The 69,447-nt window shown below is 62.3% G+C and overlaps 1 long non-coding RNA gene across 1 annotated transcript; it reads left to right on the forward strand.

Annotated features, from left to right (window-relative positions):
• Positions 1–11,606: 11,606 nt before the first annotated feature.
• LOC124978499 (uncharacterized) lies at positions 11,607–13,639 on the forward strand. The gene is made up of 3 exons (XR_007107485.1): positions 11,607–11,661; positions 12,060–12,116; positions 13,554–13,639. It is a non-coding gene; the product is annotated as an uncharacterized LOC124978499 (long non-coding RNA).
• Positions 13,640–69,447: the final 55,808 nt, after the last annotated feature.

The raw sequence follows: 69,447 nt of genomic DNA on the forward strand, positions 1-69,447 counted from the left end.
CAGTTAACAGTGAAAATGTAATTTCCCCATTTTATTGGCTTATATAATAAAAACCATGGCACACCTGATTAGTTTTAATGTGCCAGGCTTGTCACTGAACAGGTAAGTTCAGAGCTCTGAGGGATTTTTTTGCCTAATTCATTTCTTACAAATGACCAAAGACCCCCGAGACTCACCCTTGGATGTACTTTTTTATTTTTTAATTTTGATTTTATTTTTTCACTCCTGAACCCCTGGGAAAGCTGGTCTTTCGATATAAGGCCCTGTTTTGTCTCTTTGAGCAGAGGAGAGTGGAGTGTGGGAGGGGGACTCTGGGCTTAGGCAGGGCAGGAGGCCGGCGCATCTGAGCAGAGAACATTCTGGTCCCCTGGGAAGAATCCTGGCTGGTGCCAGGCCCGGTCCACTGGGAAGCCCCTCCTCTTGTTGGCAGGTCCCCATGACTGGCAGCTCAGTCTCGGAGGACACTGGAGGGGGGAGGGGTCTCTTGCTCTTCTGACACTTGGGAGCCAATTCTGGACGTGCCTGGAGAGAGCAGATCGATCCCCTGCCCCCCTCCTCCAAGGGTGGCCTGGTCTTTGGGGCTCCCTGGAGGGAGCACCACAGAGCCAGGCTCCCTCGTCCAAGTCAAAGGCTGCCCGGGCCTGGGAGAGAGTGGAGACAGGGAGGGATCGGCCCACTCACCTCTCTCTGCGTGCCTGGTCTCCAAACAGGATTGACTGTGAGGACCCTGGATTTCCCAGCAGGAGGGAACACAGTGCAGAGGTTCAGGGAAGCCCGTGGGCCCTGCATCCAGACCGTTAGTACTACTGGATGTGTTCCGCTGTGTGATCTTGGGGAAGTTACTGAAGCACTCTGTGCCTCAGTTTCCTTGGCTGGAAAATAACCGCACTGACCTGGAGGAGAAAGTCAGCAACTGTGTCTGGAGCCCAAAGGAGCCTCTGCCGGGGTCCCCTGCTGTTGCTATTCCTGCTTAGTCGCTGCTGAGCCGCGGCGCCTCGCGAAACCGCGATTTATGTTCTCAGGTGGCGAGGGCTCATCGGTGGACGTCGTGGGGCTGGGGGCAGCGGTGGAAGCGCCATCTATGCAGAGGCTGAGCCACGTGGCAGCTGGAGAGGACGCAGGGAAGAGCTGCGGCCGACTCGGGTCTGAAGGCTGACGCCTGCCGGCAAGATGGGCCCAGAGCCGGTCCTTCCCGGGGCAGAGGCGCAGGGCCGAGGGCCGGGCCCAGAACAGGGGCAAGTCTGGGCGAGCTTCCCGCTGGGCGGCTGCCCGAGGACCCAGCGTGGGCAGTGCCACCTGTCCGGTCCCTCTGGTCCCGCGGGGCGACTCCCGCTCGCTCTTCTTCAGGAGGATCCTGGGTCTGGTTTGCCTGCGTGTCCACGAGGCCTGAGCTCTCCGCGGACACCTGCCTCCCCGCTGTGGACGCCTCACCAGGAGCACCAGGGCCTCCTTCAGTCGGGTGGGTGAGTGGGACGGGCCAGGTGACCCGGAGAGGGGAAGGGAACGGTGGGAGGGGCGGCCCAGCAATGCCGCGGCAGATGGCCGCCCCTGATTCCTCCAGGAGACGGTTCTCCCCTGGGACAGCTCAGCCGATGACCCTCACTGGGACTCTGCAGGGTCACCGTCTTCCTGCCTGCTGGGCCCCTGGATCTGCTTTCCCAGGGCCCAAGCCATCCCTGGTCATCGACAAGCAGAGTGGAGCTTGTGAAGGGCCCGGGAAGTCCGTGCTCATGGGACGTCAGCCAACGAGTGTGGCAGCCAGGACAGGGCGGAGGTCCAGGGACGTCCTCCCCTGCTTCTGGCCTCTGGCCCTCACTCAGCGGCTCAGCCCGGGTCCGGGTGGGCCGGCTGCCGGCTGCCATCCTCCGGGCTGTGGAACAGCTTCCCCGAGGAGACACAGGGAGCCCAAGCCCCAGGGTGACGGTATCTGGGGAGGGGACCTCGGAAGGTGATGGGCGTCACGGGTGGGGGCCATGATGGAATTAGTGCCCTCATAGGGACCAGAGAGCTGCTGTCCTCTCCTTTGCTCGCCAGGAAGAAGTGAGAAGCGCCATCTGCAAGCCAGAGAGGAGCTGGGACGGAGCTGCAGGCACGCTCCGTGGACTCCAGCCTCCAGAGCCCGGGAGCAAGAGGTCCGCCGTGCGAGGCCCCCGGCTGTGGCTTGTGCCTCGCAGCCTGAGCTGCCCACGAGGAGGACAAGGGAGGGCCAGAAGCCCCTCCCCGGAAGACTTGCCCTTGACGCACGGGTCATCATGACGCGTCAGCCTCCTGAAGACCCAGGGTTCCACCAACAAGAGACCCGGTCCCATCTTTAAGGAGGGCACAGTCGACGCAGGAGACCCGCAGAGTCCATTATAGAAGTCCGTGCCCGCACTCGTGGACTGTGGTCTAGGCAGGTGCTCGCAGAACGCAAGGCCAGCCGTGCTCCGGGCAGCCGGGGCCAATCAAGGAGGGCTTCTGGAAGAGGCGACTTTGGAGCTGGAAGCTGCCGGTGGAGTTGCTTGGAAACCCTGTCCTGACCTTCGGCATCAACCCCTGCCCCGGCTGTCTCCCAGCATGCAGAGTGACCTCCTCTTCCATGGGTTTCTCCAGGGACGACCCTGACCCTCCGGGAGAGGCAGCCACACCTGTCTCAGGAGGACCACTGCGGCGTCTTTCGGGCGTTGGGAATTCTCCAGGTGGCAGGCACTAGAGTCCGGGGGCCGATGGGAGCCGTGCTGAGGCCCACGGGCAGGCCTTCCCGGGGACGGCTCTGCTGCCACCCTGCTCCAGACACGAGCTAGCACTGCCTGGGGACAGACGAGGGAGACGCCACTCCTGCCTTAGAGGCACCTGGACGCGTCCGGGCCTCCAGCCGCGCAGCACCCGTCTCCATGGCCACCAGGCCCCGCCCCTGCTCGCCGCGCCCCGTCTCTGCCTCTGAGCTGCCCCAGGATCTCCACGTTACCCCACGTCTGCCTGGTGGCCAGCGCCTTTGCGGCCTCTTCAGGTGCCCCAGCCACGGTGGGCCACGCTCCTCCCACCCATCACCAAAAATGCTCCACACCAGGGCCACGCTTCACCTCCACGTGGACAGTCCACGCCAACCCCGTGGGAAGCCTCCCTGCCTGTCCATTTTTACAGCCTGCCCCTGGGGCTGGGGACCCCTGGGTGACATTCAGGCTGATCCTCTGCTGTGTATGGGACGAGCTGAGCCAGTCACAGCCCATGGAAGAGCTGGACTTGGCAAGGTGGGGGTGACCGCAGGCCATTGGCACTTCCTGTAAATGATGCTTTCTTCCCCATCCGGGTGACCCTGGACCTTGAGGCCTCCTCAGCAGCCCCAGGCCAGTCAGTGCTGAGCGCCCTGTTTGTCCCCCGTCGCCGTCTGTTCGCAGGCCTCCTGCTCTTCAGGCCACCCGACTCCACAGGTGGGTCCGAGGCTTTGCCCCTCTCCTCCCAGCCGGCGGCTCAGAGCCTGGCCTCGCGGTCCCGGGGATGCAGCCGTCACCGGGGGCGGCTGCCGACCCAGGAAGCTGAGGCCCAAAGCCCACCTGCTCCTCAGACCCCTGCGGGTCTGTCTGCCCTGCAGCAGCTCCCGCGCCAGGGGCAGGAGGGGACGCAGGCCGCCCCAGCCCGCCTGGCCTCGCCCTGGCCCCTGTTCAATGAGCTCCTGCCTCCAAACGCTTCCCGGGGAGTCGCTGTGGCTCCCCCCTCTCCGAGGGGCCGCTGCTGCCACATCAGGCTGGACTCTGGACCAGGGTCCTCGATGGTCCAGCCGCTGAGCGGGACCCTGGGCTCACGCGGCTCTGCAGGTGACGTGGCCACTGCCTCCGTCACCTGAGGGGTGTCCTCCCGCCGGGGGGCCCCAGGGTGGGCTCCTCCTTCCTACACCAGCCGCCACCAGCAGCCCTGGGAAGCAGGGCAGGTGACCTGCCCCAAGATGGCCCCTGCGGCTGGCCCTTCTGAGCACCCACAGGAGCCCGGCCCTGCAAGCATGTCAGGTGAGGACCCTGCCCGCTGGGCTCTGTCCACCTGGATGGAAAGAGGGACGAGGGTCACAGATTAGGGGCTCCCGTGGGGGACACTGTCGGCACCCATGGAACACGGGTGGCCGAGGCTCTGAGGGAGGGGAGCCTCCGAGACAGGGCTGAGGCTGGCAGCCTCCAAGGTGGTGACCGCTGATCTGAAATCGGAAGGGTGGTTGCTGGCCAAGGGGCGTCCTGGACAGGCCGCTGGCGCTCGTGAGCACCGCTGGTTCCTTGTGGGCAGCAGGGAGGCCGGGCCGGCTGCGAGCAGAGTCCGGACGCCTGCCTTCCTGCCTGGGGAGTGGCAGGGCTGGGGCCTGCTGGATCCAGGGGACGAGGCTGCGGGCTCTGCACCTTCCCGCTCCCTCCAGCTGGGCCTCAGCGCTGCGGACCGTGAGCTCGCTGCTGGGAAGGGCTGGCTCGTCCACTCGGACAGCCGTGAGGCCGGGTCTCGCCTGCGGCCGGCTGCTCACTGGTCTGTGCACTTCGGGCCTCCAGCCAGCCTCTCCCTCCCTCCCTCCGTTCTCCATCTCTGCAACTCGTCCCGTCTACGTCTCCGTTCCAGGCCCTGGTGGCCCCCAGAACCCCAAGGTGAGATGCTGCTGCCAATCAGGCAGGTGCAGGGGCGTCCCCAGGCACGCTGTGGCTCAGTCACAGGCGCACGCGGGACCTGATTTAAACACCAGTGCGCGACACCGTCAGCGCTTCAGAGACAGGCCCTCCCGGCTCCAGGTCTCACTCTGCCTCCTGGCTGTGTGGCTGCTGTCAAGTCACTCGACCTCTCTGAGCCTCAGTTCTCTTACCTGCAAAATGGGCATTCAGAGAACCTTAGTGGCGTGTGGCTCTTGGCAGATGCTCGTCAGTGGCAGCTGTCAATCTCAGGGCACCTGCATTTTAAAGATGCGGAATCAGGCCAGGAGATGAAGCCACCTGCCCCAGGCGACTCAGGCAGAAAGGGGGCCGTGGGTCTAGGTTCTCCCTCCTGGGGTCCGGAGGCCCTGCTGCCCCCACAGTGGGAGGGCTGTGCTCTGTGGAGGCCCAAGTCGCAGCCTCCCAAAAGCCACTGTTCTGGAGAGTTCCTGGGGGGATCCTGTCCTGCCTGGGCCCCCAGGGGTCCGATGTTGCTTTGGGTCTTTCCCAGTCAATTCCAGAGGCAAGAGGAGGAGCTGGCGGGGCTCAGGCTGGGCCGCTGACCACACTGGCTGGCAGCAACCGCCGCTCGCCCACCTTCCCGCTGTCAGTCGGGGGCGGGAAGCCGAAGGGGCAGCTCCTAGTTGCTGAGGGAGGAGGAGGGAGCGGGAGGCGGCTTCGCCCTCCTTTGCGGATCGTTAATGAACCTTTTTAGCAAGCTTAAAAAATAAACGAGGAGAAAATTTTTGAAAAGCCCTTTTTAAAGATTTTGGCAGGTCTGATTAGTGGTTCTGAAAGCCCCAAGCAGCCACTTAATTGGTGAGCCCCCCTGACAGCTGGCGAGAGCCGCGGGCGGCGAACGGCCCCGGCCTCTCCTCCACCCTCCCCCCAAGACGCTCGCTGGCCCAGACCCGCTGACCCCCGGCTGCTGCCCACCAGCCCTCCACGTGCAGCCGAGCCAAGCGAACAGATGGACACAGAGAACTTTCGGGGTGGGGTGGGGTCCTGTGAAGGGGAGTCGGGGGCTCGAGGGATGGACTGGGGCAGGGGTGGGGGCACGAGTCTCCAGGGTTCAGGGGGGTCCTCTCCGGGAACGTGGCCCCTCACCTGCAGTTCAGACCCTGCCGCTGGGGGGAATTCACAGGCTGGCCTGCGTTTGAACCTGAGTGTGTGACTTTTACAGATGGAGAGTGTCTCTGAGCATCAGTTTTAATCTCAATAAATTGGGGGCAATTGTACCCAGTTCACATGATGATTAAAGGTAAATAGCTGAGAGCGTGTGAATTGCCTGGCACATGGGAAATTCTCCCCAAATCCTCGTCTTCTAGGCCATTACCTTTCCCCTCTTGGGTGTCAAGAGACATACACAGAGTCAACCATACAAGTGAGGGGTGGGAAAACCTTGGTTAGGATGTGTGGAGACCCAAGACTTTTAGGAAGCAGTCTGGGAGCTTCCGATGGGATGCAGGGATTCAGTCGAGCTATCTCGAGCATATCAATAGAGACATGCACATGCAGCAGATGGAAGGTGATCGTTTTGCTCTAGCACCTGGAAGAGCAGTAGCACATTTTGGGCAAGACAAGGAGCTTAGGTCCAGAGAGAGCGTCCAGGGTCAGGAGAGACACTCCAAATCCTGGCACTTGGAAGTCCTTAGAGGACTAGCCCGGAGAGCATGAGGGGTGGACCAGGCGAGAGTGGTCTTCAAGGGTCTGACACGTCGCCCCTGGAAATGGCGGGGCTTTCTGAGTGGTCCCAACCAGATGGGGGGAGCCCAACGCTTCCTTCTGGCCTCACGGACACACAAATCAGGGCAGTTTGAAGTCAAGCTGCCAGCTGGAAGCTTCTCCACTCACACAGCAACACCTGCCAGGCGCCGTCCTCAGCCCGCGAGTGGAGAGGTGACCAGCAAAGCCCTGGCCAGCAAGGGTCTCGCCTTCCAGGGGTCTCAGCCGCCCGGAGCTGTCGAGTGCCCAGCTGGACAGCCTCCAGGCTGGACCAAGTGGCCGACATGGTGACTCCCGCCTGTCCATGGTCTGGTGCCAGGGCCTGGGGCTGCTCTCAGCTCAGACCAGCTCTGGATCTGGGGACCACGTGGGGGCCGCGGGGGGGACAGGAGCTGCCCTCCCTACGTGGGAGACGTCCATCCAGGCTGCGCCTCCCGGCTGCCTCCCCCACCTCGGGCTCAGCCACCCTGCTGCCTGGGCGCCTGACCTCCTCCCCTCTCTGCCCAGGGGACTTGAGGGCCACCGTCCCCTTTTTTGCCCCAGAAGTGAATATGAGATTCAGGCCTGTCGTCGGAGCAGTTCCTTCCTCTGGCCATGTTGATCGGTGCAGAAACGGCAAGTGACCCTAGCTGGGCGGATGGGAGTCCATGGGGACTGGCGCTGGTCTGTGACAGGGACCTCCAGGAGCTGCTTTCTCCCTGGGAGGCCGAGCGGAGGCCTGGATGTGCGGCCGCCATCTTGCCATCACAAAGGAGAGAGAGTCTCAGAAGGAGAACAGAGTCGACAGAGCTCAGCAGGCCCAGAAGCAGGGAGAGATAAATCAGCGTTTTTAAATTAGGGACTGATTACAAAACCAGTTATATTTTTAGATCATCCTGACGATATTCCAAAAGCCACCTGGAACCAACCTGACCTGAAGCTGTATCCCAAATCTGTGTCTAATGAATCTCTGGGGGTGGTTGCTTGAGGCAGTTTGCATTCACTTTTTCTGTCATTTGCTCCCACAAGAGTTCTGTCTGGTGGAGGTGAGGTTGTCCCCCTCCTGACAAACCTCCGATGACTCGATCCATGGAAGGGGGCCATCTCCAAAAGAGCAGGAGAGGGTCAGATAGCATCTTCGAGGAGATCGCAAAGCATCAGCGCGGGACTCTTGGGCACACCCGTGCTCCCTAAGCGCTGGGAACAGGGCAGGGAATTCTTCAGGCCTGCCGGCACCACTGAGAGGCAGGGCCGAGGGGATCACCCGCCATCCCTGGCTCCTGCTCACGCCGTGGTGGTTTCAGCTCTCCCCTCCCGCCCCCGGCTCTCCCGCTGCGCACGGAGAGTCAGGCCGTCAGACCCCGGGGAAGGCCAGCCTGCCGTGTCCTCTGATCACCATTATTATTATTATTACATTAAAAAACACCTTTGGAGATTATTAAAATCTCAAGCAAGGACACGCGGGCCTGCAGCGGGCGCCTGGCGGTCCCCGTGTGCGTCCTGACAGGGCTCTTGAGCTGAATAATAATGCTGATTTGTAGCTAATGAGCGCCCCTCTTCAGCTGCGGGTCAGAATCCTGTGGGTACCAGGAGGCTTACAGCAGGGAGGTGACCTGCTGGTTCCCAGGGTGGAGACGGCGGCCAGGTCAAGCCCCAGGGGCGTGGGGAATGGGCACAGCTCAGGCCCTGTCCCCCTGGGCTGGACGCCCCGCCCGCCCTGCCGTGCCCACGCCCAGCACAGAGCCCAGCCTGACCTCCACGGCCATTCCGCGGGATCCCTGGCACCCCCTGGACGACCACAGCAGCCTCTGGCTGCGTAGAGGCAGGGCAGGCGTCGTAGGACCAGAGGTGGGTCCCCACCTGGGAAAGGGGACACCAGGGACCAGGTTGGGTGTAGTAGCCGGGTCCATCTCTTGGGCTGTGGGCTGCCCAGGCCCCAGAGGACCTGGGACCCCTGGGTGTGAAGGCGAAGGCCGGAGGGGGAGGGGACTGGAGCTGCACCTCGCCTGCCCGCTGCCCCCGAGCCCTCTGCCCTGGCGGTGGGAGATTTCGTCCCAGGGAAAGAATCCTCGGTTTCCAAAAACGGATGGTGTGAAATCCGGGACGTAGGCCGCACCCCTGCTGCCAGGGAGGGGAAGGGTTTCAAGCCCCAGGAGGACGCAGGAGGGAGCGGCTGTCCCCTGCTGGAGCTTGCAGGGCCTGAGGCTGGGGGAGGCCCTGGGGGAGAAGATGGAGCTCCAGGGACAGGGACAGGCCAGCAGGGGACAGCAGAAGCCTGACACAGAGAAGGCGGAGCCTGTAGGTCTGGACAGAGGCGGGACCAGGGTGCCTCTCCAGGTGGGGCAGGAGCAGGTGGCTCCAGTGTGTCTCAGCCTGTCTGGAAACTCACACGGGGCAGATCCCTGAGAGGGGGTCGGGGGACGTCCAGGGTCACTGTCATTCTCCACCATGGAGGGGAAGTCCTGCTGTGGAGTGGGCCACACCAGTCTGAGCAAAGCTGCAGAGCACCTGGCAGGGCCTTGGTGCCCGCGGGCACCGCCACCCGCAGCCCACAGTCCCTTTCAGCCCAGCTGGCACGAGAGGCCCCCAGGGCCGAGGGGTGGCCGGGGGCTGTGGTCAGAGGCTCCACGTCCTGCCCAAGCCCTGGGTCAGTGGCCTGGCACGTGGAGGCCCCCGAGGCAGCCGCCCTCTCTTCCTGGCTGCCGAGGTCGGGGGGTGCCCGGCAGCAGGTTCTGGGTGCTTTGCCAGAAACCCAGACGCCATGAGAGAGTGGCGTTGGGAGACCCTGGAACAGGCCACTGGTCGGTCAGCATCCCGTGACCCCCTCCTCCCCTCCTGGCAGGGGCAGTGGCTTCAGTCTGGAGGCTCAGGCCAGGCGGCAGGCCACACAGAGTGGCCTCACAGGCAGCCCCGCGGGTCCAGGCCGGTGATGTACTGGAGGCTGCTCCTGAGGCAAGTCCAGAGCCTGCTTCTGGGGACCTTCCGGTGGCCTCGTAAACACGAGATCCTCTCTTCCAAGCCCCTTTTCCTGCAGTCCTGCCCTGTGCTCTGACAGGGAATCACATTCAAATCACTTACCCCAATGTCATTTTACCAAAAAAGCTGCAAACTTCCTTTTCCTCTCTTTGCTTTCTGGTCTTGAGGTGCCATGATGGGCAGCCTTGCCGGAACCCAAGACAACAGGCCTACTTAACAGTGAACTAGAACCACCAAAGTAAACCCTTGGTCTTCGTAAATTAACTGCCTCTGGTATTTTGTTACAGTACAGAAAGCTGACGGACACAAGTCCGGTGCATGAGACCGTCAGGGACCAGCAGCGAGCCCTCCTCCTTTGGTAGGAATGTCCTCATGGGCCCTTTGCACCTTGTCTGTCTCCAGAGGTACACACACCTGCACTGCAGCAGGTGACGAGGGCTGTTCAAATGCCGGGTTGGCAGCACTCTTACTGTTACATGTGATCTTGTGACAGGGACAAGACATCTTGTCACAAGTCAGAAGTGAGGACCACCCCACCCTCACCTTCCCCTGATGAGAATATGGGCTTTGCCCACGGTCCCCAGTGATGGCCAGCCCAGGAGGCTGGGGAAGGAGATGAGGATCAGACCTGGGAGAGATTAACCGGAAGGTTCTAGACCCTGTTCTACATAATCGGGATCTGGGAGGGGAGGGGGAGAAAGGTCTCCGCACTTGGGTTTGGAGAGAGTCTGGGATGGGGTTGGATCCGGATGACTGGCCTCCACCCCAGCCCCGCCTTTCCAGCCCCATGACCCTGAAATCCCCAGCTGGGAGGTGTCTGGGTTTGTCTCACGTCCCTGGTGAGGAGGGCACACTCACTCATGGTGACAGGCTCTGAGGGACAGGACAGGGAGCCCCAGGTATTTTGGTGGAGGGAGGAGCTCAGGAAAGATCGGGAACGCAGGCCTCAGGGCAAGTGGGCTGGGCCCCGGAGCCTGGGCTGTGGAGTCTGCTGCGGGGCTGGCTCCCTCCCCTGGGCGTCCTGGGCAGAGACCTTGGTGGCCACGGTCAGGTTCCCCAACGACCCTCCAGGGCCTCGCAGTCCCTCCTGACTTGTGGGTCCACCCGGCCCGCCCCTGAGGCAGCGGCACTAGGGGATGACGGGATGCGGGGTCCCTGGGGCTCCATCCTGGTTCTGCCACTTCCAATCACTGGTGTCGGGAGCTCTCTCAGCTCCCTGCGGCCAGCCTGGCACCCACTGTCCCGTCCTGTGCTCTGGGGCACACCGGGCCCCCCAGTCCCATGCCTTTCTCCCAACATTGGCCGTTTCCCTGACAACCTTGAGTGGGGAGCTCATTTTAATGAAGAAGATTGACTAACACCAAATCATTACCTTTCCTTTGTGTCCCTTCTGTCATTTAGAAATAGAAACAAAAGACATTCCTGAGCTCAAGTCAAACATTTACAAAATTAATTCTCAAGAAATTTGTTTGAGATTTCAAGGGTTGGTGGTTTTTTTTTCTTCCTTCCCTTCTTAACTATGCCACATCATAAAGTAATTGCCTGATTAAGGGACGCACAGCTTGGAGAGTGACACATTTTTTAAAATTAGAACGCGCCTGCCAACGGACAGCTCTGCGCCTGCTTCTCTCTCCCAACAACCTGGTGCCGGAGGAGAGCAGGCAGGAGAGTCAGGGCATGCGGGAGACCGAGAGGTGACCCGGTGCCGCCCCGAGCCCCGGGGCCCCTCCCCTGATGCCCCAGCTGCCGCCCACCCACCTCCGGCTGTGCACAGTGGCCCAGGAATACGGAGAACGGGTGCTCACCGGGAGCATCCTCCCGAGCCCTGGCCTGCCCCGGGGGAGCCCCCGTGGGAGCCCCCATGCAGTCGCCCGGTCCCTAGGATTTGGACGCTGCTCCTCAGCCAGCGTAGGAGACAATGCAACAGAATAACTACGGACAGTGGAGAAACAGGCTGGGAGGGCCCAGGGTTTCCCTCCTATCCCTGATCCAGTCCACGGTGCTCCTGCCCACCCAGCTTTCCCTATGCCCTCGCCACTCCGTACTTGGTCCGCAAGCCCAGTTCCTTCTTCTTAGAATGCACCCCCCAGACCATGCTCGGCTGCCTCCTTTCCACCAAAGAGCACCCTCTGAGCGCCTTCTCTGTCCCCGGCTGAAGGAGCAGGGCCGGTCGCCCCTCCCTTCCCTCCCACTCCCTCCACCAGTTGCAACAGGACGGGTCCGTTTTTTTCTTAGGCTGTGTCTGTGTTTATTGTCTGCGAGCTGCAAGGACTGGATCTCTTCTGTCTCCCTGTCTTCTGTCTTTCCATTGTCTAGAACGGAGCCCGGCACGTCTTGGTCCACAGTAAGTGTTGTTGGTGAAATGATTGATGGATGCACAGATGAAGGGATGGATGGACAGAAGAACGGACAGATGGATGGATGGATGAACAGACAGATGAATGGATGGATGGATGGAAGAACAGAGAGATGGATGGATGGATGAATGAACAGATGGATGAATGGATGGATGGATGGATGGATGGACATGTGGGTGGGTGCATGGACAGACAGATGAACAGACAGATGAATAGATGGATGGGTGGTTGGTGGATGGATGGATGGATGATGGACGGACAGATGGATAAACAGACAGATGAATGGATGGATGGATGGATGGACGGACGGACATGTAGGTAGAGGAACCAATGAAAATGTCCCTGTGTAACTGCTGCCCCACAAACGTCACTGTTCTCTTCTCAGGGATCTGAGCTTAAAGCCGTTCCTGACCCAGGCTGCCTGGGGAGAGAGGAAGAGCAGGTCAGACTGGACACTGAGTCCCCATCCTGCCCCTGACCGCGGTTAGGGGACCATACTTCTTTGGTTCTCAGTTTCCCACCAGAAGTGAGGATTTTCTGGACCACTGGCAGGAAGGGCCCGGAATGCGATGACGCAGAGATGGTAGAGGAGCGGTTGCCAGGCTGGGCGGGGGTGGGGGCGATGGCGAAGACCACCGGGCTTCCCTCATGCAATGTTCTAACACTGAGTGGGCGACGGCTCCCGGACTTTCTGTACGGGTTCAAAGCCACTGAGTAGTAACAATATTCAAAAGTTTAAAGTGCAGTAGGAAGTAAGCTGCTTTAACGAACTGGACTCAGAGATTAGGGCTATGACCCTGGCAACTGTGCCTGGGCAGCCACCTGGGCAGCCACCTGTCACCCCATGGGCCTCAGGGGCCTTTGGAGATGAGAGGGGCGTCAGGGTCGGGCGGGTTCCTGGACCCTGCCCCCTCCCCAGGCTCGGACTAGGCAGAAGCCCTCGCCCGCTCTGCCCTGTTGGCCACGGGCTCACCTGCCTCTTCCTCCTCAAGACTCATTTGCTTCTCTTTTTGGTGGAGACCTGCCTCCTGTCTGGCCGAGGGCAGACCTGTCTCCTCTCCAGGAGGTTGAGCCCTGTAGGCGCTGCCCGGTCACATCTGTGTGCTGATGCCAACCACCCCTTACCCAGCAGCCCCTGGGGGGGCGGGCTCTCTCCGAGCCCTTTGCACGTGCTGAACCCTCCGGATAAAGGGCCCAGCAGAGCCTCGCTGTGCAGATGTGCGTGGCGAAGGCAGTGACCAGCCTCAATCCGCGCTGCAGACCCAGGAATGGAACCCACAGCCAGGAGCAGGGCTGAGCTCAGCCCTCCAGCCCTCGCGCCCGCACCCCACCCACGACAGCCGGCGGCCAGCCGCCTCCCTGCTGTGACCAGGGTGGGAGCACAGGGCCCCGTGGGAACTTTGGACTCCCCTTGGTCTTGCTCCACAGGGTGACATAGTGGCTCTGGGACCTGGAGGCTGGCGCGCTGGACCCTGCCACAGGGCAGCTCTGGAGTCCTGCCTGTGCTGCCCCCAGCCATTGCTGTCCCTGTGGGCAGCTCCTACCAGGTGCCAGGGCAGAGGCGGGGGCTGAGGCAGGCACCACACCTGCACCTGCGGCCCGAGTGCGCCCACCTCGCAGGAGGAGGGACATCAGCTCCACGCTGCAGACGGAGGGGCGTGGGACCCTCGGGATTCAGACCCAGAGCGTCCCCTCCAAACCCTGCCAGGCGCCCTCACAGCACCGCCGCCCGCGGGGCTCGGGCACGTTTCTTATCTCTCCGAGCTTGTCATCTCGGCTCTGCAGACAGCAAGACCCCCAGCGGGGTGCAATGGGGATTAGCTGGGAATGATGATTGACACGATGTGACATGATATAAGATGAATTCCACACGACACAGGTCTTACATCACAGGACGTGAATGGTGCGTGTCCCTCCACCACAACAGATTAGACTACAGTGGAGTGCCCTGCCCTCAGAGCAAGCCCAGCTCCGCTCACATGCACCCGGCAAACAGGAGGCGCTCAGACAAGAGGTACGTAATGAACAGCCACGGAAAGGAGCCGGCACACAGTAGGGGCCAACACAGGGCACTGTTGCCATGGGTAAAAGCCAACCTACCACAACAGCAAGAGCAACACCCACCCCAGGGCCCAGACCTGGCAGGACTGGCTGGAGTGGTGCAGGTACCAGCTTCTTGCCATCGACACCCAGATGTGACCGCCGCCCGGCAGACTGACATCCGTCAGCTCCGCCAGGGTCTCGCTGGATGCCCAGCACCCTCACCGTGTGCTCAGACCTCCTGGTTCCGCTCAGCCTTCAGGATGGTAAACACTGAGCCCAGCTCCTGTAGTCTGATCAGCAAACCACCCCAGGTGGCCAGGCAGGGGACTCGCCACGGGCAGGGGCAGGTCAGCAAGGGCGACTTAAGTCAACCCAAGTATGTTCTGAAGTCCTGGCCATGTCCGGCTGTGCCTGGCATGCGGTCCACTGTGGCCCCTGCCCTCTGTGGGAAGAGGGCTGACTTCCCTTGGAGAGGGGACTCTTAAGAACAGGCTCCTGTGCTCCCCGCTCTGCATCCCACGCTTAACTCCCCGCCCCAGGGGTGTCCAGGCTCCCGGGCGGATTGTGGGCGAGGATGAGGTCCAAGGTGACAGAGCTAACTGGGAACAAGCCAGCTCACCTGGCCCCGCCTGCAGCCCAGCGCACCGCGACCTGGCAGGCCGGTGTGGCTGGAACCGAGTGCGACACTGGGTGCTTTACAAAGACCCCAAGGCTGAAGTCCAAGCTCAAGGTGACACATCTGGGGACAGCCTCCTGGCTGCTCCGTCCTGTGGTGGAAGGTGGAGGGGGGCAAGCAGCCCGCTCAGGATTCCAGCACGCCCTCCACGCAGCGCTGATCCAGACGGAGCAGGGGCCTGGCCCTGGCAGGGGCCCCTCTCAACCCTGGGTAGTTTCAACACATGGACTTTGGGGCACCTTCAACCACAGCCACTGGAGAGCCGCTCAGAGCCCACGAGGCCTCCCTCCTGCAGGGCCGAGTGCAGCCTCCCTCCCAAAGCACCTGCAGACACAGGTGAGCGCCTGTCTGCACCCCACCTGGGCTCCCAGGCTGCAGAGAAGGACTCGAGGCCGGAAGCCCACCCGATGCCGGGCCGAGTGTGGCCGAGGCTGACCACCTGGGGCACGTTCGGAATGGGGTCCAGCGGGCCCGAGCAGAGAAGTCACCTGCGGGACTGAGGCAGGAGCCGGGCGGGGAAGGAGCCAGGCTTGTCTGCGGGGGAGGGCGGGGGCGGACAGGAGGACCCAGCAGGACGGGGCTGAGCTCGGCTAGAAAACTCGATTTTGTGGAAATCTGGGTCTGAAATGAAATGAGCCTTTGGGGATGGAATTTAATACTGTCTGGGAGCCTTTGTCTTCATTTAGGGCGACGGGATCGCATTTATCGCCGCTTCTCCCTTCGTCCCGGTTACATTTATTTTGGATTTATTCACTTATGACTCTTGCAACGAGAAGTTGAGGTGAGTAAATGCACTTTTTTTTCCTGAGCTACATTAATTTCGGAGGGAGATTTATTCCGCCGGCTGCTCCCCGTATGGTTACTGATGAGCCGCGGCAGCTCCACTAGGGGCGGAGCCGGGCCCGTGAGGCTGAGACTCACCGAGTGTGAAGGGAGGTGGGGATCCCGGCTCACCTGGGACCCAGGTTTGCGGGGGGTGGGGGTGACGCTCCACCAGAGGACTGTGAGGAGGGGCAGAGCGGAGCCATCTAGGCAACAGGTTTGTTCTGGTGTCTGTCACCTGGCCTGACCCCGGTGGATGTTAAAGATTGAATTGTCCCCCGAAAGGTATGTTGAGGTCTGAACCCCCAGGACCTACGAGTGTGACCTTAATAGTCTTCCCAGATATAATCAGGTTAACTGAGAATATGTGCGTGCCCCTTTGTGAACCCCTAACCTGATTTGACTAGTGTCTTTGTAAGATGAGAGGAATTTAGAGGGAGACTCGGGGAGAAGTCCTTGAGTAACAGGCAGAGACTGGAGTGATACAGCTGTGAGCCGAGGAATGCCTAGTGTATTAGTCCATTTGCTGTTGCTATGACAAAATACTTGAAGCTGTGTGCTTATTAAGAAAAGAGGTTTACTTATCTCATTTTTGGAGGAGGAAAATCCAACCAGGCAGCCCCATCTTCTCAGCCTCTGGTGAGGCCCCCCTCAGCTGCAAGGCAACACGGTGGGGTGGTGGGAGGGCGTGTCAAAGGTGCCTGCTCGTGGGCTGGCCTTGCTTTACAAAACCCCCTTCCTTAAAAACGACTCTCTCCACCAGACCTGCATTAATCCCTGCGGAGGCAGCACCTCCGACGACACTTCGTCTTCCACCAAGACACCCCTCCTGAAGGTTCCACCACTTGCCAGCATCCCCACCCGGGGGACCAGGCTTCCAGCCCGTGGACTCTTGGGGACACACGCCAACCACATCAAACCCACCAAGGGACAGACAACTTGACGAAGGCCGTGAGAGAACAGAGGTCTAAACTCCATGGTGTCTGACGCTTTGTCAGTGCCGCCCCCCGACAGCAGCGTGGTGGCCACGGTGCTCGTGGGATGGACGCCCCGAGCGTCTTCACTCCCTCCCGCACGCGGCTCCGGGCGGGAGAAGCAGCGGTGCTCTCGCTCTTCCATGGAGATTTTCTAGGGGTGCTCAGACCCCTTCCCATGGCAGTGGCTCTTTGGGCCCTGGGGTCACTTAACAGAAGTCAAAGCCGTTATCTGACTGGCGGTAACTCAGGAGGCCATGAGACCTGGGCCACAGAGGGACCGGCGGTGACGGTCTCTCAAAGCCATCTGCCCTCGACCAGGAGCCCCAGGCCTCTGAGAAGCGCTCCTCCCCGTTGAGCTCACCTCCCCAACACGCCTCCGGGTTCTCCGTGTCCACAGGGTCCAGCCCCCACTCAGGGCAGGGGCCAGCTCCGTCCCCACAGGGCGCCCGTCACGAAGAGGGAAGGAAGTCACGAAGTGGTTCCTGTGCACCAGCCGCCCCGCCCCGCCCATGGACGCTCCGCCCCAGGGGCCCAGGATCAGCCCGCCTAGCTTCCGGTCACCCACGCTTGACCAGTTGAGGCCCCTCCCCGTCTGCTCCCACCTGTCCCCGGTCCTGGCCTCTTGCCAGCCCTGCTGGCGCAGTCCCAGGGAAGCTCCGGCCATCGCTGGGGTCCCGGAGCCGTGGGACCAGCCCGGACCTCACCCACGGCTGCGGCCACCTGCACCTGTCCCCAGCCCAGGGCCCAGGGGCAGGAGGGCCCGTGAGCGTGTAGTGAGGAAGCCTGAATCAAACAGTCAGGGACACCCTGGACTGGGGACAAGTGAGTGAGCGAGGACGTCACCAGTGGGCAAGGGAGAGAGAGCACGGGGGTGACCTGGGGTGGACGGTCAGTGTTAGCCTGTCCAAGTTGGCCAGGGTCACCTCGGGCCACCCAGGAGGCGGGGGCGCTGGGGTGTGAGTGGGCCCTAGACTTGGTAGCCAACCCGCCCCTGGCTGACGCTTCCTCCCACCTAGCCAGGGGCCAAGGCCGGGGGCCGTGCGGGCCTCAGCGTCCCACCCGCTGCCCCGAGCGGGAGCCTGAGGATGGGAACGTGGCCCTTTGCCACGTGATGCAGAGAAGGCGAGTGTGACCCCGGGCCTGTCCTCTGGAGGCCGGGCTCCTGGGGTCCCTGTGGGCTCTGGCCCCCCTGCCGCGAAGCTCCCCAGGCTGCAGATCCCCACACCCCGTCCAGGGCCCAGGGAGCCCGGGGATGACGGGGCCGGCCGCCCGGACGGGTCTCTCCTGGCCTGAGCAGAGAGGCACGTGGCTTCTGGGTTCAGTGGCTGCTCGCCCCCTTCTGAAGAAAAGACAGGACATGCAGGTCTCAAAGGGTGTCCGCCCTTCTCCCAGCCCGAGTCCTCCTGCCACCAGGCAGCCGTGTGGCCCCTGGCTGTCCTCAGGCCTCAGCATGGCCCGGTCCGGCCCCTCTCCAGGTCCTTCACTCCGCACAGACCCGAGTCCTGCACGCCTGCTCCCAGGTGATCCTGTAGCTCCCTCCAGCTGAGCACACCCGGCTCGCCAGACACCTGTCCCAGGAGGAGTAACAGACCCGGCCGATTGGCCCGCACTCTGGGCCCAGGTCGCCTAAGTTATCACATTTAGTCCTTTTACCCTGAGGTGGACGCCCATGTTACAGATGAGGAAACCGAGGCCAAGGCGTTCAGCAACTTCCCCGTGCCTCAGAGCGCGCAAGGGGCGGCAGGCAGACCCAGCGGGAGGCAGGACTGAGCAGTCCATCCTGACGCTCCTCGGTGTTGCCGTAGGTACCACTTCTCTGGGGAAGTCACCCTCCCTCCCTGCACTGTCCCTTCCTGAGCTCCGGGCACCTTGGGTGGACTGCTCCCGTATGCCTCGCACGTGGAACTCAGTTGCCAGTTTGTTAGGTAATTGTTCGATAGGCCGTGGTTGCTCACGGGCCAGGACAGGGCCGGGTTCCTGGCGAACCCCTGGGTCTGGCAACCTGCCGGCACTCACGCGTCGTGGCTGGTGGTCAAGCGCCTGAGGCCCCCGGCCCTGGGCTGCCACGGAGCGGGTGGGGACGTCCCATCTGGAGCTGGCCCTGCAGCCAGAGCCTGTCAGAGCTCATAGGCGTGGCCGTGGCAGAAAAGCCAGCCCCACCGGCCCAGGAAGCAGGGAGTTTGGGGCTGGAGAGGGGACTGGGCCGAGGTCTCTTCTGCCTGCAGACGGCGGACTCCAAGAAGGCACAGCTCTGCCCTCCTGGGTCCAAGTCACAGAAAAACACCTTCGACCAAAAGCCCAGGCCTGTCTGTCTTGGGCCCAGTCTAGGCTGTGCACCTGACACTGGGGGACCTCGGTGACCAGAGAGAGAGCCCACAGTGATTGGCTCAGTCTAGATCACATGCCGCAGGGGCGGAGTCAGCACTTCCCAAACCACAGGTCCGAGGGGGTTTGCAAGGGAGGAACAGGGGTGTCCCCAGGATCCCGGGGAGGGAGCAGGTGGCTTTGCCGATGTGCAACCTGAGCCCTCCTCTCAAACCTGGGGCTGTGCTCTTGGGCCCTGGATATTGGGGTGGCCCCATGGCACCCAGAGAGTGGAGCTCTGAGTTACAAATCAAAGCCTCGCTGGTCCTTGAGGTGCCGGGGTGGCTGTGTGTTCTATCCTCTCCTCCTGAGGGTAAGCAGGACGGGGTCGGGGGAGCGTCCACCAGGTGAGGCACCACGGGCCCTGACCAGAGGAGAGGCCTGTCCAGTGCACACTCCACCTCCCAGCCGTCCCCTGCCACCTCGGATGCTCCCCGAGACCAACTGCGCAGACTCCTGAATGGGCATCAGGCAGGTGTCACAGAACCGCGTTGGGCCGGGCAGCCAGACTGCAGCCGCTTCCGGTCCCAGCCCGGCCACTGACTGCCTCCTGAACCTCCTGCCTCCATTGCCTCCTCTGTAGAATGGGAACGATATGGGACTTTCCTCACGGCCTGCTGAGAATTAGATCAGTTAAAATACATAATACGCTGAGACAGCGTGGGGCAGACAGGACGTGCCACGAGGGTCGGCCAGTGTTGTCCCTGATGTCATCAGTGTGCCCGAAAAGAAGGCTCCTTCGTGCACACTCACCTGGACCGGTGAGATGAGTCAGGGGAGGGTGCCCGGCGCTGCTCTGGGCTCACAGGCTCCATCGCGCAGGACAGGAAAGGGGTTCTAGGCTGCTGGCCAGGTCCTGCGGAAGAGGCCTCGTGTTCTCTCCCGAGTCACAGGAATGCGATGCTCTTTGAAAGCTGCTGAATCTGTGCTGAGACCAGGTGTAGCAGGACTCCGCTCTGTTCTAACCAGATCACACAGTTTGACGCTTCAGAGAAGATACTGAAGAGTGTCCGGAATCAAGGTGAGGAGGACTAAGGGGTCACGCCCCACCTGACCAAGAGGGGACACCGTTGCCACCCTCACATTGGAGTTGAGGACTCCAACTTCTCTGGGACATGGAGCTGCCTGGTCTCCGAGTCCCCCATGGGCACAATGTCACACAAGGGACAATCTGGATTTATTCGCCACCTGCGAGACAGATTCAGGCACCGTAGCCAGTTGATCATGAGATAGGAGGAGGTGGCCTGGTCCAGGGAGGCGTGTGGACAGGGCCAGACGGCATCCAACCGGAGGCAAACGGGCCTCGTCTCTGGTGCCAAGTTGCCACGTGGTGATGGGAAAGTTAAGTGTTAGATTTTTTGCAAAGACTGGCTTTTGAGATTAAATCTAGCTCAGCAGGACAGAGTTCCGTCATCAATTAGTGATGCCTGCAGGGGGCACAGGAAGGGCAGGTGGTGGCATGTGCCTCTTGGATTCCTTGATCCCACTGTTAAGCTGGTTTTGGAGGTTGGACTCTTTATCACACCAGGGCTTAGAAGGCCTGTGGTTTGCGGTTGCTTCTGTGCACACCTTCCAGAGCAGATCCCGTCAGAATGGACATGTCAGCTGGCAGATTAGACAACTGAAACTTGGAGAATTTATTTGGCTCTGGAGTCCCAAAGTCACGCCAGTAAGACTGGAGGAGCATCCCCCGTCTGGCCAACCCCAGATCCGAGATGCATTCCAGGCTCTGAAACTTCAAGAGAGTGGCAGAGTCCCTGGAGTCAGAGGGTGTACGGTGCACAGGCTGTGGCGCTGTGCAGTCCTGGGCGTGCGTCCTGACCACCTGTGTGCTGTTCGACGCTGGGCAAGCCGCTTCACCTCTCTGAGCCCTGTCTCCTCAACCTCAACATGAACAGCAATTACATAAAATAACTTTAGCCCAAGGTGGAGCAACGGTCTATTTACCTCCTTCCTGGAACACCAGCATAAAAGACAAAATAAATAAAACAGTGCTTTCCAAGACTCCGGCACCAGACAGCGAAGGAACTTGAGCCCTGAGAGATCAGAAATGCATGAGGCAGACCCCGCGCTCCCCGATGCCTCCCTAAGAGGAGTTTACAGACATGGGGCGAGACAGAGCTTTCCTAGACACGTCAACAGCACCACCGCCAAAGAACAAACTGACGAATGGAAGTTATCAGAATGAAAAGCTCCTGCTCTTTGACAGGTACCGTTAGAGAATAAGAAGGTGAGACAAAGACTGAGGGGAGGCTCCTGGTGAAAGGATGGAAGCAGAATAAAGAGGTCGCTCGGCTCGGCCATAAGGAAACCACCCAATTAGAAACAGACACACGGACGGGGAAGGAGCACGTGGAAAGAGGACTCACGGTGTCAGGCTTTAGGGAAATGCTGATGAAAACCAATTTTTTTCATTGATCTTTTTAAAAAATCATTTTGAAAATTATTGGGATGGATAAAGAGAACACCAGCCCCCAGGCACCGCAGAGGGCGTGGAATCCGTAGGGAGCTGGCGGGGTCGAGGGGCACCCGAGGCCCAGCAAGCAGTTCGGTGGCGCTGGAATTCAACAGGCGCTGAGCACGTGACCCGCCAGGCCCAGGCGTCCACCCTCGAGGAGGGAACGCAGTCACGCAGAGATGGCGGCAGAGGCTCCGGGCAGCTGTGCAGAATCGCAGGACCTGAACGCATCCAGGGTCCATCAACGGATGAATGGACAAACCCCGGGGGCGGGGCCACAAGGAGGAGGGACGGCCATCAATCAACAGGATGGAGAGCTGGTGCTCTATGCGGCTCGAGGGTGACGCTCAAAATAATCACACCCAGAGCCGCACAAGAACCCGTCTACACTGCATGATCGCATTTGTAGAAAATTCTAGAAAATGCACACTAGAGATCCACAGCGATGGCCTGCCTGGGGACGTGGGAGGACGGGCATGACCAGGGGCAGCAGCAGCTCTGGGGAGCCGGGAGTGTTCGCCGTCTTGTTCCCGCTGATGGTTTTATGAGCGTGTTCGTACATCGGAATCGACCAGACGGACCACCTTCGAGACGGGCGGCTTCTGGTGTGCAAATCATGCTCAGTTAAGCTATTGCAGCACGGGGTGGGCAGCAGGTGGGTCCAGGTCATTAGAGAAGGTGATGCCCGGGACCTCTCGCTGGTGTCACCACACAGGGTGGGGCTGCGGCTCACCTCTGCCTCCACCAGACGCCAACCTCACCTGCTGCCTCCAGGTGATGCTCTTCCCTCCCAGGTCTGCAACCCGCTGGCAAACGGCTCGTCAGGTCCCCAGCGTGACCACCTGCTGTCCCTGGCTCGGGAGGCTGCTGAGCCCGGGCCTCTCTCCCTCTGCTGGGGGTCTCCCCAGACACTTGAAAGACTTAACTGCCTGAAAAGGTCCTGATGATTTGTGTCCGGCCCCCGGACTCCAGGTGGGATGGCCCACTGGCCACCAACTCCAAGGCAGGTCCAGGGGGCATCTCCGGGTGCTCCTTGGAAGTGGGCATCTCTGAGGGTGGAGGGACAGGTGGCGTCGGGGGAAAGTGGAAGGGTGAGGGCGAGAGCTTTAGAGCCAGAGAGCAAATCCCGACTCAAGTGCTGATGCTCCTGGGAGAAGCACACAACCTCTCTGAGCCTTAGATGGGGTCGAATGCACTTTGTAGGGACAGCGTAAGAATGTGGAAGAGCAGGACAGGGCAGTGTTCAGAAGTGTCCCCCATAGACACCCTCGGGATGTCCCCAGGCCTTCTTTGGGAGAAGGGTCTTCACCAGGGCAAAGTGGGTGGTGGGAATCCTTAGGGGCGGGTTGTGCTGAGGTAGACAGGGAGCAGGTCCTTCCCCTGCAGTTATGGCAACCAGGTGAAGCCAAGGGACCCTGCGAGCAGAGGCCGCCAAGTATCCAGGTGGCCCGAGTCCAGGACAACGGCCCCTGGAAGAGGAGGAGGGAGAGTGGGGAGGACTCAGCCTGAGCCAGGGTGGCTGCAGCCCCTGAACCTGGAGAGGTGGGGACAGTCACAGCGCCCCCCGCCCCACGACAGGGAGCAGGAGCCTCTGCTGCCGCCCGCCACTCTGCGCGTGGCCCGTGTCATGGTCCTCGGGAGCGAACTCGGAACCGGGACAGGCCCCGAGTGTGTCCCTGCCAGGCCGGGTGCCGTCCACTCGGGTTCCGCCTGGGGCCGGGCAAGTCTTTGCTGTGGAACGTCCTCTGGAGAGGCAGCCGCACCCAGCCTCTACCCACCCAGCCAGCCGCCCCTCGCCCAGGGAGGACAACTGGAGTGGCCTCTAAACATTGCCCAATGTCCCTGCAGGGCAGGGTGGTCCCAGGGGAGATGCCAGAGCCCTGCTGAAGCCAGCCCACCTGCCTCCGTGTCCTCAGCCACGAAAGGTGGCGGGTGCTGGAGGTGGCCATGACGGCCGGCCTCCAGGTTTCCCCGTGGGGAGCTCCTTGTGGCCCGAGGCCCCTCACACACAGCCGGGCCGGGGTTGCAGCTGTGAGCTGGAGGGACAGCTTGTGGGACAGAGAGGGCCCAGGTCCAGGCAGGCTGGGAAGGGGGCGCTAGTTAAAGTGACGTGTGCAGTGTGCTCGGACGGCGCCCGGCCCGTGGGGAGAGCCAGCAGGCACCAGCTTCTTTCCCACCCTCCGAAGGCAGAGAGGCTGCTGGGTTTGGCGGCATCCCAAAGACCCGGTGCTGAAGTAGTGCTGGGCGGCGTGGAGCCTCTGGGAGGTGCGGCTGTGGGGAGGAAGTCGGAGGACTTGAAGGGGACATGGGCACCTTGTCCCCGCCTCTCTCGCTTCCTGGCTGCCACGAGGTGAGCTGTCTCCTCTGCCACCCGCCTGAGCCAGGGCGCACGGCCTCACCGCAGTAAACCTTTGACTCTGTAAGTCGTCTTACCTCAGGTGTTTTGTCACAACACCAGGAAGCTGACAAACCTAGAGGAAGGCAGTTGAAGTTCAGGACCAGATAGGGACCAGGGATCCCACCTCATTGTCTTCCACAACCTGTTTCTGTCCCTGTTAGGCTTCAGACATGAGGGGCCCCCAAAAGCTCACGGGTGAGATGAGGCAAGCACGTTAGAAGTAAAATAAATGGCAAGAACTTCAACCTACTTGGTGGATTAATCCACTGATACGCATTTCAGGGGGTGACTGCAGGCAGGAAGGGCGTTCTGAGCTGCTTTCCTCCGCCACGCCCTCCCGCCAGGGTGTTCTGCAGCCCTTGGGCCCAGGGCTACGGAGTTGGCCAACCACAGACTCCTGAAACCGTGAGCCAAAATAAACTCCTCATCCTCTACGCCGTCCTTGTCAGGTCTCTGGGTCACAGCAATACGAGGCCATCTGACGCGGTACCCGGCCCTCTGCCCTGCCAGGCCTACCGCCGTGCAGTAATAATGGCGCCTCAGGAAGGCAGAGACTCAGTGGCTGGGCCCTGACTCACTCCTGATGGGCGCTGCGGGAGGCCGCGGGTTGGCTGATCGGGGAGCCTGGCTGGGCAGCCCCCCCTCCAGGCTGGACGGCCCCCCTCCGGGCTCAGGTCTCACCCCCACCACCTCACCTTGGAGCCTGGTTTGATGGGCATCTCCACCCGGAGCATCTTCTGTGGGGTCAAGAGAGCCCAAGAAGTCAAACCAACAGACTGAGGCGATTATAAGGCCTCACCTGGGTCACGTGACCACCTGGTCAGCATGCCATTGGCCAAGCACGCCAGGGGACAGCAGGCCCACAGAAGGGGATGTGTCTGGGGGTGGTCATCACAACCATGCCCTGCCTCCTGCAGTCCCTGCCCTGGACACCCAAGGCTGAGGGACACATGACCAGTGGGCTGGAGGGAGGGCCAGCAGAACCGGCAGGACAGGGCTGAGGACCCCACATCCCACGAGATGGGGGAGCGGGGAGCAGGCGGGACGATGGGGAGGCACTGTCCTTTTCTCGGGAAGGTCACAAAGGTGAGGGAATCACCGGGCACTGGGCATCCTGAGGCCTAGGCACCTCAGGTCTGTCCCCAGAGGCTGGCCGTCCCCTTCCTCTGTCCTCCTCTCTGCAGCAGCTGCTACCTCCACCAGCCTGGGGCCACAGGGACTCTTTCCACCATATCTGTTCTCAGTAGCCAATTGAGCTAATGGGGGGCGGGGAATGAAGCCTAAATAAGTAGGGTCTGGCTCATGTCCATCGTCCCAACCGCCTGCTGGGCCCCGGGAGGTCTTTCTTTGCTGGAATTAGCCCATGGGGTCTCGGGGATCCTTGGAGCAGGCTGTGCCTCATCACCGTGGGCGGCGATGGCAGCACCACAGACCCCCCAAATATGGCAGCACCCCAGTTCCATCGCCAGAGCAGCTCTCAGCGCCGCCCTGCAGGCAGTGTGTGGAACTGCAGGGCTCCGTGTGCGCCTCTCTAGAACCGCCCTGGGCTGGGGCTCTCCACACCACTCTCCCCGCTTCCCCACCGGTAAGTTCCCCGAGTGCATCACGTGGCTGCGGTTTCAGAGCCTGGATGAGCCTCAAGTCACCGCAAAGAACCAGACAGACCCCGCCTGCCTCCTCAGAGCGCGCTACCGTGAAATTCGGACGTCTACACGGCCAGTGCCGCCCTCGGCCGGGTTGCCATGGGAACATGAAAGTGGGCCTCCTCACCAGGGAGAGCTTCCTGGAAGAGGTGACGCCTGGCCGAGACCTCGGCGATGACTGGGGTCAGCCAAGAAGGAGTCAGGGAGGGCGAGAAGGGTGTCCCCCACCCGGAGGCTGCGCAGGCAGCCCAGGAGCCCGGGATGGAAGTCCTGGCTCTCCCGCCAGGCGGGGCCGCTCCTCGGGCTTCTTCCCACCTCTGGCCTTGGTGTCCCAGTCGGAAAGGGGGTGGGCGCTGAACAGAGGCAAAGTGGCCCCAGCATCCAGCCTGATGCCCGGTGATGCTGAGATTCACTGGACGACTCTGAGGCTTCGTGAAGAGCCAAGCGGGCCTGCTCTCCACCTCGCCCTGAGGTCGGGTGGTGGCCGCGCCCTGCAGCTCCCCCACTCCCCTGACCCAGCAGCCATGCCCACTGCCCGGCCCCATGGCCCTGCACGGACTCAGACGGACCCTCGGCTCCCAAGCCCCAGCCGCCCGCTGGCCCGAGAGCAGTCCTGCTGCTCCTCCTGCTCGGGAGTCAGCATGTGGGCAGGACACCCGAGGGCCAGCCCCTCTTCCTGCTGCCCACAGGCCAGGGTCTGTCCCTCGGACGGCTTGGAGGGCCCACGGGAACTCGGAGTGGCCGTCTCTGCCCCGCTGCCCGGGGCTGGGTGTCGCCCCCACACCTGACAGGTCGGGGTGCAGCCCCTGGGACCGCCCGCCTGGCTCCTGGCTGCAGGAGGAGCAGGGAGCTCCCCCGAGGCGCGGCAGGCGGCTGCCCGTCCCTCCCTCCCGCCCTCTCCGGCTCCACGCTGTCCTTCCCTGCAACCGCCAGTTCCTCCGCGCCAGCTGAGGTCCAGAGGTGTCAGAGGGGACGCAAGAAAAAGAGAAGGAGCACCTGATGGTGTTTTGGCGACTGCTCACGTAGCCGCACCCGCCTACTTCTCTTCCGTGGGTGAAGAGTTGGAATTGGTCCCGCGGGAGCGACACCTCCAGTCAGCCGCGGTCAGGCACTACTTTAAGTTCCTGTCACACTGTCTCTCAATCCCCAAGCCTCCTAGGAGATCCCTTTCCAGGGGAGGAAATGGAGGCTCAGAGAGGTTAAGAGACTTGCCTAAGGCCACACAGGTACGAAGGTCTGGAAACAGGCTTCCAAACCAGACTCACCTCAGGGTCAGGGAGCTGCTGCCCCACAGCGTGCAGTTCACGCAAACGGGTGGAACTGGAGGGAAGGGTTATTTATTCCAGCAAATGGTGTCGGCGAGTCCAAAAAGAAAGCGGGTCGGAACAGGCCAGGCCAGAGCCATAGCTTAAGAAAGCTGCAGGGGTCCCAAAGGAAGGCGAGACGGAGAGGTGGGGCGGCGGGGTTGGCGCCTCTTCACTTAAAAGCCTCTTTGCTCATCATAGACTTTTTTTTTTTTGCATTAAACGCGGTGTTTGAACACATTGCATTGAAGTGCCGTTCCCTCTGATTTCCGAGTTTGGGGACCCCCGTCAACTTGCCCCTGGGGACCCAAGGGCCCTCTTTTGTGTCTGTTCTGGGCCAAGGGGAGTGGAAACACCCAACCCACCTTCAGACGGCTGGCCGGGTCTTGCGGAAACTTCCAGAAGCTCAGCATCTAGGGAAGCCCAAGCCAGCCTGGGGCGGGGGCAGCCGGTCTGGGACGTACCCTGGGTGCCCCGGTCTGCGCCCTCCTGGCCCCCAGAGGCCTGGGAGTCCTCCCCTCCCTGGGCCTCAGGGCGCCACCTTCCCAGGGGGATTAAAGCACTGGCGCAGGTTCCAGGGTGGCATGTGGCAAGCACGCCGGGCCCTGGACTGGCTGAGAAGCCCTGCCACGGGCCAGCGGTTACCAGGTGCACTGTCACAACGCTGCGTGAAGGCCACGCTCCTGGGGCACTTGGAGAAGGGGGGGGCAGGGACACTGCAGCCCCAGAGAGACCTTATGCCTAAAAGAGTAATTTATTTTTAACCGTGGTGACATGTGCACGGCCTCCAGCTGACCAGGGTGGCCACGTTTCAGCATCCAGATGGGGGTGTCGGGTCCATTCATGCTGATGTGTCCACACCGTCCATCTGCAGGATATTTTGTCTTGCAGAATTGAACTCTGTACCCCAAACAGTAAGCTCCATTCCCCCTCTGCCCCAAGCCCTGGAAACCACCATCCACATTCTGTCCCTTTAAACTTGACCAGCGGAGCCCCTCAGACAGGTGGACACCATTTGCACCTCTGTGACCGGCTTATTGCATTTAGCTTCGAGTCTTCCAGGGTCATCCACGTTGTGGCACAGGTCAGGAAAAAATCCGATCATTTTTCAAGATTCAACAACTATCTAGGAATGGATGGATGAACAGACAAATGGATGGATAGATGGATGGATGATACAAGGATGGATGGACAGATGGATGGATGTGTTGGTGGATGGATAGATGGATGGATGAGTGGATAGATGGGTGGATGGATGGATGTGTTGGTAGATGGATAGATGGATGGGTAGATGGATGGATGTGTTGGTGGATGGATAGATAGATGGGTGGATGGATGGATGTGTTGGTGGATGGATGTGTTGGTAGATGGATAGATGGATGGTTGGATGGATGGATGTGTGGATGGATGGATGAGTGGATAGATGGGTGGATGGATGGATGTCTTGGAGGATGGATAGATAGATGGGTGGATGGATGGATAGATAGATGGGTGGATGGATGGATGTGTTGGTGGATGGATGTGTTGGTAGATGGATAGATGGATGGTTGGATGGATGGATGTGTGGATGGATGGATGAGTGGATAGATGGGTGGATGGATGGATGTCTTGGAGGATGGATAGATAGATGGGTGGATGGATGGATGTGTTGGTGGATGGATGTGTTGGTGGATGGATAGATGGATGGATGAGTGGCTAGATGGGTGGATGGATGGATGTGTGGATGGATGGATAGATGGGTGCATGCATGGTTGGATGTATGTATGTATGAATGCATGGATGGTGGCATTGGAGTAGAAGGATAGAGAGATGGTAAGATAGGACACAGTGTGACCCTTGGGTAGCTCACAACCTACGTAAGGAGCCAGGACAAACACTCCCTAGAATCACACAGAATCACACAGGATACATAGAATCCCCTGGGCTCCAGGGAGGGGGTGGTGAGGCCAGCTGAAGAGTCCAGCGTTCCCAGCAACCTTACATCCAGGTGGGAGGGTTGACCTGGACTCACTCTGGTGGAAGGAGGAGGAGACAGGACAGGAGAGAGGAGAGCTTACCCAGGCTGAGGGGCAGCGGGGTCTCAGCAAGTAATTCCAGGCTCTGGAAAAGGGAGACCTGGCTTCGATACACTGTGTAACGCCGGGCAAGTTGCTCATCTCTCTGAGCCTCAGTTTCCCGAACTGTGGAATGGGGCTGATGTCGGAACCTACCTCTGAGACTCTTTCTGAGATCCGGGAAACTATGGCATGAAGTCCAAAGCCCCATCAGCTCTTCCCAACGCCCCTTGGGCCTCGAGCCCCTTCCCCGGGGGTGGGGCTCGGCAGAGTCTGCAGGTGACTCCAGGCCCTGACTCCCGGCCGGGCCTCCGCTGCTGGTTGGCCGCAGTCTCCCTGGCTTATTATTCTCTAACGCCGCCCTCGCTTTATCCATGAAGATCTGCATCGATTTTGCCATAAACCGTTATGAATTCAGCATGTGGAAAAAATAACATTGATCCCCGCCTCTTAAATCGTCTCTGGGCTGCACGGCCTGCAAATGGCCTTCCGAAGATTGATGTGAGGACCGGGAGGCGGCTCCGACCGCCTGTGTTGCCACCACAGCGCCTGTGTTGCCACCACAGTGCTGGCCGTCTTGTCCCTCCGCTGGTGTGGACCAGGGGCCCTGCCAGTGGCCACGTGCGCACTGCAGGGGAAGGAAGGACGGGGAGAGCTAGGGAAGCGGCCGGTGAGGGAGGCAAGGAAGGAGGGGACGTGGGCCAAGTCCTGCCTTGCTCTGGGCACTTTCCCTCCTGAGAACCTCGTGGTGACAGAGCTGGTGCCGTTGGCCTCAGGGACAAGCAAACTGGGGCTCGGAGAGGTGGACAACTGCCCAGCTTGGGCAACCGAGGGCGGATGGGGCCAGCGAGGGGCTCCAGCTGTGACCCAGCTGGAGACGGGTTGTCCCTTGGACGCGAGGCACGGGACACGTCCCCTGCTCCTCCGTAGCTCAGACACCCGTCAGGGGCGTGGGCAGGGGCCTGACCTTGGAAACGCCCTCCCGTCGCCCTTCCTGGGCTTGGGGTGAGTGGGGGGCCTCCACCTCCAGCCTCTGATGATGAGGCCGGCTGCTCGTCGCCCGGCGAGGCCAGAGCGAGGCTCCTGTTCACCGTCCCAGCACGACGCACTTGCTGGGCGCCCACGACGTGCAGACGCCACGGTGAGCATCTCAGATCACCCCCCACCCCCCACACAAGATGGGCGCCATGCTCACCAGAGGACACTGGGCTACGGGGACACATGGCCCGCACGAGTCCCCGCAGGCACGGGCGGCACGGCTGGGACCCAGCCCCAGGCAGCGAGGCTCCCGCCAGGGTCCCCTTCCCTTTATCCTCCTTTCCTCTGGAAGGAGGCGGGGTGAGTGGGGCCAGGCGGGGTGGGAAGAGTGACAGGTGTCGCCCGCTGGGTTCACCCTCCCCCACTCTGCACACTCTATTTCCACGAGCATCGTTTCCTCCCGTCATCCCTGGTCCTGGAAGTTCGTACAGATGAACTGAAAACAAGCAGAAATGCCACGGTGAGTCCTGTATTGTGTGGAGCTGTGTGTTCTTTGGCTGGCCACTCTACCTCTCTGGTCCTCCACTTCTCCACATGCAAAATGACGGGATGGAGATCCACCAGGTGGGCGCGCACGCCAGGGCCGAGACACACGCTTCCAAGACAGTCCAGCCCGAGCCTCCCTCCTCCAAACCGTCTTTGTCTTTCATAGCCAGCCTGGTGCCACCCTCACTAGGACTTTGAGAGGTGGCGGATGTGGCAGTCCGGAGTTCCAGCCACCCGCTAAAGTGACAAGCACTGGCAGCCGAGCTCCTCCCAGGTCCCCAGCAGGCTCGGCCGTCATCCCTGGGGTCAGGAGGGTGCCATCTGACCTGCGAGAGGGGCCTCACCACCTGCTTGGTGGCTTCTAACCAAAGCCTGTGACTTGGCCTTGCTTTGGCCACGGCCCACTCTGCGCGGAAGTCGGTTTTCATTAGCACGCGGACTCCACTCTGGAAGAGGCCAACATGGGGCTGCTGTCAGCAAGACTCGCGCTCCCTTGGCCTAGCAGCCGAGCCAGGGCTGCTGAGGCCAGGGACGCGCCTCCGTCTGCTGCTGTCCATGTGTGGCTTCCCTCCGCCTTGGGGACCTGCATTCCTGCCAGCAGGCAGAGGGGAAGGAGCGGAGGGTATTGCCTTTTCTTGGAAGGGCATGACAGAGGGGTGGCGGCTGTAACTTTCCCTTGAGTCTTATTGGTCAGAACATGGTCACATGACCTCACCTGGTAGCACAGGACTATGGGAAATGTAGTCCATAGCCTGGTGATCTTATGCCCAGCCCACACCCAGCAATTCCATTACTACAAGATAAAAAAAGGGGTAAATGCGGGAGATAATCATGTGCAATGAAGCCAGCCTCCGTGGAGAGGGGAGGCCCAGAGAGGCTGAATGAGTCGCCCATGCTGGCACAGCTAGCAGAGAAGACAGGGCCTCCGATCCTGTGCTCCAGAGACGAGGCACCCGGCTGCAGGACGGGCTGCCTCCTCAACACGGAGCAGGGGTGCTTCTGGAGAAGCTCAGGCCTGCCGGGTGTGCAGCAAAGGCTGATTCCGCTTCACCCTTACGCCAGGTGGCCAGCTCCCAGGAAGACAGGCAGGTACCATCACCCGAACAGGCAGTTCTGCAAAGCAGCCTGGCAAGTGAACTTGGGAGCCCGGCCGGAGGTCTTAGGAAGCATGTCCTGGGGCTTTGGCACGGCTCTGGCTCGAAGATGATTCCAGCATGTCCTGGGGTTCATGTGCTAGTTGGGGGCCGGGTCCCCAGTGTGGTGATGAGAGAGTGCGGGACCTTTAAGGGGGTCTAGTGAGAGACGTCTTTAGGTCATTTGGGGCACTGCCCTCAGAAGGAATTAGGGTGGTTCTGGTGAGACCCCTGGGTTGGTTCTGGAGAGAGGGTTGTGGAGAAAGGAGCAAGCCTGGCCCTCCCCTCTTCCTGGCTTCCTGTCTTACCTGCGATCTCTCTCTCCTCCAGATTCTCCCACCATGATGCCACACAGTCAGGAAGGTACCTCACCAGGGGCCTCACCAGCCTCCAAAACTGAGTTAAGTAAACCTCTTTTCTTTAGCAAGTTATCCTGCCTCTGGTATTTTGTTACAGTATCAAGACATCAATCAATAGAGGCATCTTGGGAAGACACCACACAGCTGTGTATCTCAAACTGTGTTCCATGAAGCACCCATTTGGCTTAATCAGGGTTGTGTGGAGTCCAGGGTTCTTCACAGATTGTGATGCACACCAAAGTTTAGAGTCTCGACTAGGTACCTGGGACGTGGTTACCTACAGACGGTACATACAGCCTTGGTCTTTTGAGTCAGATGAACCTACCACTTGCCATTCCTGTGAGCTCAATCACCGGGAGGACCCACAGGACCCTCCTCTGTGAGGTGGGATTGGAAATGCCTGTTTGCAGGATGCCTGTTGTTCAGCAGAAGTGACCTCAGCAGCCACTGGATACCAGGCCAAAGCCCCCCAGAGCGGGGTCTCCTGATGGGGGGGACGCGGAGCGGGGAGAAGAGGGAGGGCAGGAAGGTCAGCGGCAGCCCAGGAACACGGCGCCCACTGGGACGCAGCTGGGCAGACGGGTGGCCTGACGGGGTCCCGCCCAGCACCGCGGCGCACACAGCCCAGTTCAGTGGCAGCTGGGCTGTGACCGCACCGCCCACCCCACCGGCCCCCAGGCCAGCCGTCTGCCCTGTCACTTCAGCACCTGTGACGTGCGTCCACCAGTCCCAGGACAGCCCCGGTGACCGTGGGTGGTGGGCTGGTGACCGTCCCGGCTCCTTCTCGTGAGCAGGTGCAGGATGTGGCCCCGCCCACCCGCGCCCTGTGACTGGCTCAGCTGCCTCACCTGCACGGGCGCCCGGGCAGCAGGAGGGCGGCACCCCTCCAGCTGGGAGCCGCGAGCTGGGCGGCTTCCCCAGGGCTCCAAACATAGCCCGGAGGCCCTGCAAGCAGCAGGTGAGGCCAGCCTCGGTGAGCAGGCTGGGGGCGCGACCTCCCACGCCCACGGCCCCAGGCTCCCTCCGCGCCTCCCCCGGAGGGTCCTTCCTGGGGCTCCGTCCAAGGAGGCCCACCCATGCGGGCTCCAGAGACTGGCCAAGGCCCTCGTCACACCTTCTCCATCTCCAGTCCCCGCGGCCACCCTGCCCTGGACGGCCCTCCTGCCCTGAGCCCGTCCCTCTGTGGCTCTTGGCCTGCTCGGGGGCCTCTCCGTGGCCGGCCGGGTTTGCCGCGGGTCCTGGTGCTCAGCCTCTGGAGTATGGTGCCCAGGGGCTCTCAGGCTGGCGTCCCCTCTCTGCCCCGTCCAGCCGCCTGTGCAAGTCAACGCTCCCAACACCGCCAAGCACCCGACGCTGCCTGACAGAGGCCCAAACGTCAGCTCTGGGGCGCAAACCTCGCAGCAACCCGCTCGGCAGATGGAGGAGATGGAGACCTGGAGGGCGAGCCGCGCTCCCCAGGGAACTGAGCCAGGAAGGGGCGGAGCACGATTTAGACCTAGGCCTCTCTGCGTCACAGGACTCTTCATCACTGGGCAAGACCAGCCCCGCTGGACCCCGCCCAACCCAACACTGTAAGATGAGTCGTGGTTAAAAGCAGGGATCACCGTGGCAATCACGGACATTGCCTATTGTGCTGCAGCGACGTGCCAGGGTCTTGACACCATGCAGAGCCATCAGGTACAGCGGCACGGGTAGCGCACTGTACAATTTCAAGGAACATTGAAAACCTAGATCACAATGTAAAGAGCACCTGCTGGAGTTGTGTGGTGGAAACAGTAGAATAACAATAATTCCATAAAGTTGGAATTGTCATCCATACTCCCCTAGGCCCACTGCCTCAGGGCTTGGTCCACACCCAACCACCAGGTGGTTACTAGACTCTGCGGACGGGAGGAGGGTGGTGATCCAGGGAAGAGGCTGCAGAGAGCTTTAAGACAGCTTCAGAGAAAAGCCTTCGTCGCAGACAGAGGAACATTACTTCAGAGCTATATTCCCCTGACCCATTACGGCAAATAATAGAGCCTTAGTTTCTATATATTTGTCATGCTTAGCGCACGTGTATTTCAAGTGTATTTGACAGCATATAAAATTGAGGTGAAATATTGCAAAATTGGCCAATTCTTGCACATTTTAAATGTATTTCCTTTATTTGTTACACTTATTTTACATATCTACACAATCCATCTCTGCAACCGAGCGGTCTAAGTGATGGATCGGCGGGGCTCTCCAAGGCGGAGAGGCCCCGGCGGACGTGAGATCGCCTTCACGCCGGGGATCTCCTCCCAGCTACGGGGAACGCTGCTCCCCTTTTCTGCCTGGGCGGCGCCTGGGGTGGGGGCGGGGCAGGGTCCTTGGGGTGATGGAGCTGCCCCGCGGCCCCGACCTGAGGTTGGGGTCCGGAACCTGGTGTTGAGGAGGGCACTTTGGGCTCTTCCCAAGGTGACGTGTAACTTGAGGATTTGTGTTTCTGTGGCTGCAGAAGACGATTGTCTCTAGGGGTCGGGGGCGGGCACGGGGTCTCCTCCCCTCCTCCTGGCTCCCTCTGCTGGGATTGTTGGGTGACAGGTGGAGCCAGGGCCACAGGTGCAGGGACATAGTCACGTAGCTGGACCGGCAGGATCCACCGCCACCCTCAGGGGAGAGCCCTCGGCGCTGGGTGTGAGCGGAGGTTCCCAACGGCCTCCCAGCCACCGTCCCACACGCAGGCGCAATGAGGGGGCTCCAGGGCTTTACCTCTGTCCAAGCTGCCCAGGCCGGAAGCAGCGCCCGTTCCTTGGGGACCAAGACCCAGGGGAGAGCACCCGAGCTCGGTGCCAAGGCCCTGGAGGTTCATGTCCCATCGCCATGGTTTCTCCTGTGAAGACCCTGGCAGGACAGCACCTCAAATGCAGGCCTAGGGTGGGCCAGGTCCTCAGGCTCCATCCTGGCTGCACCCACTACCAGAGCAGTGCCTGGCTCTGCCTGTTGACTGGGCTGTTCTGCATCTCTGCTCTCCCTGTGCCAGGCTGGCACCTGCAAGTTGATAAGAAGATGGATGGGCGGGTGGGTGGATGGAAGGATGAATGGATGGACGGATGGATGGATGGGTGGATGGATGAATGGATGGATGGATGGATGGATGGATGGATGGACAGATGGATGGATGGATGGATGGGTGGAAGGATGGATGGGTAGATGGATGAATGGATGGTGGATGGATGGATGGATGAATGGATGTGTGGATGGATGGGTGCATGGAAGGATGAATGTGTGGATGGATGGGTGAATGGATGGATGGATGGATGGAAGGAAGGAAAGATGGATGGAAGGAAAGATGGATGAAAGGAAAGATGGATCAATGGGTGGACGGAAGGATGGATGAATGGGTGAATGGAAGGATGGATGGATGGGTGGGTGGGTGGATAGGTGGGTGGATGGATGGGTGGATGGACCAATGGGTGGATGGATGGATAGGTAGGTGGATGGATAGTGCATGGATGGATGGAAGGATGGATAGTTGGATTGATGGATGAGTGGAAGGATGGATAGGTGGGTGGATGGATGGGTGGGTGGATGGATGGGTGGGTAGATGGATGCTGGAGGGATGCAAGGATGGATGGGGACGTGGGTGGGTGGTGGGTGGAAGCACTCTAAGCAGGCTTCAGCCTTGCAAACTGACTTGTGAGGTGGTCCTGTTCTTGGGGTCACCCCCCCCAGCAAGGAGCCATCTGTAAAAGCCTCAACGACATCACAATCAATGGAGAGACGGAATCCCCCAGGCTCCTCCTCCATTAAGGACCAATTGCCCTCAGGGGCACAAGGGGGCCCATGCATTTCTCAGCCCGGTCTGCGGCCAGCCCATCGGTGAGCCCGTTAGGGAGCAGAAGAGCCGTCCATCCCTGATGAAGGGACCTGGGCTGGGGCAGGACTTCCTGCTGCTGCCAGCTGGAGTCCAGGTGGGCCCGGAGGCCAGGGTGAGGTAGGAGCGCAGCTTGGCCCAGCTGGAAGGACTCTCCCACGGCTCCTCCTAGAGACCACCAGAGAGGAGGGGACGGAGGGGGGACTTTCCAAAGCCGTGCTGCTGGACGTGAACCACAAACACGGCTGGAGTCCCACCATCCTTCCACTGACGTGCTTGGCAAGGGGACTCTGCCGCTCTGGACACCAGGAGGAGCAACCTATGCCTCTGCGGCGAACCTGGGCTTGGCCGCCCGGGAAGTCCATTCCCAGCCTGTTTCACCGCTGTGTCTCGAGAGGCATGAGCCGCGGTCTCTCCCTTGCCCTTGGACTCTGGTGGGCACATCCCTGAGCCGGCCAGCCGGAGTCCGAGCCAGGCGCCCACAGGTGAGAGAGCCCGGTGGGGCCAGCGAGGCTGCCGGGCGACCTGCCAGGTCCACTGGCTCCAGCAGAACCCATGTCCAGCGACCAGCAAGCGCTCCAGCCACGCCAGCGCCCACAGGGATAGTGACCGCCTGGCGCCACCTGCGACCTTCCTCCCGGCTCCCTCCGTGGCCTCCGCACTAGCCCCAGGTTTTCCTTGGTTCCTTTTGGCTTCTACTCCCTTCTCTTCGCTCCCCCGCCGGGTCTAGAAAAAGAAGTAAGGTCCGGTCCAACATCTAGGAACTGGCCGCTCTCGCACGGGATCCCCGTCTGGAGAGGTCAGTCTGCCGGGGTCTCACTGCAGGGCAGCCCCCAACTGGACCCAGAAACAGCTGCCTGGCTGGACCAGGGCCTGCGCTGTCCCACGCTCGGACGCGTCCTTGCCACTGACTCTGGCTCCCCCTGTGGACCCCGAAGCCTCTCTGTTCGTCTTGGGGTCTCGGCTTCCCTGCGTGGAGCAACCTCTGTGCACGCCTTGGTCAAGTCGGCAGAGGGACCCGGAGGCCTCGTGATCCAGGGAACGAGAGGGAGGCTGCAGGGGAGGGAGGCCAGGCGGCCACAGCGCCGGCCTCTCAAATCTCACGCCGGACAGGACCCTGCGGACGGCGGCCCTCCCTGCCTCTCCAGGCTTCCCCAGCTCCGTGACCCCAGCCAGGCGGGGCCTGCTCCGCGCCAGCGATGGACATCCACCCTTCCTCTCCAGCCTCAAATCCCCCAGGCCAGGATGGCCCGGCCGGCCTTGCCCGCGCCTGCCCAGTGCTGCAGGACCCTGTGCCGGTCACAGAGGCTTCAGGGCGCAGCCCACCTCCCTCCCCTCCCCCTTTGTACTGGAACTGGATGTCCGTGATTTGCATACTTTTGCATCTCATTTGCATGGCACTTATTTCCTGTCCCCAAATCCTGACATTCACCCACAGTCTTGCCCCTCCCTCTCCAGGGCTCCCGGCACTGTCCCCTGGGTCCCTGACCTCTCAGCTTCTGCACCCCTGAGCTCGGCTGGCCTCACCTGGAGGACACGGATGGTCCAGGCCTGGGGGAGTGGCCCCCCAGGCAGCAGGCGGCCCTGCAAACCCCACCTGGTTGCCAGGCTTGGTGCCAGCTGAGTTATCACCTGAGTGCCCAGCACCAGCATGTGGCCTGGGGCGCCAGGAGCTTGGGGAGACCCGAGTGGGTGAGCGGGCGGCGAGGGCTCCGGGAGGGCAGGAAGGGCCAGTGAGACGCGGCCCTCGGGCCCCTTGTGAGGTCTCTTACTGGGAGTCCCTCCAACAGCCTCCTGTGACCACCAGCCTCCTGTGGCCTCCACCCTGCCCTGGACACAACCAGGGACAAAAACACATGTCATTCACGATTACCAGGGGTCGGCTGCGGGGCAAAGACCGGACACAGAGTCTCGTCCCAGAGTCCAGGCTGGAACGCCTGCCCAACAGGCCCCGGGGCCCAGACGGGAGGCTTCTCCGAGCTGCTGGGCTCAGGCGTGTGGTCTGCAGGGTTGTGTGGACTGAGGGACAGAGTGACTACGGGGGTCAGGGGAGCAAGGACGGGGTCGGCACCTGAGGAGCAGGCAGGGAAGGTCAGGCACCGCCGTAACAGGCCCGGGGCTCCCCACAACCACGGCCCCAGAATCTACCTCACGGGGAGGTTGCTCCCCACACAGGCCACTCCCCAGCATCGGGTGGACGGGTGTGGAGGGGAGAGGCCGAGGTCTGCCTCTGCCAGGGACACACAGGGAGCCTCTGCCCAGCAGCGGTGGCCAGCAGGAGCCCAGCCAGGAGTAGGAGCGTGGGCCAGCATGGCTGCCCAGGGAGACAAGGGCCGGTGTTCCGGGCAGAGGGGCTGCCTGCAGGGGAGGGAGGTGAGACAGGATACAGTGGGCTGGAAGAAACTAGAAGGGCCACCAACCCAAGTTAGAGGTGAGAAGACCAAACCCCAGAGAGGGAACATGACTTTCTCAAGGTCACACAGCATTTCAACAGCAAATCTTCAGTTAGAACTTCTTCTTGACCCAGAGCGCCGAGCTCTGGGAACGGCGGGTGTAGAGGGTCTGGCGAGGGTGTGGGTGGGGCCAGACCACGGTCGGGACCCTCTCAGGATCTACCGCACCTTCCAAGCCTGGGGCGGCAGACAGGTGGCCAGGGCAGCAGCAGGGGCAGCCACCCCGGCCTCGCCTCTCTGAGCCCCGGTCCCGTGGTCGGAGACCTGGTGGCCCCATGCCCACCTGTCTGGGGACCCTTGACACATTGGGCTGTGGCTCTGAGCAGGGCCGGGGCTTGGCGGGCATCATGGCGCACTGTCCACCTGCCCCGTGCTGGCTCAGTAGCTGCCCTGCCCGGGCCTCTGTCTCCTCACCGTCCAACCAGGGCTTGGAGCAGACCCGTGGCTCCCGAGCGGCCTGAGCAGAACACATTCCTGCAGCACAGTCTACGGAGGAGGCCATCCTGGGGCACGGGAGAGCCCAGCAGCTGCCCGGGACAGCAGGACAGAGCCAGGTGCTCAGGGCCTCCCCTCCCCACCCCCAGTGGGGACAGCTAACGGCCTCCAGGACCCACAGCTGGGAGGCCACGTGACACAGAGGAACAGGTGCTGTCCTTAGAGACGGAGGACCTTGGACCTGTCGCTGCCCCAGGACCCTGGGACTTCAGCACCCTGGTTGCTCCTGCCCCTGCCCCCTGCCCCGGTCTCACGTCCTCTCCTGGGCAGTGGCGAGGCTGGGCAAGCCCTTGCAGCGACCGCAGCAGCCCCTGGCAGGGCTCAGGAGTGACCACTGTCCCAAGACGCCATCGAACAAAACGAGTTTCATGGTCCAATTCGATGCCCGCGGGGGAGTTCAGTCCCTCCCAGGGAGGCCGTGGCAAGGCCGAGAGGAGGAGCTGAGGCCCGAGGGTCAATCCACAGCAACCACCCTCTACCAGGGGACCGAGGCAAGTGACCTGAACTCCCTGGACCTCAGCGTCCACATCTAGAAAATGGGACTGAGGACCCCCACCCGCCCGATCGTGACACCTCTGGCTGGCAGCCCCGACGCGGGCGTGGGGTGAGCCCCTGAGCAGCCACCCCGTGGGCACCCGGAGAGGTGAGCACTGCAGACTCTGCGTCCCGGCCCCTCTCCCAGGCCCACGTGGCCTTCAGGGCCCGGTTCCCAGGTTCTGCCTGCTGCAGAAATCATCCTGTTATAATTACAAGTTAATTAAAGCAGACGAGATCAAAGCCACTTTAGACAGATTAATGATACGGCGAGTGCCAGAAATTTCACCGTTTTCTGTATTAACCACATTGTCGTTTTTATCCCGTCTTCCCCCGGCTTTTGTGTCAGCCGAAAAGCCTTTCAGATCTCTTCTCTGCCCCCCTCGCGGCGCGAGGGATTTGAAGTCCTCACAGCTGTGAGGAGCTGTCTGTGGAGACGGGGCCCATTCAAAGGGTATCGGGAAATCAACCAGCCTTTTAGCTCCTGCCTGGAAAGAAGCTGCTGCCCGCCTCGCCCCCACCACCAGAAAGAATCCGAAACGTCAGTCGTTAAAATCAGGCCAAAGCCCCGGAAGCCAGACTCCCAGCCCCGCCCTCCGAGGCGCGGGAGAAAAGAGCCGGTGGCCTTTCTGGTCCCACACCTGGCGGAGCCTGATGGCCAAGTGTTCTAGGGGGAAGGGCCATTCAGAGGACCCCTCAGAAGAGGCGTGGAGAGCCCCTGTGCCCAGTGCCACCGCATTCATCCGGTGCCCACCTGGGGCAGGCATCGGGCAGCGCCGTGGGTGGGCACGCAAGTCCAAGGGGGTCTCTGCCTTCCTGCGCTGAGGGAGCCCACGATGGAGCAGAGCCGTGGGCCACCACGCCCTCCAGGCCTCCCCAGGGGCATGGAGTGTGTTTCCCTCCCAACGAAGGTCGAAGGTCGGTGGGTGAGGGCCTAGGCTGACGGAGGCACCCGGCGCCTCCACCCCAGCACGCGGCTGCCGAAGTCACAGTGAGCGGCTCGGGAAGGCAGAGGGTGCGGACGGCCACACAGAGGGTCCCCGGATGCAAGCTCTGTGCACCACCTCTGCCCAGGACCCACTGACCGGAGCTCAGTCACCTGACCTGCCCAGTCGCACAGGAGGCTGAGATGTGGCCTCTGGCTGGGGACCACGTCCTAACAAGCTCCCTGCCAGGACAAGTGATCGCAGCCCCCACGGCGGAGGCTGGACTCGGGAGGCTGTGGGCCCTGCTGCAGGGGTCTGCTGCTGCGGATGAGCCACCGTCCCAACCAAGGGACTGAAATACGGGTTCCTTATCAGCTCCCGGTTCTGAGTTGACGGGCCCCGCCAGGCAGAGCTGCCCGGCCTCTCCTGAAGCTGCGTCTCTCAGCAACCAGTGTCCAGGGCGATTCTTCCTTTCTTCCCTGGCCCCTCGCGCCCCAGCCGGGACGGCCGGGCCTGATGCGGGTAGTACAGGCACCGCTCTGTCTCCCCGGTGGCCGCAGTGACCGTCCTCCCAGCGTGGTGGTCTCGGGACAGTGGGACTCTCTTCGAGGCAGCTGGTTTCCCTGAGGTGACCTTCCCAGAAGTCCAGTGGAAGTTGCAAAGCATCTCATGACCCGCCTGGCCCCGCGAGTCCCAGAACGTCACCCCACAGCATTCTATTAGCCAAGGCAGTGACGAAGGCCAGCCTAGATTCAAAGACGAGGAACTGGCTCCACTTCTAACGGGGAGGACGGCGGCCCCGTGGACAGGGACCAGGGCCCAGCACAGCCTCAGCATGGTGACCTCCTGGCAGGGTGGCATGAAGTCATCTGGGGCAAGGGGGACATCGTGGGCAAAGATGGAGTGAGCCCCGCGGGAGCGAGACCGCGAGCAAAGCCGTAGTGGTGTGTGCAGAGAGCACAGGGCCGCGAGGGGGACAGGAGGGGACAGGAGGGGACCAGGGAGGGCTGGTGGGCCATGATTGACAGGCTGGACTCTCGCCTGGATTCTAGGCCTGGAGGCACCAGCTTCTTCGAAGGTCCCTGCCGCTGCCCGGAGCAGGGACGGGTCGGGCAGGAACCAGCCTGCGGGCAGGCGCTGGAGAGCGGGCTGGGTCCTCGGGCGTTGGCCCTTCGTTATCCCTCGCTGCTCTCTCAGGACAGGCGGAAGGGGCAGAGGCCATGGTCATGCCTGTTTTACAGAGAGGACTTCCTCCCTAAGGCCACCTGCCAGCTGGGAGGGCCCAGTTCCTGGAGTGTGGCCAGGGAGCAGGCCAGGAGCCGGCTGGGGCAGCGTGGTGGCCGCGGGTAGGAGAGGCTGAGACGGCACATCAGGAAGCAGGGCCCAGGCACGGCTGCCGTCGCCTGGCTTTGGGGCCAGTGCCAGGCATCCCCCTTCTCTGGGCCTGAGGGTCCTCTCTGCTCCCATTTGACAGACACCTGGGCCTGGGTACTTCTCCATTCCAAGCTGGGGTTGTGCCCAGTGCACACGAGGTCCTCTTGGCTGGGAGCCCGTGGGTTTGTTAGGGAGACAGTGGAGATTGCCCAGGTACCCGAGTGAGGGGCTGGTGCGTGCGGCAGGACGCAGGGGCTCAGAGGAAGGAGAGCCGTGCGGCCCTGGGCTGGGGTGGGGTGGGGTGGGGGACTTCTGGAAGAGTTGAGATGTGCCCCAGGCCGAGGAGGAAGGGAGGAATCCAGGTGGGGAAGGGACCAGCCCTGTGCTGGTCTAGGTGGGCGCCATGACGTGGGTCACCTGCAAGTCAAGAACACAGGGCACGTGGATGTAAGACAGGGGGTGAGGAAACAGGTCCAGCTGCCTCAGGGGCTTCCCGTGTGGAGGGAGGAGACATGGGAAACGTGTTGCAGGACCTGGAATGGCCAGGCCAAGGTGTTTCATGATTGTTCAGGAGCAAATGGGGAGCCACAGCAGGACATAGAGGAGGTGCAGCATCCACATGGAGTCCTGAGTGTCAACTCTAGAGGCCCGGATGGCATTAGGCAAGTAGCAACCACCCCTTATGCCTCACGGGGACGCAGCTCTGCCTGATGAATGCAATAGAGAATTCGACGATATCACAGCTCCATTCACCTGTGCCGCCTCTCCCGGAGGCCCTGGGGACCAAAGGCCGCTAGGTCACTAGTGAGAAAGCAACCTGAAGCCGCCGCGCCCTGTACAGAGGGCAGACATTGCACTAGGGCTCATGGGTCTGTGTCCATCACTGACCTTTGGCTCTTTGGGGACAAGTGTCTCGGCCACCTGGAGCCTCAATTCCTTCATCTGTGCAAAACAAAGTGACCCCGGTGACCTCGGGCTTTCTCCTAGCTCTCGACGTTCAGCGGTTCCGTCTCAGGTAATCACAGGACTCAGAAGAGGGATGGGCGCAGCGTGCAGGGTGGGCAGAAGACGGACAGCAAACGCGGAGAGCGGGCTCCAGACTGCCCTGGCCGCCTCCTCCGTGCACCTGGAGACTCCTCTCTCACGTCCTCCCGCGCTCCTCCGCCACCAGGGAAAGGGGGACAGCAGAGCTGGCACCTGGGTTTGACAGGTCACCCTGAGCCGTCCATCGCTCTAGGTCAGCTGCACCAGTCCTGCCCCGAAAGCTGCGCCTGACAGCTTTTCACACTCGGGAGGCGTCTGCGAGGGACGGCGAGGCTGTGGTGGAGGGCAGTCTGCTCCCCCTTGCTAGAGTGCCCGGGCGGTCAGCACCACGGTCAGCGCCTGCTCCCTGGCCGCTCAGTCCGTCCAGGAGCTGCTCAGCCAGCGGGACACCTGGGGCCAAGAGCCCAGCGGTGGGAAAGGAGGAGTCCCTTCCCCAGGGAGCTCCCGGTCGGAGAGGGGCTCGATCCTGCTCTGGGGGCCGGGGCAAGAGAGGGGAGCTGACCGGGGCCTTCTGTCTGAGGCCGTCGTGGGGACACATTTGAAGGGGTCCTGACAGAGAGCCCAGGGAAGGGCAGGGTGCGGAGAGCCAAGGAGAAGGAAGCCAAGGCTGCTCACAGCGCGTCACACGGTCAGGAAGCCAAGGGTCCTGTGGCCACCACAGGAGGCTCGCAGGGAAGGGCAGGGCTGGGGGAGTGCACAGCTCCTCGGCCCTCACGGCCAGTTAGGACCTGCCAGGACTGACTCCAGGCCCCCTAGTGCAGCCCCACCCGTCCGCAAGCCCCTGAGAAGCTAGGTGCCGTCCTAGAGGTGACACGCAGCGGGAGCTGAGCCAACGTCTGTCAAACTGCCGAGTCAATGAGTCAAAGCGCCTCTGGGAGTCGGTGGACGGCCTGCATCTGGAGCCGCGACCCATGCCGAGCAGACGAAGGCCAGCAGACCCGGGTCCCTGCTCCCCGGGGGAGCTGGCCACCCCGCCCGCTCTGCCCCCTCCCTGAAGCTCTCCAGAGGTCTCTGACAGATGGGGACACGCCCCCACGCACGATGGCAAAACGGAGGCCACAGCACCTTCCGAATTTGTCTGACATTAAGAGAGACACAGGATCCTGGAAGAAGGAAGAGAGAAGGGAGAGCCGGCCATGAGTTAGACCTGAGGAGAACTTCCCCAGAGATCGTCCAGCTCCAGGATGGGGGAGCAAAAGCTCAGGAGAGCCATGCCTGGGAACGGCTCCTAAGGGACCGTCTGGCGTCGGCCTGTGGGGAGGCAGAGGGGGCAACACAGGAAGGGGTGGCCAAACCCTCGACCTTCCGAGCAGAAGGACCTGTGGGGAAAACTTCCAGACTCACGTTCCCTTTACAGAAGGGGAACCCCGCGGCCCAGGGAAGGGTGGGAGGAGACCAGGCTGCCCATCAGGAGAGGCAGAGCAGACATCAGGATGCCTCCTGTGCCCCCCGTCACCAGGCCCGGGCCCCCTGCGTGTCCCTGCTCTGATCTGCCTCTTAGCTGCAGAATTTTCCCGCAGACGAATCTCGCTCTCCCAGGTCCTATTTTAAGAAACCACTTCAGATGGAGTCTCCTCTGGCCCTGGAGCCGCGTGATAAAGACAGTAGAGAAGATACGTCCGAAAGGAATTCAGTGTCACACAAAAGCAATGAGACTGTCCCTGCGTAACTGCTTGAGAGCCCAGCGTCTCAGTCCCTGAAGCTACCCAAGCTCCCAAGGGCTTGGCTCCTGGAGTCTGACCCTCTGTGTTCCCATCCTGGCTGCCATTTCCTGGGAGGAAGACCTTGGCCGAACTACGCTCCGTGACTCAGTTTCCCCAGGTGTGTACGAGGAGGGTGTTCTGAACCAGCTCCTCAGAGATGGGACTAAATGAAGTTAGTCCTCGTGAAGTGCTGGGAGTCATGCCTGGTATACAGTAAGTGCTCAATAAATGTACATACTGCTAGCCAGCATGGTGGAGCGGGCAGAATTGGGGCGTCCGCCGGGGCTCACCTGCTCCTCTCTGGAGACGGGCTGGTCTGGACTCTAGAAAGCTGGGTTCCCTGTCCAGCTCTCACGGCCCGAGCGAGCCCGTGTCCAGATCTCCAGGTCTCAGCTGCTCCGTCTGGAAAGTGAAGCCACCGTAGCTAGAAACATCCCCAAGAGTCGGGGTGGTACTTCCTGGCCTGGCGAGGGGAACCCAGCTCACAGCGGCCGCGCCTTCCACGCCAGGGCGCACGCGTCTGTGACCCCCGCCCACCGTCCATTCCATTCTTGTTCGGCTCATCCTGGGAGATTTCCTCGGGGATGTCAGACCCAGGGCCGCCAGGCTGGGCCGCCAGAGCAAACCCAGCTTTGGGCAGAAAGGCGGCCCGTGGGCCCCGGGCTGGCCACTACCTGACTGTCACAGCCCTCGGGTCCCACCGTCCAGCCTGGGGTACCATCTCCCTGGCTTTGAGCCAGTGGGGAGGGCAGCCTGTCAGAGGAGCTTCCTCAGTGACCACCGGGCAGCCCGGGGCCAGCCGCTGCCTCCGCCTGAGCCACGGGGCACCTGGCAGTCTGAGAGGCCCCCTGCTGCACAGGGCTGTCCTGGCCTGGCCTGCGTGGATTCCACCCCTCTTTCTCCGAAAGTCCTCCGACACTTCCGAGCTGTCACTCAGGGAAACGCTTCACCGGCTTTGCCCCTGAGCCTACAGCGCGGGGGTGTCTGCTTCTAGCACTCGGGGACACAGACCCTCCTCGACCACCTCACCAGCCCAGGGGGCCCCAGGCCTCTGCTCTGGACCCGGCTCACTGGCCCCTGGCCTTTTAGGGTCCAGGCCCAGGTTTAACTGGGCCCAGCAAGCAGCGGGGGCCCTGGTCACCGGCTGGCCCCGGAATAGCACGAAGGCGGGCATCTGGTTGTCCCCAGAGCATCCTGGCTCCCCAGGAGCGGCAAGAAGAGGCGAGGAGGCCGTGATTAATTACACCAGAACCACAAGGCAGGTTACCGTCCATCACGTGTCCATGGAGGGAGGGGACAAACCTCTGGAGAGGGACGCCAGGCTGTGCAGCCCCCAGACCTCCCCTCCATGACCAGAACCTGCCTGTTGGGAAAAATGGTTTATCCAGGCTGGTTCTGTGGCTCCCAGGAAACCCGGCCACCCAGCCAGGACCACACGGGCTTCCTCCTCCCCTCGGGCTCCTCTCCTGTCCCTCTCCTCCCACCTCCGCCCTCCTGCAGGCCCCTCGCTCTGTCCACCTCCTCCCCTCTGTGCCCAGCTGCTGCTCCCCCCAGATCCCGCCTGCCCCTCTCTGCCCCCCAGATCCCACCTGCCCCTCTCTGCCCCCCAGATCCCGCCTGCCCCTCTCTGCCCACCCCTGTGCCAAGCAGGCACCTCCAGGGTTCTGTGACCTGCGGAAGAGCTGGGAGGTCTGCTGGCAGGCACTGGAGCAGGAGCCGCCCTGAGGCTCCCCCCACCCCCGGGCCACTCTGACCCTGGCCACCCCCTGCCTCGGGCCACCCCCTGCCTCGGGCCCTGGCCGCCCCCTACCTCGGGCCGCTCCCCTCTCCCTAATCACCACCCGCCTGCCTGCCCTTTCCCGGGGCCCTGAGCGGGCCCTCTCCACCCCATGGCTGTCCCTCTGCCCCTCTGTGACCGGTCCCCACGCCTCTCCCCTGCCTGCCCACCTGCCCACGCCGCCCTCCTGCAGAACGTGGCTCCGCCTTCTGATCCCACCACTGTTTCTGTCTCATTTTCTGCCTCCCCCTCCTCCCCCTTCTCTTTCGATCCCCCGACTCCATAAGATCCTTCATTTCCAGAGGGGGCCTCCTGCCCTCCAGGCCCCCTGAGGAGGACGCCAGGCTAGCTGGTCCCCCGCTGCTCCAGGCCTGCCACTTGACTCCGCCTCCAGGTCCCTCCCGTCACGTGGGAACGTGACCACAGTGTGTCCCCAGGGAGCCCTGAGGGCGACGTCAGGCGGGGAGGAGAGGCAGCGACCCTCGCAGGGAGCCTCACCCACCCCCATCCACAAGCCCCATCTGCCACCCGCCAGCCCATCCCTCCCAAGGCGTCACCTTTGATTCTTCCCGAAACCCATCCCCAAAAAATCCGCAGCCACTCTGGGCCGTCCTGGCTCCAGAGCGCATCTCCATCCCTCCACTGTCTCCAGCGCCCACCACCCTGTCCCCTCGTCCCCGGGCTGGATAAGCCGGTCACGGTCACGCTCTGAAGAGTCTGCCAGCCTCCACCGCTGGCTCCAGCCTCTACCGCTGGCTCCAGCCTCCATCTCCACCCAGGGACTGGCCTGATGGATTTGTTGACGCCTAAAGGCCCGGAGAAGCAGGGACCTGCTCAGACAGACAGTGGAGGCCCAAATCCAGACTCCGGCCTCCAGCAGCCTCCCCAGCCACAGAGGCCACAGAGCCTCCTTTGGTCTCCACCGTCTGCTCCCACCCCAAAGGGAGACAGGCCATGTGGCCCTGCGGCCCCGGGGACCTCCATGTGGCCCTGCTGCCCCAGGACCTGCCCTGGGCCCGGCCGCTCTGGGCTCTGCCACGTCCCAGTGTGAGTGTGACAGCAGAGCGGGCAGAGTGCAGCGCGGGGGACCTGCCCGCCGCTCACTGCGCGTTCCTCTGCCCGCCTGGCAGCCGCCCGCCTGCCTTTTCTCCCGTCTTCTATTTATTCATCTGTCAATCTCTCCTGCCTTTCATCTGTCACCTGTCTCTCCCGCTGCCGCAGAGATGCCCGCGGCCTCCGCTCTCTTGCTGCCTTCCAGCAGGAGTCCAGCCTCGTCTGCTGCGGCCCAGCTCATCTCCAAGGGGGCTGCCCTTTCCTGCCCCCTGCGGCTGGACAGCCCCGTCGTGTCCTGAAACCTGCGCAGGCTCCCACGGGCTGGTCCCAGGAGGGCTTCCGAGGATCCGCCCCACTCACGGCAAAACCACCCCCACAGGGATGTGGTCCAAATCCCTTTTATCAGGGAGAGACCAGACTCAGAGAGGCTAGGTGACTTGCCCCAGGACACACAGCCAGCCAGGGACACAAATGGGGCACAACTGGGTGCCTCCCAGGATGGACCCTCTCCTTTCTGCATGGCTGATGTCCGGCGCCGCCTGGAGAGGCCTTGCGGAGCCCGGGGGGCGGACAGGGAGGTGGGGGCGAGGTGGGGGCGTCTGAGCTGCTCAGACCACTCTCCAGGGCCACGCGCTCCGTCAGCCAGCAGTCCCTGCGCTCCGCCTGTAACTACAGCTCCGCGTGGCCCGATGCTGTGCCCGCCGTCTCCACAATGACCGTGTAAAGCTGGGACTCATTCTCTCGAATCTACAGCTGGGGAAACTGAGGCACGGAAAGGTCAATAGTGAGCTTGCCCAGGGATCCCAGCCAACAGGTGGTAAAGCCATGGGAAGTTCTGCTTCACATCCGCCTGTCTGGGCTGAGGCTGGAAAGCGTAGCATCATCCTGGACCCTCTCCCTCTAGCAGGCCCGCCTCCACCGAGTCGTCCCTAATCTGACGGCCCATCGGCAGCACCTTGGGAGTCTCACCTGCCCGAGGCCTGCTCCCTGTGCTGCAGCCTGAAACCCACCCGGCGGAGGAAGCAGATTCGGAAGCCCTTTGCTTGTCGCTTCGCTGGGCTTCCCCGTGTCACCGAGAGCAAAAGCTGAGTCCTGACCAGGATCGGCCTCCCATCCCTCTGACCTCTCCCATTCCTCCCTCGTCTTCCCTCTGCTCAGCCACAGAGGCCTCCTGGCTGTTCCTGGGACGTGTAGCCCTCCCCTGCCCCAGGGCCTTTGCACAGCTGTTTCCCCTTTCCCCTGGTGGGCTCCTCCCCAACACCCCCTCTCGCCTCCTTCAAGTCTGCTCGACTCTCTTCCCAGTGTGGCCTTTCCATTCTGCACCCTGCCCGCTTCCCTCTTCCTGCGCCCCATCCGACCCGCATCCCCTTCACATCTCACGGCCTCCGTCCCGTAGCAACTCGTTACCCTTTTATTCTTTAGAATAAAAACTCTGAACCGCACACGAGCAAGGCCTGCGGTTTTCCCGGGTCCCGGCTTCACCTCCAGGGAAGGCTGGGGCGTTCGCTGAGGCCTCTCAGCCAGCCTCTACCTCCCTGGGCACCGAGCGGAGAGAGCGCTGGCCCCGGCTCAGCTCCCGTCGCCTGGACGGCTCCGCTGTCCCTGCCTGTGGGTCCTTTGCCGGAGCCACAAGGGCCGCGGACCCTCGCCCTCACGACGCCCACCAGCCCTGCTTCTGCCTGAGGAGACCCTGGCAGCCGTGTCCACGTCCTTCGCTGGAGCTGCCCCGCGGAGCTGGTGGAAGGGCGGCCGCGGCCTCGCAGCAACGCTGTGGGATGGCGTCGAACCCGCCAGACGCCATCTACGCTGAAGGATCAGCCACCAGGGCACGGCCAGACCTGCCGGTGGGGATCCAGGCTGGGCCTGGCCTGGCTCCACCCACCCCGCGACCCTCTAGCAAGTGGCCCCGGGACTTCAGGCTCTCAGGTCCTAATTCCCAAGGGAGGGAAGCTCCCGCCAGGAGACGTGCAAAGGCCCCGAGTCACTGGAGCAGACGTGACCTGGCAGCTCCGCTGTGCCAGCGACCAGATGGGTGGAGTCCCCTGCGGGTCCAGCCTGCTCTACAGGAGTCCCGCCGGCCGCTCTCCCGCCTGTTCTCTCCCACTAGCCCGCCTGGGTGACTTCGAGATCCTTGCTTGACCCACCCGCCACCCGCAGGAGCTCCAGGCCCCACAGGGAGCCCTCCAGCCCTCCACCCTCGTGGCTCCTGGGTCCGCTGCAGACCGTCCGGGGGGAGCCCGTGGGAGCGGCAGAGCTGGTGGCGGCCACAGTGGGCGGCAGGCTGGCCGCCGCCTGGTCCCACAGGCACTCTGGGGCTGAGTGGCCCCACGTGGTGTCCTGCCTCGAGGAGCGGGGCCGCACGGCACGCCTGTCAGTCAGCTGTTCCCTGGGGACAGTGACCTCGGGGACAGGGACATTGTCCAGGCCTTTCCTGGAAACAATCGGGGGCCAGGGCAATTCTCAGGGGGGGACGGCTGTGAGCCCTCAGCTGCAGCCCTGGGGTGGGGCCCCTGTCCCCAGAAAGGGGGTCTGGGTGGGTCCCCAGGGCGGCGGCGCCCGCACCTCCCAGGAGAGCCGAGCCGGATCCCAGCGCCACCCTGAGTGTTTGCCAAACGCCCTGAGCCTGGGTTTCTCTCCCGGAACGCGGGAAGCGCAGCGGCGTCCAGCAGACCTGAAGGTCTCAGGACGGTGCTGCGCACGGGGCGGACTTGAAAGGGCAAGTCAGAGTTCCGGGCTCTGGCCCGGCGTCCATGGCTTCCTGGTCTCAGTTTCCTCAGCTGTAAAATGGGGACCATCAGTAATGCGACCAGGTTCCCCCCAGGGCGGGTATGTGGGGCCGGCTCAGAATGATATAAAAGGCTCTGTAGGGACCCCGGCCTGCGCGCTCCCTGGGTGGTCACGGGGGCTTTGTAAGAGGGAGGCAGGAGGCCAGGGTCAGTGGGAGGAGATGCGCCACGGGAACAGGAGGCCGGAGTGACTCGGGCAGGGGCCGCGAGCCGAGGACCGCCAGCAGCCTCCAGAGCTGGAACTGGCCAGGAAGCGGGAACCTGCCCTGCCGGCTCCTGGACATTGGCCCGGAGGCCGAAGCCAGCCTCTGACTCTCAAGAGCGCAGGGGAATGAACACAAGGATCTGCAGTCCAGCGACATCGTCCGCCTGAGCTGGGACCGGGGACCCATCTGTCCAGGGTCGCAGAGACAGGGTCACAGGGCCAGGTCTTGAGAGCGAAGACCAGAGGCCGCAGGGTCTCAGAAGATGCGACTGGAGGGCCCTGGGAGGAGCCAGCCTGAGCCGGGGAGGGTCTCATGGGCGGGGACACAGGGGAGCTCAGGCTCCGCCCACACATCCCCCCAACACACCCGGAAACGGCCCAGCCCCGATGAGGCTCAGAAGCAGAAGGCAAGGGCACGTGGGCCATCCTCCTGAGCGTCCCCGTAGCTGAGTCTCTGACGGAGTCTGAACCAGACGTGCCTGCCCCGGATCCCCGCTGAGGCCCTGCTCCGTTGGCGGGCAGCCCTGCCCTCTCCGTCCTCTCCCTCGGGCACGGCGTCTGCAGGCGTGTCTGGTTAACCATGGAACTGGAGCTTCATCTGCTGTAATAACAAGGACCAAGAAGAGCCATCGCGTGGCCTGGCCTGGTCAGCCGAAGCCCTGCTCCCCCAGAGGAGGGAGGATGGGGAGGAAGGAAAATCCCCATGGTATCCGCCCACTCCAGGGTCCCCGCCAACTTGATTTTCACATCGAGATGAAGGAGGATACAGTTCCTCAAGGGTGCTGCAGCCCCTGTCCCGAGGCTTAGTCCCTCTATCAGTCAGGCTCCCCCAGCTACCGCTGTATAACAAACATCCCCAGATAACAAACATGCCCAGGGCCTCAGGGGCTCGCAGCACCAAACTGGAACCTCATCTCAGGGATCTGCAGGTCGGCCGAGGTGCAGAGGGCTTGGTAGGGTTAGGCTGGACCGGGCTCCTCAGGGTGGGCAAGGGTCTGCTCCCCGTGTTAGGCTGGGCGGGGCTCCTCAGGGAGGGCAGGGGTCTGCTCCCCGTGTTAGGCTGGGCGGGGCTCCTCAGGGTGGGCAGGGGTCTGCTCCCCGTGTTAGGCCGGGCTGGGCTCCTCAGGGAGGGCAGGGGTCTGCTCCCCATGTTAGGCTGGGCCGGGCTCCTCAGGGTGGGCAGGGGTCTGCTCCCCGTGTCTGTGCTCTGGGACCTCAGGTCCTGGGCCTCCACAGAGAACAGCTCCTCAAAGGTGCTGGGAGGATCTGGCCAAGACCTGAAGGCCTTGTCCTGGGGCCTAGCATATGGCCTCCGCTGCCCACCTCTCATCAGCCAAAGCAAGTCTCATGGTCAAGTTCAAAGTCAACAGGAAAGTGTGTTCTTCCCAGAGGGAAGCCATGGCCAGGGAGAAGGGAAGAATGGAGGGAAAACTAGACAACCTAACCGGGCGAGCAGCCTCTGCCACGTTCAGCTGCCCCCGTGTCCCTGCCCTTCCTTCTAGACCAAACCCGCCCCAGAGAGAACCCACTGGCCCCTCTGCCCCCAGCCCTTAGGGTCAACAAGTTGCTGACCAGGGAGGGGTCATTTCTGGAAAGAGGAGTCCCGTAGGGTCCTCCGTGGAAGACCCTTAACTGTCGCCTGGTCCTAACAAGTCACCATGAGGGGACAGCGGGATGGGACACTGGAGAGGTTGTCCCACGTCACAGACTTTCAGGTCAGGCCCCAGAGCCACTGTCCAGGTAGACTCTGGCCCCACCGTCCCTTGGCAGTGCGCTCTGGGACACGTGCCGGCAGCTCTAGGGCTGAGCCAGATTTCATCACGGTGAGAAGAGCAGAGGATGGAGCCTCCCAGCAGGGACGCCCCCCGAGGGTGGAGCCTCCCAGCAGGGACGCGCCGCCAGATGGAGCCTCCCAGCAGGGATGCGCCCCGAGGATGGAGCCTCCCAGCAGGGACGCGCCCCCAGGATGAAGCCTCCCAGCAGGGACGCGCCCCTGGCTTGTGGCCCAGAGGCTCCTGGGGTTGCTCAGCCCATTACTTGGGCCTGTGGGCAGAGGGTCCATGGTGGCAGGAGCCCGTGGCAGAGGAGGCCTGTGACCTCCAGGCAGCCCAGAAGCAAAGAGGGGGAGGGGGGAGGGTCGGGTCAGTGCCCCTTCCAGGGCGACCGCCCAGGGCCTCACGTCCTCCTGCCAGGCCCCGCCCCCTGGGGTCCCAGACCTCCCACAGCACCACAGGCTGGCCACCAGCATTAGCCCATGGCCTGTGGGGGACACTTCCAGACCTGCCCTGCTTCCCGTCCCTCATGGGAGCACCGTGGTCCCCTGCTTTGAGCTGAACTTAGCAGGGTCTCTGGCACACGCCAGCTGACACACGCCGGGTAGTGGTCACCACACGAGCATCCATTATGGTCATTAAAACACTGCATGAATCCCGTCCATCCCAGGTGCTGAGGACCTGGGTTCTGGCCCCACAGAGCTTCTCTGCCTGAGAGAGGCAGGCGGAAAGCAGCGAACTCAGCCTCTAGACAGTTTTGGGCAGAGGGAGGAACAGTGGTGGAAGATGGGTCTCATTTGACTCAACTGGAGACAAAAAAGTCCAGGAAGACTTCCCAATGGAGGCATGATCTGAACCTAGTCCCAAGTAGTAGGCAGAGGATTTCCAGCTGGGCAAGAGGATAGAGGAGGTTCCTGAGGGCCAAGAGCATGTGCAAAGGGCCTGGGGTATGAAAAGACGCAGGGAGGCATGCTGGGAAGTGGGGGCCACACAGCCACCTGGAGGCTATTCAGGAAGGACAGGGAGAACCGTGGGGGTCAGAGACAGTCATCCTGGGGCCTGTGATCCCAGTCTGTCCCTCAACAGGAGCAGCCGATGCAGATAGAGGGGAGGCTCGCCCACAGAGGAGTAGGAAGTGGCACTTACAACCTGAAGTCTGCAGTTTTATCCTAATTCTGATAAATTCGTAACTTTCTCATTGTTATGGTTTAGACGTGAGGCGACCCAGAAGCTCCTGGCTGAGACAATGCAAGAGAGCTTAGAGGTGAAATGACGGGGCCAGGAGAGCCGTCCCTGACCTGCACATTGACCCCCTGACGGGGACACCGGGTGGCGACTGTGGACGAGTCGGGGCGGCCACGGGAGGTGGGTCGCTGGGGGCGGGCCTTGGGGTGTGCCCCTGGTGGGCTGCGCTCAGTCTCTCTCTGCCCCTGGTGCCCATCCTGAGCGGCTTCCCTCCACCACTCCCCACACCCCTGCACCATGACGTCCGGCCTCACCTCAGCCCGGAGCCAGGGAGCCGCCGTCTGTGGACTGGGACCTCTGACCCCGCGAGGCCTGCAGCAGGGTTCCCTCGAGGAACAGAACCGGCGGGAAGCCTGATGGTAAAGGGGATTTGTCAGGTGGGCTCACACGACCAGAGGCTGGAGCGTCCACCGTGGCCGTCTGCAGCTGGGGAGCTGGAAGAACCAGCAGCTGCACAGTCCAAGACACGGAAGCCCCAGAACAAGAGGGATCAACAGTGCTACCCTCGTCCAAGACCAGAGCTTCTGGAAACTTCCTGGAGAATCGCCGGCAGAGCCTGCTGTGGAAGAGTGAAGAAGTGAGAGTCCCGGATCCTCAGAGGATGGAGGCAGCGATCAGAACCGGTCCCGGAAGAGCCGAGCTGCGTCTGCCTCTGCTTCCTCTTCTCCAGCTGTGAGTCCATCCTGTTGGGCGGCTGCCCAGGCTGAGGGAGGGGCTCCACTCTGTCCCATGCCACTCGTTCTGGACACCCCCTCGTGGACACACCCAGAGGCCTCTTGATCATCGGCAGCTCTCAAGCCAATCAAGCCGACAGTTCAGAGTGACCATTTCCAGTCCCAGGAAGGCCTTCCTCCCCTGAGTGACCATTTCCAGTCCCAGGAAGGCCTTCCTCCCTGGACGGCTCTTGTCAGGTGCTTTGGTCACAGCGGCGAGCAGCTGACTGAGACGTGCTTGTTCCTCTGGTTTCCTGGGTGACACTCAGGATTCCTGTGAACAGAACCGTGACTCCTGCCCTGCGGATCTTTCCAGGTGGTCGGGGAAGGGGACAGGCAGCCGAGAGAGCCAGACAGTTGGTGATGGTGACGGGTGACAGACAGGTGGCCAGAGGCGCAGGTGACGGAGCTCAGATTGGCTGGAATGGGTGGTTAGCGTCTCAGAACCCGGAAATGAGAGGGAGCAAGGCGACTGTCGAGGGAGCTCATGAAATGACGAGTGGGTACAGATGGGGGGAGGGGGAGGGGGAGGGAGGGGGAGGGAAGGGGGGAGGGGGAGGGGGAGGGGGAGGGGAGGGAGGGGCAGGGCCGCCACGGCTGGACAGCGGGCGGGATCCTGGCTAGGAGGCAGAAGCTGAGGTCCCACGGGGAGCGACAACAGCTGTCAATCCCCTGCCTCCTGACGGGGAGGCTTCCGCCCTCGAGGATCGTGGAGAGGTGGGGTCAGCCAGTGCCCCTTACCCCCACTTCCCGTGGGGCTGGTCCTGGGCACGGCATCTTGGACACCTGGGCTACGGCTGGCGGGGTGCGGGGGATGGAAGGTGGGCAGTGTGGCCCTGTCAGTGGCTGAAACCCCACTCTGAGGAAGGGAAGGGCACCCCAGGAAGTGACCTCACGTGGACAGTCCCTCCCACGGCAGAGCAAGGATGGCCTCTTCCAGACAGTGCCTGGCCCAGAGTTGTGGAGAGGCCAGGGGGTGCTGGGCAGTCGCTGCCCCCCGGCTCCCTCCTCACGGGGTGGAGTGGGCCCATCAGGTTTCCATGACAGCCAACCACCCCTAGCAGTGGTCCCATGAGACTGTAATGCGGAAAAATTCCCGTCACCTGTGGCCAGTAGTCTTTGCACACGGAGCATGTGCCTCACTGGGGGTGAGCTACAGAGCTGCCAGTCAAACCAAAGGACACCTCAGCCCCGTGTGGCGGCACAGGCCTGTGATCCCAGAGACTGGGGAGGCTGAGGCAGGAGGATCACAAGTTTGAGGCTACTTAGTGAAACTCTGTCTCAAGACATAATAGAAAAGGACTGGGACGTGGCTCAGCGGTGGAGCCCCCGGGTTCGACCCCCACAAAGTAGAGCACACGCAGTTACGCACAGTAAGCCGTCCCTGACGGTAAGGGACGTGTGCACTCGCCACGCCTGACTTGACCATTATTGTAGAGCAAACTCCCTCTACCTGTGAAAATTGTCCCCTCTTCCCGACTCGGGCGGCATCAGCCAGGTGAGAGGCTTGCCCCTCGGGGCTCAGGCTCCGTGAGGACGACAGCCATGGTTGCCTGAGGAAGCGATCTAGAGCTCAGCCCCATGGGTGGACCTTGGGACCAGCTTTAACAAGCGGGAGGGCGTCCAGGGCGGGTCTCCACCAGCTCCTGAGTCCTGAAGCTCGTGGCCGCGTGTTGAGTGGGAATCCAAGCTCTGCTCCCTCCAACTGTGACTCAGGACCAAGCACTGACCCACTCTGAACCTCAGGCTCCTCTTCTGTGAAGTGGGTGGCCGTGCCTCCCTCCCAGGGTTTTGGGGGGCATTAGAGGAGGGACTGGGCCCCACCAGCCACACAGGGGTGCCCCAGCAGGCTGGCCTGCGGGTCTCCTGCTGCCCTGCGGCCTCGCCTCCTGCCTTCTGATCTGGAAGGTTCTCCGAGCCTGGCTGCAGGAGTAGGTCTGGGGGAGGGGCCCGTCCAGAACTGAAGCCCGATGGACCGTCAGCCCCAGATCTTAGGACGGTCCTGCTGGCTCCTGGACCGTCTCTGGCCAGCAGACACAAGGCAGGAGCGGGAGGAGGGCGAGGGGCTCTGACCCCTGCAGGGGCCGCGGCCTCCGATCAGCCAGAGTGGCGACCAGGCCCCCCGCCTGGCCCGAGCTCCCGACTCCCCGAGAGGCGTTCTGAGAGCAGCCCGGCTCCCGTGCACACCATCACGGCCCCGAGGCCTGGACACGGGCCACGGACCACCGCCCGCCCCCAGCACGGCAGGGCCCTGCTCTGGGCTCCAGGCCTGCTGCCCAGGGCCGGAGGGCCAGTGTCCGCGCCCTTCCTGCCCAGCCTTGTCGCTGCAGCCGATGTTCCTGCTTTTCCTTCAATGCAGCAGGATGCCGGCCCCGGAAGCGGAGAGTAGAGGCCAGTGGAGAGTCTACCCAGTAAGCCCAGCGTCCCTCGGCCTCCGCAGCCCAGAGGGACGGGCTCCCGGGGCCTCAGATGCTCCGGCCTCTCGGATCACAGGGCACTTGGCGCCCACCCTCTGAGACTCCCGCTCGGCCCAGCACGGCGCCCACGCGGTAGGAGCGGGCTCGGCGGCACCGCCAGGATCTTCTGCCCACAGTGAGGAGGAGGCTCCAGAGCCACCGGCTGCTCCCTCTGCCTGGGCCCCGAACGCCACGGACGGCGCCAGCACCGCCGGCTCCCCTCGGCCTGCCCCCTGCTGGGCGCTGACGCCGGTGCCTCCACCCTCCTGAGTCTGGGGGTTCTGGGCCCCAAGCGGGGGACGCGCTGCAGCTGGACGGACCCCCACGGGCTGACAGGGCCCGCGGTGGGCAGGGGTGCAGGGAGCCGGGGACCTGGCAGGCCGCCCTCGCGGGTGAGCCAGCGTGGGCCAGGCCGACCTTGAGTCCCAGGGCCTGGACTCACCGGGCACAGGGGAAATGGACGGCGCGGCCTCCCCCGCAGGACCCGTCTGCCCAAACCCCAGGGCGACTCGTGAACAGGAAGGGCCGCGTCGGGGAGCTGGGCGCGCTGGGCCTCTCGCCCTGCAGCAGGGCCCGTCCTCGGCCTCCCTGGACGTGGGGCCATAGCTCTGTGCCCCTTGGTCCAAAGCAGAGTCCATCACCCCGCGCAGGACGCGGAGCCCACTCCCAGGACAGAAGGGGAGCCCCAGGCCCCAAGGAAGACCCACCCCTTCCTCCCTGGAGCAATTCCCATGGAAACCACAGGCCCTCCCCAAGACAGGCCCCTCGCGGCTCCAGTCGGGCAGGGGCTGAACCTAGCGGAAAGGGAGAGCGGGAAGCTCCCCAGCCGGGGCCTCGGACACTCAGAGCAGCCCGTCCTCTGCTAGAGCCTTGCCCCTGGCGCTCCAGGCCAGCATTTATTCCCACAGAGGCCCAGAGAAGTCAGGCAGCCAGTCCGATGTCACACAGCAAAGCAAGGGCCCCACTGGCTTCAGAGGCCAGATCCCTGGTCCTACCTGCCTCGGAGAAAAGAGAAGGGTGCCCAATATTTTTTGGCACTTTCTCATTTGATCTTGCAAGTTTTATGAGGTAAGCCATATAATTCCTGTGATGTGGACAAGAAAACAGAGAGGCCGAGTCACTTGCAGCCCAGCAGCTCAGCAGTCCAGCAGCCGATCTCTACCCCTGAACCAGAGGGCCCTCCCGGGTGTGGCTGGCCTTGTCCTCCTGTCCCAGGGAGAGACACATGGATGTCCCTCTTCTTTCCTCCTGGCTTCTTAATGCTAATTTATGGGCAGCGGGCAGAGCGGGTTCCAAGACTGAGATAATGAAGGCCCGGCACTGGAGCCGGCCGGAGAGCGGGGAGGCGGGCGGTGAACACTAACTGTTCTGTCAGGAGGTGGCTTTCCAGCCTCGCGGAGGGAAGGCTGTGTTTAATTAACTCTGCGGTGTGCTGGGGACAGGCCCTGGTTGGAAATGAGCTGCGGGCCGCGGGGCCAGGCGCCGGCCCAGCTGCCTCCCGCGGAGCAGCCCGGCCACATCGGGGCGGCTGGGAGAGGACCGGTGGCCTGTGGTCTGTGCCCAGCTGCAGCCCCGGGCAGCCCGTCCTCCTGGACGCACCGCCTGCCCCGCCCTGCCGCTCACCTGGCCCGGCCAGCCTTCCTAGGGGGCAGCAACCTGGAGGCCACGCCAGCTCACAGGCCAGAAGGGGAGGCCGCTGGCCTGGGGCTCAGGGCCAGGAGCAGATTCCCACCCGGCCGCTGCTCCCTGTCTGGGCCGCCTTCTCCTTTCCCTCCCGCCATGACCCAGGCCATCCGTCAGCGCACATCCCCATCCAAGCCTCCCAGACTGGGGCGCTACATCCCGCGGTGCCCAGCACGGAGCTGGCTCCCAGGGGGAGGATATGACGAGCGGGAGGGGAGGGATGGGGACACTCAGGAATCGAGGTCCACCTCCAAGCCCCCCCTTCCACAGCCCCCCACCGCTCCTCTTAGGGAATTAGTAACCCTCCCTCTGAGCTGCTTCTTTTTTCACCACTCCCTGGCTGTGTGACCTTGAGCAAGTTACTAACCCTCTCTGGGCCTCACTCTCCATATCTGTAAAATGAGGTAATAGCAGTAATCACCTCATAAGGTTGTTGGGAGAAGGCATTAAGGCAAAGAAGCAAAGCACTTAACAGTCCTGGGTCACAGGCCACGTGCTGCTGCCTCATTTTATAGCTGCTTTCCACATCATTCGGAATAACTGTCTTATGTGTCTGTCCCCTCCCTGGAGACACTTGGCATAGTGGTCCATCCACTTGCCTCTGAGCCTGAACCTGCTACAGCACCTGGCATGAGCTCCTCAGTAACACCCTGGGTGAGCAATGCTGTCCTAGCTCGTTTTCTGTTGCTATGACAAAACACCTGAGACAAAGAAATTTTTAGAGAAAAAGGCTCATAGTTTTGGAGGCTCTGGAGCCCAAGAGCACGGTGCCAACCTCTGCTGGGCACCTGGTGAGGGCTTCCTGCTGTGTCATAGGTGGCTCAGGGTGTCGCCCGGCAAGGCAGAGCAGGCATGCTGGCTCGGCTCTCTTCCTCTTCTTGGAAAACCACTAATGCCCTCAAGGGGTCCCACTTCCAAATACTAGGAACGTGTGAACTTGGGAATTGAGCTTCCAATGCACGGAGTCTGGAGGACACGTTCAAAGGGCAGCGGATCCTGAGACGCACTTCCACTCACTGAGCACCTACTATGTGCCGAGGCAGGGAGCCCTGAGAGGAGGGCAGGGCCCTTGACCCACGTCGGCTGGAGAAGCCTGGCAGCAGGGCCTGTCGGCACTCTGTCCCCACTGCAGTCTTGGAGGCAGGAGCTTCCGTCCCCATCTTACAGAAGGGGACATTCACGTCCCTCCATGGGCCGTGAGGTGCCAGAGTCACCACTGAGGAAGAGGAGAGGAGCCCCAGGACCCAGGGCAGCGGGCCGGGCCACAGTGCTGCCCCCTGCTGGCTTCCCAGGGAAGCTGCCAGGGCAGCGTCCAGCCGTCCTCCTTCCAGCACAGGCAACACAGGGAGAGGCGGGGACGCCAGTCCAGGCAGGCGGCAAAGTCCCTCTGCTCTCCAGGGAGCAGGGAAGAGCACTCCAGGCAGCTGCGCCATGCACGCCCTGGGCCCCTGCGCTGTGCAGGCCTCCGGGTGCAGGGTGTGGCCCTCCCTATTGCCACCGCATGTGACGCCCTTGACCTTTGCCTCACGGTTTAAAGCATCCATATCTAGACACCCCTTCACCCCTTCGCCCCAAACCGAAGTTCAGGATTCTAACCCGGCAGGACCGTGACCTTGCACAGTGACCCTGAGCGGGTGTCCCAGGCTCTCGGAGTCCCGAGACCACAGCACAGTGGGGGGAAGATGTTCTGGAAACTCTCCCAGCTCGCAAAGGCCAGGGGACCCCAGATCTGGGCCAGGGGCCTCTCTGGGTCCCACCCAGGCCTCTGCGGGCGGGAGGGGCCGGGGAGAGTTCTAGTCCCCCGCGGAGCCGTCACCAGCCCTGGGCCTCTGACCTCGCCCCCGCGGAAGGGCAGGCCGACGGCCTAATCAGACGCTCTCGGCTCGGCTGATTAATGGAGGCTCCAGATTTTAAAAAAAGAAAGAAAGGAAGAAAATGGTTCCGTAAATCAGCTGTTTATTTAACTTTCCCTGGCATTTAATGATTGCGAGGCTGGGGAGAGGGAGAGATGGAAAATTAATTTGAGTCTCGCCAGAAAAGCCAGAGAGGGAAATAATGAACTTCCCGAGTCTCACGGAGACAGGAGACAGGAGACGCTGGGGAGAGAGCCGGTCGCCACGTCCTGGACTCGGGGCGGAGGGGGTGACACACAGGTGAGCCTCCAACCAGGAGGAAGGGCGGGAGCAGCCGGCTCCGGCTTGTTACAAACCCCCAGCCACGTCCCCTCCGTCCTGTCAGGACAGCAGGGACCAGGGTACAGGGGGAACCCAGACGCTGAAGACGATTGTCATGGTCACCGCGCTCGCGTGCTCAGACGCCCCGCAGGACACCCGTACACACGTCCCCAACGGGAAGCAGGCCCACAGCTGTGCAGCTCCCAAGGGCAAGCACCAGAGGACCTGGGCGTCACCTGCTTTGACTTCCCGATTCTTCAACAGCTGAGGCCCAGCCAGGGCAGAGGTGTGCCCACTGCCATACCAAGTGCTGGCCAGGGCTGGGCTGGAGCCCACCTCTCCTCCTCCCTCTGTCGCACAGGCCGGGTTAAGGGCCTCTGTGGCTGGGAAGGCTGCAGGGCAGGGGTGATCACAGACAAAGTCCCAGGGCTGGTTCTCATTGGCCCATCTTGGATCACATGATATTCTGGAACCAATCACACAGCCAGGAGAACGGAAGACACCGATTGGCAGACAGGGGTCAGGTGACCCAGCCTTCCTTGCCTGGAAGACGTGCCTCAGCACCTTTGCCCAAACCTCTGCCTCTGCCAAATGACGCACCGCTGCCTGGGCCTCATGTCCCCACTGTCCCTCTGTCCCCGATGTCACTTCCCCTGAGTACCCTGAGGCCCAGTTCAAATCCCATCAATCCATGGGGCCTCTGGTGACCTCCTGGTCCCCAGTCACCCCTTCTTCCTAACTCCACTGGTCCCTCGGGGTGGCTCCGGCTGGGTCTGAGGTTAGCCCAGGACCCGTCTTGTCTTGCGACTCCTCGAGAACAGAGACGTCGTCTTCTTTTTCTCCACTTGCCCAGGCCCAGAAACCCGAAATACGGCCTCCACGTGGGTCTCCACTCCCTTCTTTGATGATAGTTCCCTGTCTGACAACTGAGCCTACCAGGATGTTCTTCCTAGAATCTGACTCGAATCCTTCCTGCTTTTTATTTATTTATTTATTGTTTTGGTGGGGGCTCCACAATCACCACCCTTCCCACAGAGGTCTTGCGTTCTAGCTCTGCTCAGACGTCTCCCCCCCAGGCCAGACTCCCTGCTTCAGGACTCCGCACACACCGCTGATGGGGGTGCTCTTCCTCCGGAAGAGGTGGGATCCAGCCAGCAAGAGCCCAGGGGCTGGCGCTTTCTCAGGAGAGGCCTGGAGAACAGCAGGGCCCCTCTGCTGGCTGCTCCCGGCAAGCCCACCGCTGCGGCCCCCTCCTTTCAGCAGCCTGTCGAGGCTGATGGCTGATGGACGGGGAGCTGTCACCCTCCTCCCCCGCCCGACATCACCACCGCTCCCCCTCCCTGGCCGCTCCTGGCTCCCAGTAGCTGCGAAGCTCTTCCTCGCAAGTTGGCACCCTGCCTGGCTTTTGCCACCGCAGGGAAAGCAGATGGTGCTCGCCGCACCGGGACGCAGGGGAAGATCCAGCTCCCCACGCAGGGAGCCCAGGAGCCTCCTCTCCCAGGCCTGGGGCTCCGAGTGTCCCCACCGGACCCCAGGGCTCGGCTAGGCCCCGTGTCCTTGCCTCCCCAGGATCAGAGCACCCGGCATCTCCGCGTCCCAGTTCTTCTCAGGAAACCAGGAAGAGCGGGAGTCGTCCTTAGGGGTCCCCTCACCCGGAGGCCTCGTGTCCAGGACGGAAGACGGGGCCCGGGGGTCAGGGTGGGGAGGCAGCTCGCCTCAGGAGGCAGAGCGGAGCAGACCGTCCCGACCCGGAGTCGGCAATCTCCCTGCAGGTGCCCGGGGACCCTACTCTGCAAAACTCGGTGGCCCCTAAGCCATCGTGAGCCCCAGAACGACATGAGGGTGCGCGTCTCTCCCAGCAGCACGGTCCTGACCCCCGCGTGGGACCCTGCGTTAATCGGGGCTCGTCTTAGTCCACTTGTGCTGCTGTAGCAAAATACCTGGCGCTGGGGAATTTGTCAAAGAAGAGAACCTCATCGTCCCGCAGGCCTGGAGGCGGCAGGGTCGGGCGCGGGGGGGTGGGGCGTCTGCGGGGCAGCTCCCCGCTTCCAGGACAGGGAAGGTGTCACCATGCCACGTGTCATCCTCGGGGGAGGCTCAGGCCTCACCTGGCAGAAGAAGGAGGCAAGCGCGGGCTGAACGGCGTCCCCGACAGAGGCCGCGCGCGACCCCGGTCCTAAGGCCTGACCGCCTCCTGCAACCCACCTGGCAGGACCACCCTGTGGGCCGCTGAGTTTCAGCCTGTGCATGTGGAAGGGGACACGTTCGACCAGAGCAGAGCTCAATCGACGTTTGTTGGACAAACTGTCACAGAACGAACTTCACTCACTAAACAAGAGCTGACGTGGTTTCAAGTCCAGGTGCAGCCGGATCCCCTTCCCTCCTGAGCAGCCGAGGGCAGGCGCGGACTCCCTGGGACGGCCTCTGGCAGCCTCCGGAGACCTGTGTTCCTGTGTTCGGCGACAGTGACCAGAACTGCGCATTCATTAGTCCTTTCACCATCCCGCCCACGTTCACTGAGCACCTACTATGTGCGGGCACCGTGCTGAGGGTGCACTGACAGCAGCAAACAAACTGTGCCGTGCAAACTGTCACCTGGGCAGCCTCACGATAAGCAGGTGAGCAAGGTGGAGAAACAGGCGGGAGCGAGCGGCCTGTTCCAGGAGGAGCCAGACCTCCCGGCAGCTGGGAGGAGAGGCAGGAGGGAGGCAGCGGGCTGAGGGCAGGGCGGGCGGGCCGGATGGAGCCTGCACAGGTCCCTGACCCAGGACCCGTCTCGGAGCTGCTCTGCGTGTGATGCCATGGGCCCAGCCCCCTCGTGGTGCCAGGCGTGTGCCCACAGCTCGGCCACGTGGTGTGGGCAGCTCACCCCTGCTGGGAACCCAGGACCTGTGGACCAGGGTCTCCACGTGCTCCCCTGGATCTCAGCCTGCAGGACCCTGGAGGACAGAGAGGGCTGATGTCACCGTCACGTGCCAGGGGCCCCCACACGTCTCACCTGCCCAGCCGAGCTGGTGAGAGGTGCCATGCTGTCCTTGGTGTCCTTGGGTCCAGATGGTGCAGAATATGCCCCCAACCCGATCAGGAGGAGCTTCACAAACACCCAGAGCCAGGAGGGGACGGGGAGGGGGACAGTGGCAATGCTGGGTGGAAGGACGGCAGCTCCCTGCCCATCGGCCGCAGCCCTGACAGGCCGCTGACAGGGAGGCCTCGCCAGGAGGAGCGGGGAGGCGCGGGCACCTCCCCAGCACCCGCCTCCGGGCCTCTCCTTGGAACATGCCCACTTGGCAGAGCTGGTGCCAAGCTGGATCCCACCTCTTCCGGAAGAAGGCTTTCCAGCAGCCTGTGCCGTGGAGTCTCAAGAAATGAGGGACTTGGCTCGGGAGGTGAAGTCGGGGTGCATCCCGAAAGGTCACCCAGCTGCCAGGATTCAAACCCAGGTCCTGCAGCCAAAGCCTCAGGGGCTGCACAGAGCGGCTGGCACCCGGCCGCCCTCCCTCCTGCTGTGAGCCGCAGCCCTCTGCCCCCCGCCAGCCTGGGAGCCTGCTCTCCCTGCAGGACCATGACTTTGAACGCTGGAAATGCCAACCAGCTTCAACACACCTCCGAACAAAGGTTCCTTCCTCGCGGAAGGAAAGGACGTTGTGGCGGAAGTCCTGGCATTTGACACAGGGACTGGCGATGGCATCGTGCTAGGCTGATGGAAGGGCAGGCGCCTTGGCAGCTGGGTGAGCGGCTGAGGTGTTCCGGGCAGGGGCCCTGGGCGGCCTTTGGCCCCACACCACCTGCCGCCTATGCCTTCGGTGCCTCTGGCTGGGCTTGGGTCCTTGGGCTCTTAGAAAGCATTAGTCCCAGGAGAGTCTATTCAGAGGGTCTTAAAGCTGGAGGATCCTCGGGGAGGATCCCGGTCCAATCTCACTTTCGAATAGGGAAACTGAGGTAGGTCTTTGTCCACTCTGCAGCTGGGGGACAGAGCCAGGGTCAGAACTCAGTCTGGCGAGTCTCCTCCCCACAACACCATTGTTTAATGCCCCTGAACCCAGACAGGTGTGGCGTGAGGTCCGGGTTTGCCACTTCTTAGCTGTGTGGCCGCAAGGTGAGACCCTGGCATGACGGAGCAGCCTGCAGCCTCAGCTGCTTGGGAGGCTGGGGCGGGAGGATGCCTTGATCCCAGGAGTCTCAACAGTGAAAAGGAAGGTGGGGCCTCTCTGCCCACCAGCTTCCTCATGATGATCGGGCCGCCCCACGCGGAGCGGGTTAGACGGGCACCTGGCACAGAGTCAGAGCCCAGTGGCCACTAGGAAGCTGTCCACGCTCCCCATGTCTCAAGACCGCTGCTCCACCTCTTGCTGTCCTGCTCCCGTCCTGGGATGATCCAGCACGGCGGGTCAAAAGCAAGGCAGAGCAGCCTGCACCCTGTGCCCCCGTTCTGCTGTGCCAGGGCCGGTCCAGAGCCCTCTGGGCAGACTGGGGGCTGGGGAGAGGCGGAAGGGCCTGGTGGGTCGTTCTCCCAGCTCTGCCACCCAGCCCTCCGGGGGAAGAGCCAGGCAGCAACACGCGGTCAGGCAGAAACGCCACCATATCTGTGGGAGAGGCAAACTCATCGCCAGCCGCCACGGTGAGGGGAGCCGGTGGGCGGGGCTTTGAGAGGTGGCAGCCCAGGGTGACGGCAGAGCAGACGGGCTCGGGGCTCAAGGGCCCCTCTCGCCCAGCAGACCTGGAGTTCCTTCATGGTGTCCTGAGGAGCTTCCAGCTGGAAAGCTTTGCCCCTGATGGATGCCGGATAGAGGGAGCCACCTGCGGCCCCTGGGACCCACACCCCCATCCTCAGAGGACCACCCCCGTCCAAAACTGCCAGAGCCCGACCAGACCCCAGAGAACACAGGCCATTGCTTTAGGGACAGGAAGAAGGGGCACCCTGCCCCCAATTCCCACCCAAGCCCGGGTGGCTAACCGGTGGACTCCAGGTTCCAGGGGTCTCCGTGCGGCTCCTTCAGTCTATTCTGGGACTCCTGTGGGCAAACGGGACCTGGATAACCCCAGCGTCGGGTGGGGTCTGGGTCTGGGGCCTTGAGCTCGCAAGGGAATGAGCAGCCGACAGAGTCTAAGGGTTCATCGTCCTCTGAAGGAGGAAGAGGTCGCTGAGGTGGCGGGGGAGCTGTCCTTGGTGCTGACTCCCCGCTCCGCCCCCGCCCTGCCTCCTGATCACCGCAGGGGTTGATCTGCTTGGCAGGAGCCCGTGACAATTCTCTAACGCCAGGACAAGGTCTTCCACTGCCCGTCTCCGGGGTCAACTCCAACTAAATGAGGTTGATTCCAGCAGACACGCATTTCAGTGGACTCTCCTGAACGACACCGTCAAGACAGGCCCTTCACGAGCACAGGAGCTGTTCGACTGCCGGCCAGGCGACCATCCACCGAATACTAAGAGTTTTATGATACGTGCGCCATCAGTAAACCGTCCCCTCTGCAGGGTAGGGGACTGAGGCCCAGCAGGTAGCAGAGCCCAGACATTCAGGGGGTCTGAATCCAGAGTACCCCCGTTAACTCACCACACCTTCCCGTCCCCTGGTCATCACATCATGTGACTGAAGGATGGATATAAATGACTTTGCATTCTCTGCTGCTTTGCAAGATTGGTGATGTGGCTTCTTTCCATAAGTACAGAATCCCAATGAGGAATGGGTTTGCATGCTTCCTCCAGAGAAGGGTTTCCTGGGGTCAGAGTGGAACCCATAGGCAAGATCAGAAAGTCCCCAGGCAACTTAGCAGTCACATCAAGACAGGTTGGGTCCAAAGGCAAGTGATCAGGACCCAGGGCAAAAAATGCGGTCACCAGGCAGAGGGTCGTGGAGAAGCAGACCTGGGCCCCAGGGTGGCTGGGACAGGGCCAGGCTAGAGGAGACGAATGGGAGCCTCGGGGTGAGACCCAGGGTGCACCTCCCAGGGACCCTCAGGAAGGAGGGGCCTGGGCAGGGAGCGGGGTGTATGCCTGTGATCCTGCAGATCAGGAGGCCGAGGCAGGAGGATTGCAAGTTCAAGGCCGACCTCCGCAACTCAGTGAGGCTCTAAGTAACTTAGCAAGGCCCCATCTCAACATAAAAAATAAAAAGGGCTGGGGACGTGGCTCAGTGGTAAAGCCTGGGTTCGGTCCCTACTACCAAACAAAGGGGTGGGGGATGAAGGTCTTGGCCTTGACTTGGCCTTGACTTGGCCTCGACGGCCTTGGTGGCCAGCCCCCTTTGGGGTGTGCCTCAGCTGAAGAAAGACATTCGAGTCTTGACCCTTCCCAGGGGGCTCAGAGAGCGTGGCCCTTCGTCATGCCAAGCTGGAGATCTCATCTTAGGGTCTGACCTGTCCCCAGCCCTGGGTCCTCTCCTGTGGGCACCGGGACCCGCCAAAGAGAACACAGTGGCCTGCAGCCTCCCTGGAACTCATTATCCCTCGCAGAAGGCAGATTGAGGGACGCAGTCACACCTGGATGGACTCTTGTCGCAAGATAATGTCTGTCTCTCGGGCGCCTTCAAATTCCAAAGAAAATCATTCACAAGTTAATTTCTGTCTCCCGGGTCCACTCACTTCCCCTCATAACCGTTTGCTGGCCTTCGGTATTGCTTACCCTCCCCCTCCCTCGGTGAAGAGGGGCGGCCACTGGGTCCCTGAGGCCTGGGATCCCGCCCTCCCCGCCTCGTGGTGATGCTGGGGGGTCTCTTCTCCGACTGCGTCTGTTCTCAGCTCCCTGCAGGAGCCCCAGAGGCCGGATGGCGGCTCCTCCCCCACCTACACACGCAGGGCCACCTGAACCGTCTTCAAGGCCAAACTTCGCTCACCAGAGGCGCCCAGCAGCCCACCTGCCAGCCAGGTGGACACCAGCATTAGGATTGGCCACTTAGTGATGACCTGAGTGTCCGTACAGGCCCAGAGCAGAGGAGGTGAGGAGACAGGGCCCATGCCACCCAGGTAGAACCTGCTACAGGGTCGGAGACGCATGGGTGGGCAAGAAGCAGGAGGTGGCGCCAGCGCAGAGATCTGAGCCAATCTCCCAGCGTCGTGAAAGTTCCCCACGGAAGTGACACAAACCCGCAGGGAGCGGAGGCAGCAGTGTGGGCGCCATGCACGCTCGGGGACCGTGAATTCATTCTCCCACTGTCCCCTGCGCTCAGCGGGGCTGCCCGTCGCCGGCACACACGTTCACCTCCACTGACAGGGAGACCCAGTCTCCCCGCCAGCCCGGGTGCCCTGGGTTCCCATCTGGGTTTCACAGTGGTGGATCAAGGTCCCCCTGTGGCTCTGGCTGAAGGCACGGGGGGCCCAGGACAAGGGCAGACAAGGAAGGGCCAGCAGGAGGTCAAGGAGGCAGCGTGGGCGGGGGGAGAGGCGGCCAGAAAGACAGGGCCACTCTGCTACCGGGGCACCCAGCATGGCCAGAGGACAGCAGGAGCAAGGAGATGAGGAACCTCAGGAGCCTCTGCCGCCCTGGCCCGGCCTCCCCACTGAGGAGTGGAGAATGAAGGCCACTCAGCCAGTAACCAGGCCAAGGCGGCCGCCCCAACGTGCCCCAGGCAGCAGCAGCCAGAGGAAGGACCAGTTCCAGGGAGGAGCAGGCGAGGAGGGCCGCCGTCAGATGACACGGGAGAGACGGTGCCCCGGCTGGCTCCGGGCTTCCCTGTCACAGCAGGGACGGGGAGGCCCCGACACTCTGCCGGCACACGGGGGACGTCCCAGCCCCTCGCTCAGCCACCCTGAATCCGACTCAGGACCCGAGACACCCGTTCTCTAGTCACGAGTCAGAGGTCTCCAAGTCCGTGACGAGGACCCGGGGAGATTGCCTACCTCCAAATCGATGTGTTTTCTTCTTTCTTTCTTTTTACTTTTGTCTTTGTTTGTTTGTTTGTTGTTTTTGTACAGGGACTGAACCCAGGGGCACTGGACCCCCAAGCTATATCCCCAGCCCTTTTGAATTTTTTATTTTGAGATGGGGTCTCTCTAAGTCGCTGAGGCTGGCCTGGGCCTCCTGATTTCCCAGGGTGAGGATGGCGGCGGGCTGAGGTCCCACAGCGGGTCCCGGCAGCAGGCCACCGCGAGAGACCCCTTCCGGACCCTCCTCTCACAGACCTGAAGAATGAAATCCGTGGGTAGCGGAGCCCCTCACGCCAGGAGAGAGGGCGGAACTCTCGCCCAGAGAGGGGTCCTGGCGGAGGGCTGCCCCATAAGCGCCCCAGGCAGAGGCTGGGTGGCCGCCATGGGTGCCGTGCTTGCTCGGCATGCGATGGAGTCAGAGCAGCGCGGGGACGTGGACCCAGCTGCCCGGTGACTGGCTGTCCAGACAGTGACTTGGTAGGGCCGGCGACGGTCTGATTGGTTGTGCCCTGGAAGCCGCTGAGTTTGGGGTTCTCGGCAGCTCCCCCGAGGTCCGTCCACTTCTGCGGGTCAAAGGGTTCGGCGGTCGCGAAGTCTGGAATGTTCCTACAGAGCCACCCTTTGTGCTATTGCCCTCCCTGCCTGGCCCTGTCTTCCTGTCTGACCGTCCTGCCTGTTCGTCCGGTCACTGGGACTGCAGGCTCCTGGCTTCAAGCCAACTCCTGAGGCTGGGGACACACCCAGAGGGCCCTGAGATGTCCTGGCCGGGACTGTGGCCACTCTGTGCGTAAAGTCTAACCAACAGACGCCTGGTGGTGTCCGGGCTCCTGGGACAGAGGCCTGACGCCGGGGACCCAATAAACCAGGTGCAGCCGCTGGCCACCAAAACCAAACAGGAGGTAAAGGAAACCAGGAGGGGACTGTGATCGGAGCAGCTGCTCTGGGAGGCAGGGGACCTTGTCCTCACCCCGTCCTCCAGAAGCTCCAAGGGAAGCGGGGGCAGGGGAGGGGTCTGCACAGCAGGCGGCTTCTCACAGCTGCCAGAGCCGGGGTCTTGGTCGGTGTCGTCTGTCCATCATCGTCTCGGCCTCCGTCAGGCGGGAACTGGTCCCTGATGAGAAAGTTGCTGTTGTCTGGCGAGTAGCTTCTACTCACCACCAGAATTTCACTGGACCAGACCTTGCTCCTGGATCCAAGGTGGCTGGGGAGAAAGAAGATGGACGCACAACAGAGGCAGATGCCAAGTCTAACCCTGCTCTCCCGCCCCTCGGACCCTGGGGCAGGGGTGGAGAGTCTGGGTCCTGGGTCCGCCATCTCCAGGTGCCTACTGTGCGCGCCCTCTGCTGAGCTGTGCCTGGGCCCTGCAGGCAGGTTCTGCTGCCGTCCCAGGTTGCAGCTGAGGAAGCAGAGCCAGGTGGAGCTGAGGGGCACCCTCCAGGGTCACCCCGGTCATGGGACTCCGCCTGGGGACTCGGTGCATCCGACCCGAAGCGCACAGACTCAAGCAGCCACAGTGACGCTCGAGAAAACCCCGACGTGCAGGACCCCACGAGGGAGAGACTGCGGTGGAAGGAATCAAAACAGGCTCCAGGAAGGAGGGTGCCCCGGGGCTGGCAGGTGAGTGGCATTCACAGGCAGAGGCGGGGCCGCGTGGGCGGGTGAGCGACTGCTTCCAGGGAGCTTGTCCCAGGAGGTCCTGGGAGGTGCTAACCGGGGTCCCCAAGGGAGAGCAAATCGGCCTATAGGTAAACACATTTGGGCAACTTAGGACGAACAAAATTAAATAGTTTGCTAACCCCAGAAGCTGTCGAGGAGCTGTGGGTGTTGTGGGGAGGCCCCCTGAGGCTTTTGGCCGAGGAACGCCTATCTGGGGACAGCGTACAGGGTCCGGGTGACTGGAACGCACATTGACAACGGTTTGTTTTGT

The sequence above is a fragment of the Sciurus carolinensis genome, chromosome 1 (genome assembly GCF_902686445.1).
Source record: "Sciurus carolinensis chromosome 1, mSciCar1.2, whole genome shotgun sequence".
In the NCBI taxonomy this organism is placed as follows: domain Eukaryota; kingdom Metazoa; phylum Chordata; class Mammalia; order Rodentia; family Sciuridae; genus Sciurus; species Sciurus carolinensis.